The sequence below is a fragment of the Papaver somniferum genome, chromosome 5 (genome assembly GCF_003573695.1).
Source record: "Papaver somniferum cultivar HN1 chromosome 5, ASM357369v1, whole genome shotgun sequence".
Taxonomy (NCBI): domain Eukaryota; kingdom Viridiplantae; phylum Streptophyta; class Magnoliopsida; order Ranunculales; family Papaveraceae; genus Papaver; species Papaver somniferum.
Window position 1 is genome coordinate 109334186 of NC_039362.1, and position 72089 is coordinate 109406274.

Sequence of the window (72089 nt, forward strand, 5' to 3'; positions counted from 1 at the left end):
TCATAGCGCGCTGATACGTTGCACCGGCATTCTTTAAACCAAATGGCATTACAGTATGATAAAAATTTCCAAGAGGAGTTCGAAAAGATATCTTACGCGCGTCATGCTCATACATCTTTATCTGATTGTAGCCACTATATCCATCCATGAAGGATAACACGCCGTGTCCGCTGGTGACATCCACTAACATGTCGATATTAGGTAGAGGAAAATCATATTTGGGGCAGCACCTGTTCAAGTCTCTGAAATCCATGCAGCACCTGATCTGTCCATTTTTCTTTTTTACCGGAACCACATTAGCCAAACAAGTCGGATGATGAATGGGTTTAATGAAGCCAGCAGCTAGCAACTTTTGAATTTCAGTCTTGATTTGCTCCACTACCTCGTGTCTGAATTTTCTCGGAGATTGTTTGACCGGTTTGGATCCAGGTATGACATGTAGATGATGGGTGACCAATTTTTCATCTAAACCGAGAATTTCTTCATACGTCCAAGCGAATATGTCATGATATTCTTTGAGAAGTTGCCCGAGCTTCGTGCGTTCATCCGTGGACAAAGTTGAGATGACGGAGATAGGCCTGGGAGATTCTTCATTCCCGATATTAACGATTTCGAGCTCATCGGTTGTGGAGTTGGTGCCGTCTTGCAGCTGTCGTGAAGCATCCAGCACCTCTTCCTGTGGTTCATCGTTGTTGTAGCATTCCATTGAGCGGAGAAACTGGGTAACAGTCTCCCCTGCTAATTGCTAACATCGGCGTCGGTACACAGTTTTCCCTTTCTGATCATGGCTCTCCACAAAAGTTCGCTCCCTCTTAGTGTGAACGTGGGTCGCGGCTTCATCGGATGAAGAAGAACGCCTTGTCAGCAAAGATGCATCGTGGGACTTAGACCTCAATGATGCAAGTCGGTCCTCATCCTGGATTGACGCCCACGTGGGGAGTGGGATGCAATGAACTTTGTCTGATTCTTACCGCGGAGTTTCCCCTGGTTCAAACAATTCCACTCCACATATCGGTGCGTAAGGAGACAACGATGCAGGAATACGAACGAATTCTTTATTCAGCATAGTCTTCAGGAACTGATGATACGTCGAAGGGAAAATCCTATTGTCATGAAGCCACGGTCTCCCTAGTATCATATGGTAGTCCGACTCTTTTTCTATGACTTTAAATTTCACCTTTAATTGCATGGGCCCTACAGATAAATTCAGATTGACATACTCGTACGTGTTGGTTTGGTTTCCTTCAAAGTCTGTCATTGTGGTAGGCTGTCGCACGATCTTGCTTGGGCGAACCTTGGCCGTCCTGAGTGTTTTGAGAGTAATCACATTCGAAGACGCTCCCGTGTCGATGAGGGCCCTCTTGAACTCTGAATCCTTGATGCGTGCAGTAATGTGTAGGTCCCGGTTGTGGCCTTCTTCCACCATCATGTCTTCTTCTGTAAATGTAACATTATTCACATACATCTCTGGTGTTCTTGAGGCTTCTGAACGTAAAGGAGTCAAATGCACGTCCAGGGCTATCTGGTTGATTGCAGCAAACGTCTCCGCCCGCTGATTCTTTGAGAGGTGTAAAAGTTCGCATAAACTTTCTACTAGAGAAGCCGCTTCCTGATCCACCGTCCTCTGGTTCATATTGAAACTATTGACTTGAGGAGGATCGTTGCGAGAATCAGTCCCTAGTGTAGAAATATCCGTCACAGGAGAACCGCTCATATCTGTTGTCATCTTGATGAGGAAATCAAGTATGTCGTTTATTGTTTCTTTGATCAGGTCCATGTTCTTCGTGTGAATCTCCTGCACCCGTGCTAACTCGATCAATGTTGGGATTCCTCCGGTTACACCATCAAATACACCATTGGAAAGAGGGGAATCTTCATTGGAGGAACTTCGACCAGGATTTGAAATTGTTGGGGGAGTCCTAAGACCAACCATTTTGAAATCAGCCAAATGTGATTGGGTATTGAAGAAATTGACTTCACAACCAAGAGATTAATCTCCCATTGTGGTCGCCAATTGTTTATGGGTGAAAACTGTTTCTGCTGGTTTTGGTAAATTTGGGTGTGTGGATGAGAAACGAATCTAAACACTAAACAATCTATACAAGCTGGGCTAAACCAGGTATAAAACGTCGAATGTAGTTCACCTTTCCCATGAAGCTTTGGAGTTCCTTCACAGTTCGCGGAGTCAGCATCGTGAGGATAGCTTGGGTCTTGGATGGGTCCACTTTGATTCCCTCAGCAGTCACCTGAAATCCCGGAAATTTGCCTGAAGAAACGCCGAAAACGCATTTCAAAGGATTCATCTTCAAATTGTATTCACGGGAGTGCTTTTGATTCGAGAGATCAATCTATACAAGTCTGGCCTAAACTAAGAAATGGCCGTTCCAGACTTGCTTCGGTCACGAAGTGAAGGAGATGGGGTTGATCTTAGGGAGGGAAGCGAAGAAGGTGTTGAGATTGTGAAGGTGTTGGTTGTTTATGACTTGTATCAGAATGATGAACTGGCTTGCACAAATGTAAGCTATCAGTTCTGGGTGTTTTCAGAATACTATGACAACACTTGATTTTTTTCCCGTCTGTGTTGGAAATAGGTGAAGGACCTATTTATACAAGTCATTGAGCGCAACCCTCGTCTCTCGTAGGAGGTGGAGGAAGTTGAGTGATGGACTAGTGGGGTCGTGTAGGTGGTTACACGATCACGTCTTGGCCCACTTCCCTCATCCTCCTAACCGTCCATGCCTCCTGACACGTTCTTGTAAATGGGCGCGTTGCACGCCGCACGCTGTAAACCGCCAGACCAATACCCCAGTAAGTATCCCCAGTTTGTGACATGTTTGATATTTCGAGTGAGTGGGTCGAGCCGTGGAACCCGCTGCAGGAAATAGCACGTGGTACTATTCGGTTAAATAACTAAGTTATTTAAGAAATTGATATTCATGAAATATCGTGTATGCTCGATGCATGTAATGCATTGAAAACAATCAATATGTATGAAGCATCGCTGTTTTAAAGCTTAATGGAGTAAGTCGCGGATTAAGCGTCTTAAAATAGCAGCATGTTCAAACATCTTCAAGGGATCGTTCGAAGGCCGCATGGGCGGGCCATCCCTTGGCCGATCACTCCCTATGGTAGAGTGACGGACGGTGATCACCAAGGTGCCTCATTGGCAGCCTAGGCTGTCTGACCAAGCTGGCAAAGGTGGACGGACGAGATGATCTTCGGCACATATTTTCGACCGTTGATGGTTTTTTAGGTTTTTAAAGAGGTGCGCAAACATCACTCTTTAGCTTGACCGAAATCAAGCATGGAAAACGCTTTTGGTGGGACCGACCGGGCATGCGTGTAGAGGGCCTGCCGGTGTGCATGTCCGTACCACTTTGTCTCATGAAGGTGCGATCTAGGCCATTCAAGTCGACTGGCAAAGATGAGTGGTCGTGATCGATTTGCGATAGAAATCCTTTGCCGCAAAGGATTTGGGAACCGTGTGATATGCCTCCTTTGGGCGTGCGTTTCGAGGCGCTCGACCATGGTTGGCCTAGGACGATTGGTCACACGCATAGGTGGGACCACGGTGATCACGTTGATACTCTTGGTACCTCTTAAGTCTATATCTACACCATCCGTTTAGGCTGGCAAAGATGGATGGACGCGATCGAACTCCGGCAGTTATGCAACGCCGAAAACCCTAATTAGGGTTTTAAAACAGTCACGTATGCGTGACTTTGGCTAAGCGGTTTGGAAGGCTATGCTCCTCCTTTGGGGAGACCGACCGTGCGGGGCCCATGTTGGGCCGACGGTGAACATATATGTACCTGTACGATGGTCTTAGGCGCGATCGAAGCCATCCAAATATGCCGGCAAAGTTGGATGGTTGTGATCAATCCACGACCCTTTAAGCATCACACCAGCCTTACTTCGAGCAAGCGTTTTCTGCTCTATCGCTAGGCCGCAAGAGAGTCGATCGGGTAGGTGAGGAGTGGGCCCACTAATTTTCATATTAGCACTTCACCGATCAATTGCGGAACGATACAAGCCGTCCAACTAGGCTGGCGAAGTTGGACGGTCGCGATGTTTTTTGAGACTGTCTTTGGCAGTCTTTGCTCATGCGAGCCACTCCAAGGCAAAACGAACCAGATCAACCACCCTACTTCAGGGCTGGCGTTCAATGAGTGTTTGGGAGTACAACATGTGTTCGACCGGCCAGGGCAAAAACGGGCCGGCTGGTGGTCATTACGGTGATCGTCTGCTCCTGCTAGGGTTCGTCTAGGCTGGTTAAATTGCGCGACCAACTTGTGTGGTAGCGATCGTTTCTGAGACTGATATGGATAGTCCGTATTTTCCTTAAGGAAAATAAATGCGTTCGATCGAGTTGAAAGTGCATCGATTTGAAATTCTCTTTGTCAGAGAATAGCATGTACGAGTATTTCGTGTATGTCTCAAAATTGGTACTTGGAAATTCATGTTACTCTGCTGAGAGTGAACACTCAGTCGTCATGTCATGCCAATAATGAGAGCTCGGCTAGGAACAACACATGAAACACTAGGCTAACCGTGCATTAATTAATAATGCTAAAAATTCACAGAATATTTGGGATTGTTGCTACATGCACCATTTTGGGTGAATTTTGTGTATTTATTGAATTGCTTCTAATAAATAAAGTGAATAGGTACTCCTCACTTGTTAAACGGCTTTACCCTTTACAGGATGTCATCACATTAAATACTGGTTTTACAATTTTAGCCCTGAACTAAAATCCACCATCAATACCATGTCCAAACAAAATACCATCATAAATGATGTCCAATCTACCGTCTTCAATTTTAAAAGAATATCCAAAACTAAGAAGCGCAATAACTGAAAGTAAATTATGATGAATTCCAAGTACATAAAGCACATCGTGAAGTGTTAAAATGCGTCCAGAGCGCATATGAAGTTGATAAGTACCAACTTCCACAACTTCCTCACTTGAGCCATTGCCCATGTAGACTCTTTGTGTACCACATGAAAGACGTCGATAATTTACGAACCTCGCTCGATCTCGAGCTACATGTCTTGTTGTTCCCGTATTTACAATCCATTCAGGGAGAAAGTGAGCAACAAATACATGTGTATAAACACAAATGTTTACAGACTTGGGTGAAAAAGGTACCTTTTAAGGCTCAGTGCACTCACGACCAAAGCGTCCCTTGTTACCACAGTTGTAGCATTTCATTTTGGACTTATCCTTTTCACCAGCTCGCTTGCCACGACGACGCTTAGATGTCTTTTCTGCCTTGCTGACATCTTTTTGGATATTGTTCTTGCGCTTACCCTGTGGTTTGCGCTCACTTTGAGCATAAAAGACAACCACACGTGTTTCCTCTTGGCGCTCTGCCTCAAACTCAACGTGTCGATAGATATCAGAAAAATTCTTGATACTTTCATTATGAGTCAAAATTTGTTTCATATGCACCCAAGAATCAGGAAACGACCTTATCACAACTAAAAATTGTTGTTCATCAGTAAGAACATTCCCAGCAGATCTCAACTCACGGATCATAGACGACATCTCCCTAAGATGTCCAGTCATTGAATGCTTAGGATCATTCGGTAAACCTCAAATTTCAGCACTAAGCTGTGAAGTCTTGATAGGTGTCTAAAGCACCCAATTTTGTTAACAATTTCTCATGCTTTTCTTTTTAATCTTCTTGTATTTTTTTATATTACGTTTGTTTTTATTTCTTTTTAGGTATAATGGCTTAATTCGTATAAAGGAAGAAAAAGGCGTCGAAATGGGACGTATCGGCTTACGCGCTTAAAGCTCATGTCAACAAATTGGAGACCATGGACATTGACGACGAAACTGGAGCTAAGAGAAAATTTAATTCACTTTGTTGCGGTCAGAGAAATGCAAGGGCATGGACTTGAAATGGAGCTCGTGTGCCGGCAATATGAACCGGAGTTGCTGAGTCTGAGACTGTCTGAAGTCATTATGAAGTGGGCTTAACATTTGCTAAGTAGGTGCAGTGGGCCATTAACTGGTTAATGGACTTGACCACAAGGGTGTTGCACGTGTGTGCTTGTAAAACAACTCAGAGAAATGATATTTAGGATTTCATTCGATAACCTTCATCAGCCAAGAAGAAAAGCCAAGCTCTCTCCGTCGGAGTCTGCTGTTACTGCTCTATCTGGCAGCCGTTATTCAAGCTTTGCCGGCAGATGAAACAAGGTTCCGATGGGTCTTCTCGGAGGTGTAGACAAACACCGAGCAGGTGGTATCAGTTCAGGAAAGAATGAGTTCTATTTGGATATTGTTTGAAGATTAGAAAATCCAGGGAAGAAGCTGATCTTGCTGCCATTGATTATTGTTGCTGAATAATGAAGAATAGGAAGCTTATAAGAGTCTGTTCAATCTCATACAGAATGGGTTAGCATCAAATTCGAATGAATCAGACTTGGACAGGGATTGGCTGTGAAGTTCAGATGAGGAAATTTTGGTGTTGCCGTTGATTTGTTGTATATCGGCAATGAACTGAATGATTATATTTAAAATGTGTATCTGAATGATTAAGAGCCATGGTTTTGTGTTGAATCGCTAACAGGGAAGGAGATGGAATGATTTTAAGAATCAACAGCAAGTTTAATGTGTATCACCAGCTTCTGGCATACGAGGTGTTTGTGAAAACCCCTGAGTAAACATAGTCTCAGTCACGACCAGTTCTCTTTAGTTATTTGCAGCTTCTAGCTGCGGTTCATTGCTGAGTACATGGGTTAGTTCAGGGTCAAGTTCAACATTCGATTTAAACATAGAAATACACGGCACAAAGGGTGCAGTTTGAGTATTTGTATCTTGAGCCACATCTACAGGCTTGAGTCTTTGCTGTGGGTTCAGAGTTCAAGGTTTTCTCAGCGGTAGGACTTGATTTAGAAGTCAGATGGCCAAGGAAATTAGGTTGTACTTGGAATTGAGTTTCAATACGACAAGTCAGGGAAAGAAGTGTACGAGTTTGAGAAGTATTTGCCAAGTTTCCGAGCCAACAAGGTGTGTTTCCGATGGTTTTCTGTGGTTCAATTGGTTAATGAATGGCCTAGATGTTGGCTGAGATTTGGAAATCTGGAGAGTTTGTGTGTATTAGCAAAGTGGGGCGTTTACCCGATTCGATTTTGCAGGGATCAGAAGTTATAAAAAGGAGGAGAAGAAAGTTACTGGAGGATCATCATATACCCCCTTGCGACTGCTTTCACAACCAACAGAGAGGAGCTCTCTGCTCCTCTCCAATCATCATCACCACCTGCATAATCATATACCGCCTGCATACTATTACCATCTGCATACCATCATCTCCATCCACCTGCATCTCCACCAACATCGTCTTCTCCATCACCTGCATACATCCCACCACCAACACCAGCAGCTATCCCATCATCACCAGTTCGCCAATCACCTTCACCTGTCAGCTGAAGCACAAGTACCTGGACCTGTCAAGCACCGAGCCAGCAACAAACTTTCCACTTCACAGCCACCATTCCACAGTTACCAGGCCACGGTTCCATTACCACCAGCAGCGAGCTTCCTTGGTTCACTGCCATACTACCATCAGGCCATACACTCCACCAGTCCCCTTGCTGCTGTTACTTTGGTTTGCTTGTTTAGTTTCACATATTTTGTTGTTTCTGTGCCATGAACTCCAGTAGCTAATTGCATCCTGATTAGGGACGATTTTGATGTCCAAAACATGAATTCCAATTGATATTTAAACTGCTTTGCTGTCTTGCAATTTATTTGTTATTGCTCATTCACTACTATGCTAAAAGTGTTTATGAATTTGTTTTTCAGTCGTTTAAGTTGCAAATTGAATGGTTGATTGATAATTTGATTGCTAGTTAAGATCTCTTCGACCCGTAATTGTTTAGAGTTTCTTAATACAAGTAGCGCTATATGAATATTGACGATGAGATTTTGTTAAATATTCGTATGTATTGAATGACACTAGTAGATGAGTCGAGCTTATGTATTTGTCACTAGGAATAGTCTATCTCACGGAACTTAATGCATTTGTTTAAGTCACACCTAGATAGCGTACTTCTAAGAAACTTGATGAGTAGAATCCGGTAGTCGACTGCTTCCGTGTCCGGTGAATTAATGAGATTGCGGAATATTTGAGCGTACTAAATATTCTAGGGTTATTAGTAATTGGTGATTGCAGAAACATAGCTATATTGATAAGATTCATGTTTCCTGACTGAGAAAGAGTCTTTGATCATTTTCATCCTCATATTTGCATTATTCTTATTCAGAAATTGAATTGGCAACTTAGACTCAACTCTCCCTTAGGAACGAACCTGCTTGTCATTGTACTACTAGTTAGTGTAAGAGAAGTAAGGAATTTATTTTTGTGAGTTCGACACCTCGTCAAAATTGGCATCGCTGCCGGGGAGCAGTCAATTTGAGTTGTTATTTAATTTTATGTTTTTGTATATAGTTTTTATTTTTTTTTGTTATTTTTTTTTATCTTTTACTAATTTATCTTTTTAGAATCCTATTTTTCAGGTACAACAATTCTTCTTGCGTGTGCATAATTGGGAACAAGAGATAAGTCTTTAAACGAGTTGTGTGCATAATTTTTCGTGATGAATCCTTTTGGAACAATACATACGGTTCACAAGACCATGCATACTATGGTAATGATTTTCAGTCTCACTCTTACAATAGCTTCCAACCATATGTGGGATATAATCAAAACCAATCTTTTGGCTGCGATGACTATTCTACAAGACTTTGGTGATTATTCTCATACATCGCAGCAACCTTTTGGTGGCTATGTAAGTGGACAATCACAAGGATGGGGGATAGTTATACTTCTCATACGTTCCAATCTAGTTTCTTACAGATGCTAATGATTCATGGATTTGCGACGTACATGGAACCAGATTAACTCAACTCCCAACGTGCCAAGTTTCGTACCAAGTGAAACATATGATAGTGTATTTAGACCTATTTCGGATCGTAGTTATGATCTTTCACTCATTCAACGGGAAGAGACGTGGTCTAAAGAATCTATTGTGAGTAGTAACGGAAAACGTGTTAACATAAAGAAACTCTTTAAGAAATATGAGCAGTTGGAAGAAGAGGGAGCAACGGAAGAGACTCTTCAAGCAATTTCTAGGACCATACATGATGAGGTTAACCGCCGTGTGGATAATGGAGAAGAGCCCCAAGAAGAAAATTCCGAGGATGATGAACCTTTGAAAAAGGTTGATAATGACGGTGCTACTAGCTCAACTCATGATCATAATGATCATTCTCATATTCAAAAGGAAGAAGTTGAGTCTAGAAACACTACAATTATTGATGGTAAGTAGAGTTGGCAAACGGGCGGGCCGGGGCTGGCTTGTTACGGGTTACACGGGTTCGGGTTAACACGGGCCAAAACCTGCGGGTCGATATTCTTCACGGGTGGTCATTTCTTCAACCCGCGCCCGTAACGGGTAAAGCTTGCGGGTTCACGGGTTACCCGGCTTGTTTAGTTAAAATCAAAATTAAAGCTCAATTTTAATTAAAAATAAAATGAGTACAGATTACATCTTTTTGCAATTGCAACATCTAAAACAGTAAACCTAGTTTACTCCAGAAGCGAAATTAAAGCTTAATTTTAAAGGAAGACAACAATGGGGCTTTCTAATCATTCATCTAATCCCCAGCTTCAATAGCATTCCACTTTCATTTCATTCATAGATCCAAGACCAACTCTTTCTTCCCTGTTTTTTCTTTCTACAATACAATCACAATCTCTTCCAATTCCTCCCTTCAATTCACCAAAAACAAAATTCAAAAAAAAATTCACCAAAATTGAACATAAATAGACAGTGATTTGCAAAAATTGAAACCTTGAGCAACTTACTCTTTAGCACCTTTTTTTTCTGACAACAAAAACCACAACAAAAATCAAAACCTAGAAAAAAAATTCAATTTGAAACTAAAATTGAAAAAGAGGGGTCAAAATTAGGGCATACCCTTTTAACATTCTCTTCTTTTATATTCTCAAATCTCAATTAACTGCAACGACACATTAAATCAAATGAATCAGATCAAATCCTCGAAAACTAATCAAACCCCTAAACAATAATCAAACCAAATCCCCAAATCAAACTATCGATCTAACAGGATTACGGGAACTTCTTCTTCTTCAACTTCTGGCTCTTCATTCTTAACCTTTATAGTAGCTCTCTTTGTGTTCTTCACTGCATGTTTCCTCTTCTTCACCTTCTTCTCAATTTATGGATTATTTTCTGGTTTTAAGTAACCAATTACCACCAGCAACAAACCCATCTCAACTTCGATTACAGTCACTAGATTTATATCCAGTGAATCATTGAATCATTCGCATCTTTTCTTCAGCAACACACGAGAAAGGACAAAAGAAATATTCTCTTCTTATCAATTAATTCGACCAACAAGAAAAGAAACATAGCAACAGCAGCTGATACTTAATCAACAGCCGGAGAAATGATGGAGGTGGTGAGGAGGCGCAGCCGCAGAAGAAGATAATATGGGGAGAAGAAAGAAAAGAAAGAGGAAGAAGAAATGAAAAGATATCTGTCTGCTCAGATTTTTGATGTTTTTATACCTTAAACGTAGGGATATGATTAACCCTAGATAATCCAACGGCGATAATGAAATGTTGTTTATTAATTATTATTATACACGGGTTAACAGGTTTACCCGCGGGTTTATGGGTCGGGCACGGGTTAACCCGTTTTCCCACAAGCCACCAATTCTCTAACCCGAACCCGGCTTGTTTATAACCCAGCCAAGCCGGGTTCGGGTTTTCACGGGCTGGGCACGGGTTAATCCGAGGGTTTCGGCTTGTTTGCCAGCTTTAATGGTAAGACTTATGTTGTGTATGAGAGCGATGATGATTATGACTTCTTTGTGCATCCTACCCCAAATCCAGAGATAGTTGATACAGTCGATACTTTGAATGAGAAGTCAACTTGTGATGAAGAACATAAAGATTACGATAATTTGCTTATGGAAGATTCTGATTTCTTTTCTGATGAGGAGGACTTGGTTATAGAAAAAACCAATGAATGTCTTACCAAGAGTGAGAATGATGATACTTGTGATGTAAGAATGGAAGTGTCCGGCAGTACCGAGGATCCGGCAACACACGAGGTTTTGCAAGGTTTGTCTAACCCTTTATGTGAATCTCTATCTAATGATGATCCTCCCACACTTGAAGTAGTTTCTCATAGAGTTGGTAACCCATCTTTTAGGAAAGTGCCTCATTAGGGGCTGGAATTGTGTACTTCTAAAATTCTTTCCGAATTTCTTGCTTCCAAGTATCCACCATATGTGTTTGAGTCTAACACCGTGCATGTTTGCCAAGAGGAACCGGTAGAAGTTCCTTCCACTTATGTTCTGTATACATTTCCGAGTGTTGAAAAGACTAAGTGTGGGGGTGATTCTCGTGGGATGATAATTTAATTTTTCCCACTATTTGCTAATATTCTTGTGAAGCTATTGTTATATATGCAGATTGTTTTATGGGTAGACCGCCAAATTTGCTATATATGCAGATTGTTTTATGGGTAGACCCCAAATTTTCAGACTGTTGATATATGGGGAATCTATTTTGAACGTTACTCGTATACGTCAATCAGCTGAACAATTCCAATTCTTACTTCCTTGTCTTTTTCAAGTATTCCTCTTATTATTTTTGCAATGGTTTGAAACATTGAGGACAATGTTTGATTTAAGTGTGGGGGTAGGGTTCAATAAGAAAAAAATTGACGTATGCAAAACTCCAACTTTTAGAGATTTTTGAAAAATTTAGAATAAACACTAACCTTTCTAAGTAGATGGCATTTTTTCTTGACGATGAGGCATATATTGGCTGAGTTGGGATTAGATGCCAACTAAATAGCTTGTTTAGTGTTTATTCTCTATTGTTCAGAAATAGCTATGAGTTGGAGTATCAGTTTATGTAATTTGTATATAATTTGTAGAGTTTGATGCCTTTGGTTTTTTTTTTTTAAAATAGAAAAAAATTGCATGATAAACTTCAAAATCTAGAAACTTGTGCGTTCAGGATGACACTAAACAATATAAGTGGACGGAACCATCTTGGTTGCAGGAGTAGAGGAACCAAAAAATATAGTCAAAAAAACATAGCTCAGGTGTTAGAAATAACATGATAGTTGTTACCATATCTCGGAATCGTCACCATATCACCTTCTGTTTTTATTTTTGCAAACTTTTTGTTTCTTTAAGTGATTTGGTGGGTCACTAACATCGAATTGTTATTACTGCTAGGATGAAATAGAGTGATTGAGTTATTAAAAAAAAAAGACCAGACCAATTCGACCAATCGGAGTATATATGAAAAAGAAAATAGATTGACACTTGGATAGCAATATGTGTGTGTTCTCCCTTTACCGTCGCCTAAACAAGCGTGGAATGCAGGATCCATGGGAATTACCATGTAATCTGCTGACAAGAAGCATGCGCTTAGATCCAAAAGATCTAATCATGTTGTCAATTTAAAAAGGAAAAAAAAAAGTGAAAAAAGAAAAAGAAAAAAAAAGTTATTATTATTATTGTTCAATTAATAAATCGATCGCTGGTTCCCCTGTATTTTCCAGTCGAGTTGATCTAGAATTAGGATTATCGATCACTGGTTCCCGTGTACATGCCAGTTGAGTTGATAGTATCTCAATCCATTAGGATAGGTTCATCTTGGCGGTGACCTTCAAACAGATATGGGAAACGCGGATCACTTTAGTCAACATTCGCAAACATCTACCTTTGTGTCCATCTTCTTAATCTATTCATGTGTGATTGTGGTTAGTTAGATTCTGAGTATTGTGGTTTGTTCGACTTTCTGAGTAGAGCTTTTTTTACTTATATATGAATTGGATTGCATCAAGGTACCTCCTCTTGTAGTCATTTTGGATTCGTTCATAGATTCTTCACAGGTAGCTCAAATTTGGAGTAAAAGGTTTTGTAGGTATACCTCTTGTAAACCTTCACGAGACTATAACTCGTCCAATAGGGACACCTAGGGGTTCAAAGGCTTGTTACATTCGCTAAAAGTAACCGTAATCTCGACGACATGGAGTTGTTGTAATTTTGTTTTGTTTGCTCGAGGACTAACAAGGATTAAGTGTGGGGGAATTTGATAGGTGTCTAAAACACCCAATTTTGATAACAATTTCTCATGCTTTTCTTTTTAATCTTGTATTTTTATATATTACGTTTGTTTTTATTTCTTTTTAGGTATAATGACTTAATTTGTATAAAGGAAGAAAAAGGCGTCGAAATGGGGCGTAGCGGCTTGTGTGCTTAAAGCTCATGTCAACAAATTGGAGACTATGGATTTCGACGACGAAACTGGAGCTAAGAGAAAATTTAATTTGCTTTATTGCGGTCAGAGAAATGCAAGGGCATGGACTTGAAATGGAGCTCGTGTGCCGGCAATATGAACCGGAGTAGCTGAGCGTCTGAGACTGTCTGAAGTCATTATGAAGTGGGCTTAACATTTGCTAAGAAGGTGAAGTGGGCCATTAAATGGTTAGTGGACTTTACCACAAGGGTGCTGCACGTGTGTGCTTGTAAAACAACTCAGAAATGATATTTAGGATTTCATTCGATAACCTTCATCAGCCAAGAAGAAAAGCCGAGCTCTCTCCGTCGGAGTCTGCTGTTACTGCTCTATCTGGCTGCCGTTATTCAAGCTTTGCCGGCAGATGAAACAAGGTTCCGATGGGTCTTCTCGGAGGTCTAGAAAAACACCGAGCAGGTGGTATGAGTTCAGGAAAGAATGAGTTCTATCTGGATATAGTTTGAAGACAAGAAAATTCAGGGAAGAAGCTGATCTTGCTGCCATTGATTATTGTTGTTGAATAATGAAGAATAGGAAGCTTATAAGAGTTTGTTCGATCTCAATACAGAATGGGTTAGCATCAAATTCGAATGAATCAGACTTGGACAGGGATTGGCCGTGAAGTTCAGATGAGGAAATTTAGGTGTTGCCGTTGATTTGTTATATATCGGCTATGAACTGAATGGTTATATTTAAAATGTGTATCTGAATGATTAAGAGCCATGGTTTTGTGTTATATCGCTAACAGGGAAGGAGATGGAATGATTTTAAGAATCAACAACGAGTTTAATGTGTATCACCAACTTCTGGCATACGAGGTGTTTGTGAAAACCCCTGAGTAAACATAGTCTCAGTCACGACCAGTTCTCTTTAGTTATTTGCAGCTGCTAGCTACAGTTCATTGCTGAGTACATGGGTTAGTTCAGGGTCAAGTTCAGCATTCGATTTAAACATAGAAATACACGGCACAAAGGGTGCAGTTTGAGTATTTGTATCTTGAGCCACAGCTACAGGCTTGAGTCTTTGCTGTGGGTTCAGAGTTCAAGGTTTTCTCAGCGGTGGGACTTGATTTAGAAGTCAGATGGCCAAGGAAAGTAGGTTGTACTTGGAATTGAGTTTCAATACGACAAGTCAGGGAAAGAAGTGTACGAGTTTGAGAAGTATTTTCCAAGTTTCCGAGCCAACAAGTGTGTTTCCGATGGTTTTCTGTGGTTCAATTGGTTAATGAATGGCCTAGATGTTGGCTGAGATTTGGAAATCTGGAGAGTTTGTGTGTATTAAGAAAGTGGGGCGTTTGCCCGATTCGATTTTGCAGGGATCAGAAGTTATAAAAAGGAGGAGAAGAAAGTTACTGGAGGATCATCATATACCCCCTTGCGACTGTTTTCACAACCAACAGAGAGGAGCTCTATGCTCCTCTCCAATCATCATCACCACCTGCACAATCATATACCGCCTGCATACTATTACCATCTGCATACCATCATCTGCGTCCACCTGCATCTCCACCAGCATCGTCTTCTCCATCACCTGCATACATCCCACCACCAACACCAGCAGCTATCGCATCATCACCAGTTCGCCAATCACCTTCACCTATCAGCAGAAGCACGAGTACCTGGACCTGTCAAGCACCGAGCCAGCAGCAAACTTTCCACTTCACAGCCACCATTCCACAGTTACCATGCCACGGTTCCATTACCACCAGTAGCGAGCTTCCTTGGTTCACTGCCATACTACCATCAGGCCATACACTCCACCAGTCCCCTTGCTGCTGTTACTTTGGTTTGCTTGTTTAGTTTCACATATTTTGTTGTTTCTGTGCCATGAATTCCAGTAGCTAATTGCATCCAATTAGGGACGATTTTGATTTCCGAAACATGAATCCCAATTGATATTTAAACTGCTTTGTTGTCTTGCAATTTATTCGTTATTGCTCATTCACTACTATGCTAAAAGTGTTTATGAATTTATTTTTCAGTCGTTTAAGTTGCAAATTGAATGGTTGATTGATAATTTGATTGCTTGTTAAGACCTCTTCGACCCGTAATTGTCTAGAGATTCTTAATACAAGTAGCGTCATATGAATATTGACGATGGGATTTTGTTAAATATTCGTATGTATTGAATGACACTAGTAGATGAGTCGAGGTTGTATTTGTCACTAGGAATAGCCTTATCTCACGGAACTTAATGCATTTGTTTAAGTCACACCTAGAGAGCGTACTTTTAGGAAACTTGATGAGTAGAATCCGGTAGTCGAGCGCGTCTGTGTCCAGTGAATTAATGAGATTGCGGAATATTTGAGCGTACTAAATATTCTTGGGTTATTAGTAATTGGTGATTGCAGAAACATAGCTATATTGCTGAGATTCATGTTTCCCGACTGAGAGTCTTTGATTATTTTCATCCTCATATTTGCATTATTCTTATTCAGAAATTGAATTGTCAACTTAGACTCACAGTACATATTCATCTTCTGTTTCCGAGAATACACATCAAAATAATCAAACCCACGGTACACATTCATCTTCTGTTTCCGAGAATACACCGAGTAGCTGTATACAGTGCTATGGGTCTATTATAACAAATATAGAATATGACCCATCTCTATACATTTTCTAAGTATACTGGATACTAAGCCTGTTAGGGACACAAAGCCCACTTAGACTTCATCTCTTTACTCGGGTATCAGAAACTCACAATAGTTTCAAAAAATATGAAGACATGTGATTCATATGGATGCATAATAAGATGACTCTTTAATCATAAAACAACCGCATAGATGCACAGATTAAGGTATAGCGAAACAAATACACATAAAGATACAAAATCATCATGAGTTACCATACACAGCACAAAGATATCATCCAAAGAAGATTTTAGCCAGAATCTAGTCGTTAATCGAACCAAAAAATCATTACTGTATACTGTGATAGTTAAAGAACTATAATAAAATCATCACCACAACATGGATTTTAACTCATACACAAAATATAAACATCTTTTCACACAAAACAAAAATTTGTTAATAGAAGTATATATATTTATAGTGCACACAATCATGATATATTCAATATGATAAACAGTATTAACATATTTACTCACAAAGATTCAAAAACATCATGTTACTGCATACAATACGTCCTTGAGATACGAAAGCTCAATATATATACATAGTGATAATCTTAATATAAAATCAATCAATCATGTGATGAAAGAATAAAAATCAGATTATCACATGGAACTAAACAAGAATACTCAAATCGCCGAATCAAGCAATACTAGATAGCTCTAGATGCCACTGCTACAAAAATATGATTCAAACAAATGGATTTGTGTAGGCTACTTACATACGGAAAACCCAAAATCCGCAGGATCGACTAATTGCTGTTACGAGCCTCTTCTTTGAGAATCTTTCTTTGTTCTTTAATTGCAGTGAAGTCTTGAATATAATCTACTAGAGAATATACTACTTGTTCACACCCTAGTCTCCTAGAGAAATTATGGAAGAGAAATACTTTCTATAAACCCTAAGTTTTGCGGCAATTTCCTTACCTAATAAGAATAACAAATATTCTATATATACGAAGATCGGAAAATGGAAGTAGTCACTCGTAGGGTTCTCTGTAAAAACTTATCTTAACAGATTCAACCATTCTTCCATTATATGTGGGCATACAATGGAATTGCTCATGGGTCAAGAAGCGTATCTTGCCCGACCAATAATATAAAAAATGATCTATCACAAGCTTAATATTGTCCTTTGGAATCATTTTGGAGGCACTACTGGTGCTCAATCTTTTTTTTTAAAGCCAGTCGTTGGACCGAAAACCTTATGGGCTTGTTTTCTACAAATTTACTTGTTTCGTAGGCGCCATCACTTCAACTGAATTTCTTGGCCTCCCAAATATACTTTCTTGTACCTCTTCAAGGATCATTCTCTTCCTTCCCATAACTCTTTGCTGGCCTGAATGTGTAGACTGCAGTTTTTCCCGTACCTCGACATAAGGAAATGCAATGTGGTTTCTTGATGGTGTCCCTTGTGATTCCTCAAAACAAAATTAAAGATAATTTAGGTGCAGTTGTTCTGAAAATTGACTGTAAATATAGGCTATTCAACAGTATTTCCTTCGTCAGTAAAAATAACTTTGAAAGATCATATTTTTGTACTCCATAAGAAGTTTCCCACTACATCTTTCAGGGTTTAAAACTTTTAGGCCAAATATGCCTTGGAGTGTCCCCATATTACGTTGTGAAATATGGCTCACTTTATCACCATCAACAAAAATAATCAACCCTTCAACCGTCTACGTGTGATCTCGACCGGCTACTGTAAATAGTTTTCACGAGTAGTGCAATAAATCATCCTTAAAATTAAGACATTAAAGAATCACTTACTGGCAATATAGTATGATACGATTTCTTGGCAACAAATTATCCCAACCCCTTTGAAGAAGTCCTAGTTTCTCTGCATAACCAAAAGTAATATCCCTGAAAAACATAATGGGTATTAGCTTTAGACATTACAATTATTATAATCCCATATAAGAGTCACTGGATTACCTCGACAAGCATTTACAGTGATATGCCTTAGGACAACGTCAGCATACTACAAACTGCAATTTGTGCACCGGACTATTTTCTCTTCGTTTATATTTATTTAAAACAATATGAGCAGGACACGTAAATGACCTCCCTACAACAATGATTTTCTGAAGATATTTATTTTCCACTTCATTTTCTGGATAGACAAGGTCCACAAGGACCACAACACATTTTGCATGGTAGAAATGGCTACAATAAGCATAACTGAACACCTATATGCAAACCAAATGGTAGGTACATGGTAAATAAAATATGAGGCACATATCCAGTTGCTACCAATAGTAATTTCAAAAGTTGGTGTGTTAACTGCTTAAGGATTTTGAAAACAGAGAAACTCGTGTTTCTGTCTGATGGTACATATGGAAATACAGATGCGGAGTAGTCTTTGACAGGATTAAGCCCAACCCTATTGATTTGATCAAGTCCTTGAAAAAAGATCTAACCAATTACATAAACTTTAAAGAGTCAAGGTTAAAAAAACAGTAAATAGTGCAGGAAATGTGACTGCTTGCATCCGGGATGCAAGTTTGATGATTCAATTATAGCTAATAATACTAGTTACATCTTCTTTGATGCAGCTTTCAAGAAAACCTCTAATAAATTTGCTTATGTTATAATTCTTAAAAGTTCTGATAATCTGATTTGTAACTTTGCAAGAGGAACATGAAGATGTTCAAGTCCCGAGGAAGCTGAAGCTAGAGCTTGCAGAGAAGCTACAAGATGGGCCAAAGAAATCAGGTTAGACAATGTAGTATTTCTCAATGACAGCCTCAATGTCATTAATGGAATGAACAAAATAAATTTTGTTATCAATTGGAGAAGTAAAGCTTTCTTGCTAAAAGCTTTAGACTTTAACAATTATTTTGCCTCTTCTTCTTATCATTATGTCAATATGGATTGTAATATTATAGTGGATAAATTAGCTTGATAATCAGAAAATAAACTCTAGATGATGGGATAGTAATAGGAAAATATGTTATCTTGATGTATCTGTAATGTGAACAATGTAATTACTTCGGCTTAGTTTCTTAATGTATTTCCTTTTATCAAAAAAAAAAAAAAACGATAACGCGGTGCCCAAAGAAGTATAGCCTAAAATGATTTTGTGTATAATCAAATTGATAGAAAAAAAAGAAACCGGTTGGAAAAAATCACGTAAACGATTCCTTTATTTACCAGTTACATTAATTCTTGAAGTACAAGCAAAATTAGTGATAGTGAATGATAAAAGACCTTTACAGTAGTTGACAACCCTTCAAGGATGAGTGAGATTTAACAACAGATGGGTGATACTTTAAATTACTTCCCAAAATAAACTACCAAGATTTGAACCAGTTTTCAAATGATGACAAGAGTAAAAAGTGTCATAAAGTGACTATAAAATACAATTTGATAATCCATTTAACAAAATTTCTGGCGTTTATATTATTTCTTTTCCACATTATATTTTTATATAATTGAAATATCACAGGTTGTGCGTAGTTCAATCAATTGGTAAATCTGACCTTGATTGTTGGATAGGAATTGATTGGTACTTGGGCATTGGTCTTTGGTACCATCCAAGCTATTTACCATATCAATCGGGCTCACATATTTCTATATGTTCAACTGCATATTGTATTGAGAAATTGAGATATAACTCTTTGATATCTTTCTTGGTTGAGCTCTCTTTATAAGATGGTGCTCTCGGAATTATATTGGAGTTAGTCCATACATATTTCCGAACGAATTATTGAGTGTGGTTGTTATACCCCCGTTTTTTCAATACCGACTAGAAAATCCTCATACTAGCATCAACATATCTTATATACCAACCATTGTAAACATATATACATCATCTCATCATCATCTAACCATATCACTCTAGTAGCAATGTGTTGCATAAATAAACTAATGTTAGGTTCGTTTTCTATGTCAAAGTTAATACACGACTAGGGATCTAATATGACCAAAAATACATCTTCACTGAAATGGTTGATTTCACACATTTATACAGTTAAATTACTGTCTAGTGAGTACAATTACTAATCTTAACTAACTTCTTAGTTAACCAATCATTATAATAATAATTTATGATACAATTAGAACTACACTACCAACAAATTAATAACAATATTATTTCATACTTAGAAACCAAAGTAAATGATCAACAATCATCAACTCATTCAAAATGAAACTCATAAATGTAAAGGGTTTACCTTAGTTAAATCAAAATGATGGATGTTGAAATCAAATTATAGTACTATTAACTATCCCCAATCACCCCTTTCTGCACCATCAAACTTCACTCCCAGCTTTTCTCTATTTCTCTGCACCCCTGTTTATTTATCTTCATAAATAAAAGTTAAGCATAGATGTATATAAACATATATTCCATAAAAGAGATAGGACCGAACAGTACAATTCAATAAACTTTTACTTTTGTTCTCTCTGGCATCAATCCACCACAACCAATCAAAATCAAGCAACTTCCATTATCACTACAACGATTATCATGATTAAGCTTGATTATGTTAGACTTTCAAACCAATATAAATCCGTACAGACCCATTCAAGCATTAGTCATGAATTTGAATTAAGGAACAAGAACCCTCAGAATCGATAAGAACCCTAATTTTTCTATTTTCACAACTTACATTCAAGCGAGAAATTACATAAAAGTTACAATCAACATGCATCTAATGTGATACATAAACATGCAAATTGATAAGAATCATTGAATCAATTTGGGAGAGCACCGGTTGCCACAAAATCAAAATTCACAGTTGAAAAATAGAAAATCCTCCTCCCTATATATAATTCAATCAACATGTACTCCATCAACAAGATATGGTGGTTGTACCTCCACGAAGCTCACTAACTTTCCGCGACTTCAACCATGTTTTCTAAATTTTCAGGAGAGAAATCACCAGAGAAAAGGAAAAGAAAAATTAGGGAAGAAGTTCTGAATGTTAAAATCTCTTTTTCTTTTATCCTTAAAACACAAATTTTCTTTAATGCCATGTGTCCAACATGCATGAAAAATGTTAAGGCACCAAAGGGTTTTCAACTAAGGCAGAACTCTCTATCTATGTACAACATTTAGTTTTTAGGCAACCTAAAAATGCTAGAAACACTTGAGTATTAGTGTTTTAGGCACCCTCGGTGCATAATTTAACTAATGAGTTCACTAAAACCCGAGAAAAGGTACATAGTATCACACTATAGGCTCCACCTTTAATGTTTACCTGTACTTATACAAAAATATACACATAGTCATATATAAATAGTATTTTGTAAACATTTATTTTTATATACACATAGTCATATATAAATAGTCATATAGGCTCCACCTTTAATGTTTACCTGTACTTATAAATAGTATGCATATAAATGATGCTTCAAACATTTGTTTTACTAGTATACGTACACATGACCAAAGCTTGTCGCCGTGTGGTTAATGCTTTTCGACATGCATGGCACAATGCTTCTCACAGTCGGATAAACAGATGTAGGGATATGATCAGTTAGTAGCCTTCACCAGATACATGAACAACATTGACAGAAAGATTTGTGTTAACATTAATATTCTTGGACATGAATCGACTACACATCTTGTTATTTTGAGCATCAATTTTATCAAGTTTTCCACTTCTCATATCTTTGTCGTCGAAGTTGTGAAGTACTATATATTTTCTCTCCTGGAACCTGACCAAGTCCAAGTGGTGGGTCATATTTAAGACTGATTGCCTACACAAAACAGTGCATGAATCAACAAGATTATTATTTCTTTTCCAGTTCTGATACCACCTTTCTATAATAAACTACAAGAATGTCAAAATTATTTGAGGATACAATAATGATCAGTGTTATTGATAACATAATAGTCATTAAGGAAACCCTAATCACTTTTCCTAGTGAACGTCCTGGGAAAAAAACGTGTTCTAGAAAAGACGCGGAACTAATTGTCAATATGTAAAATGTCCATTTAGCCTTTTTTTCCATATTGGAAAATTTCTTCTTCTATTCGACAGGAAATCAGATATTGCTGATTCTTTTCATGGATTAGCTCCAATACTTTTACAAACTAGAAAATAAGAGTAGTAAGGCAAAGAATTGCAAGAAAACTAATATCGGAACATGAAAAATCGAAACATGAAAATATAATAGTAAAATAGTTGAAACTATGTACTTATTAGTTAGCTTTATGTATATTGCAGACAGAAAAAACATAAAAGATATGAGGACGTATAAAATAGGATCAATAGTTACAAATCTTATGAGTTTCTCTATAAAGAGATTATTACAACACAATTAAAATTTTGTTTATTGGAATAACAAAACAGGAGTAGTAGTTAATAAAAAATAGCAGTGATTGACATAATAGTAGTGCACCCAGTTGTTGTAGTAGTTGCAGTAGACTACTAGGAGAAAATAATAATGGTGCTCAATCAGTGCAACAACGATACATGACGAATTTCTCCATAGTTTGACCACATTCTGTGCAGATCACAACCTCAGGAATTCTACTAGTTCCCGGTAATACAAGACGGTTGCAGTGATGTGGCGTGTGAAGTGTATGAATATGATCATTCATCGCACAAAGAAACCCTTTCTCTTCCACATCAACTTTCCATGAATCAAATTGTGTTAATGATGTTAAGATTGTTTCTCCTTTACCTTTAGCCATTTGTGCGGTTCCTCTGCTGAACAATGCCCATCCTTGTTCACTACCATCAAAACTTAACATCGTCATGATTCTTGCATTATTGGGTCATTTTCTATAGTTTTACCTAGTTGCATTTTAGAGTACCACATACTTTCAAGTCTGACCCAAAAGAACCAAATGGATGTTAAGTCTTGCCAACAATAACTAAGTTTCTCCAAACTTATTGTTGTTATATTCTTCCTTACTCGTTCCTTTGGGTTACTCTTCCCTACATAAACCAACTCTAAGGGAATTCGAGCTGCTTGTGCAACAACTCGTGCTGTTGCTGTGAATTTTCTGATCCATTCCACGTCTTCTCCCCCATACACACAAATAAATCTTCCCTCAGCTATCTGTAAATAGAAAAACCCAAAACTTGGAAAAATTAATATATTAGCGCATAACCCATGCATAATGTATGTCGACCTCACTTACTAATAATTATAAGCTCAACAAAATGTAAATAATCTTGTTATACGATAAAGACACCCACCCAATTGAGGATAGTTGGATCAATTCCATCCATCAATAGTTCGAGCCTCCAGGTTTCTTCCTTCCAAAGCGCATCCTCTCTTGAACTAGTGAATGGAAATGCTAAACTTCCCCAAATCCACATCATATGGAGTGCATTAAGACATACAACTCTTCCATGTGGATCCAATACAACTAGAATTGGTTTCTTAGAGAAGTGCCAAATTTCCTTTATGTACCTAATCACGGCTTGATCAATCAATGAAGGATGGTGAACGGTGAACCATGGCATCAACGATCGTAATGCCTCAAATTCTTGTTCTTTGGCTTCTGTCCATGGTGTTAACTTATCCGCAATTGGGATCCATATAACTTCATATTGACCGTCCATCCTTATCGGTTGGTGTCGTGATTCCCTATACATTTGATCGAGAATTGAAAGTTCTTCATGAGGCATTTCATCATCTGATATTAATAATAACACATTTTTCCTCCTCAACACATCAAGAGTTACCTGATATAATCATGCACATTTATCAAAGTTAAAAAGGTGAAAGGCAAATAAGGGAATACAATTGAAGTCACTAAAACATGCAAATAAAATTAGTTTAGAATTAAACCCTTTTCTTGTTGGAACCGTCATAGAGTGGCATAATATCATCTTTTGGATAAATCAAAGCCTTGAGAATTTTCAAGCTATCAATGTGGGACGTTTCGAACATGCGTACAAGTGTTTGATATGCTTCAGCATGTCTATTATTGTCTGCATAGAGTATTTAGAATCAATAATGTGATATTTGTTTTGAAATATACTTGATTTTAAAAAAGAAAAAATAATCCGATTAACATCATATAATTGTACAGATCCTTATATTATAGTATGTGTTATAGTCTCATGAACATATAACTATATATGTTTTTCTTGTTGCGCTGCAATCCTGCATCATCTCTTTAATGATATAGAGGACAAAAGGAATTCTTATAGCTACACTTGTGAGATTATTACTTGTGAGACCTTTTTTACCTATGTGTTGATTGCAGACAGACAGTTGTTTCATGAGGTGACCATGAATGTTACTTAGCTTGTGACTTAAGCTCGAAAGTTCCCAAGCCTCTGTAGTCGATGCTAAGTACCTTTATAAATATATATACGAGAAAACATTAGTTGGTAACAATTTGAATAAGAGGAGTTGATTTTTAGAATGTTATTAGGGATAGAGAATTAACATACTCATGGCCAAAGCCGATGAGGCTTACTATTTGAGAAGCGCAAGCCACGACACTTCTCATTGTCCAATATACGACAGCAGGGGTACGGGCTATAGCAATTGACATCGCATATGTATCAGGAGTAATGTATTGTGGGGGGAGGGCCTTGAATTGGATAATGCACCTAGTTAAATCCATCATTGACTTAATAAGGTTCCTTAAGGAATCAAACCTGGGTCTAAGTGAATCACTATGCTCTAGGATATCTGGCAGGTGTTTCAAAATTGAAATCGACTTTGCTAGCTGGTTTGTTTGATGGATTTGTGCAACAATCCAAAATTCCCCGTAATTCACAGCAAGGGCTGCTAAGGTTAGCACCACCTTGGCATCCCACGAATAACTTGATAACAAATTGAGTAAATTTAGAGTGATCGCGTGAGCATCACCACCACCAGAGCACTTGCAAGATATCTGTCAAACATATAACCTTATTAGTGCTCACAATAATCAATTAAAATAATTATATTATTATAGGAAGATTCAAATTAACGTTACATAAAGAGGATGTAGGGATGATATAAAATAGAATACCTCGCACGAAATATTGTTAATTGTATAAGCTAAAGCTTCAAGCATGTTACGAAAACCCGCAATATTAGTCCTGTCTTCCAGGGCATCCATATGTGCTTGATTGTTTGACTACACATGCATAATATTAAACATCAAACTATGAGTGTATCTTGAGCCAATAATATGTAATAGAACTAGGAAAAAAAGTATAGAAGCTATTTAAATATATATACCTCCAAGATGGTGCCTACGGTTGAATTTTCAAAGATATCTTCACAAAGATAAAGAATTGGTGCGACATCAACTTCACGACCATCTGGTGCATGTGTGCTCTGGATTTGTTTTGTAATCACATTGTCATCTGATGTTGAGAATGGATGACGGTCATTTCTCATTATATGTTGCTGATGAATAGGTTCCACTATGACGCTCTGTTGTGACAACCGCATATATGTTGGATGTGACAATGATGCCATAAACACACAAATAAAAGAAACTAACTAAAATAAGAAGTAGTTAACAAATGGATGGTGATCGAAAGGTTTTGTTTTTCCCTATTTGAATGCAATTTTATTGCTATAGTTATGAGCTTATTATATAGTCAATGAAAAAGATAGATATGTGAAAAATAAACTTATTCTTTGCTTCCCTAATTTAGTAATCCCAACATTACATATCCTCTTTTTGCTAGATGCCATGTAACATCATATATATAATTTTAAAGAAAAACATCCATTCAACTTTCCCTGGTCACTAAAGTAATTTCTATAAATATTTTTTGTTAAATGAAATTTTAAGTATTTCAAACATAAAGTTTGTTCATTAATCCGCGTCAGTTGTTTATCAGACTTTGCACACTGATTATGATGTGCGTTCTTTACTCTTGAATATTCACAACACTACTTTTTTGCTTTCATTTTTGTTGTGTTTTACCAAGCAAAATGTAATTTTGATTTTGCTGAATTATTTTGCTCACTTGAAAATTGAAATTCAATTTTTGGATGCAAACTACTTTGAATAACCTTTTGTTTCAAGTAAAATGATAAGCTTCATATTCAATTTTCATATGGATTCGTAATCGTCCCAAGCAATCCCATAATCATAACTTCATTAGCAAGAAAGTACTAGTCATGATATGAGTTAGTGATTTGACTAATGTTGATATATGCTGAATGTTAGTACGACTTGGGACATTACTTTTTTCAAAAACTTGAATGGAAATAACAGGATAAATCCTTTACTTGATATCTTAGTTTTGCTTCACTCTACTGCTTTAAATATACCAAAAACTAGACAAGCTTATATACCACACTATCACTTTTTTCTTCTTCTTTTTGTTGTTGTCTAAATTTGGTTACTAGAATCATTCTTATAGTGCATAAAACTAAAGTCATGTAAAGAGAAAAAGTAGGCAAAATCCTTTACATCCCCGCGTCGCCTCATTATTTAATCCAAGGTGATTTCTAGGTATTTTGGTTGGTTTGTGGTTTGTTATTTTGGGTTACTCAAGAACATTAATGATTCAACTCGGCGGCGCTTCAATTTCACCTTCAACCCAAGAGATTTAGGGCATCCGACTTTGTCTCGAAAAACGATTATAACAAATTACTTTTAAAGAAGGCAACTATCTTAAATAGTCGGATTTTATTCCGGTTTATACCATCCTTCCTCTTTCTTATAAAAATTGAATATCACTGCAATCAACCACTCTTTCTCTTAGCGATTTATTTGTAACTTATATCCTTATTCGTAATTGGGTTTTATTTTTCTTATCTTTATGATGTTGTCGACGATTTTTTTTTTTTTTTGAAGCATGACGTTGTTGATGATTATCTTATAAACATCTATAACCTTTATTTTCCTATGAAATAAAATATTACATGATATCAGTAAGAAGTCTTAGATTTACACCTATGGACATCATAACGCGTCATAAAGGTCACAGCCGTTGTCATGACCCGTTTTTTCAAACCTTGACCATACTAGATGAGTCATACCAAAAATATGATACAGCCCGACACGTATGAGAGAAGCGGTGCGGTACGTGCTTTCAGAAAGGAGAGAGTTCGAGAAGATGAAGTGAGTGGGACATATCATCAATCCTCATCATCACCTTCGGGAAAATGCGGGAATTTGTGGGTGTGAATCAAGAAGATGCCGTCTTCACTGTTTTCAGCATTTGCTTGTCGCTGTTCCACGCCTCTCAAGCCTCTGCTCAGCACCACCACCACCCCTATCCTCCGCTACTCTTTTCTCCTTCCTATACAGTCAAAATCTTCTCCTCCTCCTGCTTCAAAACCAAATAATAAGAAAAATCCCTTGTTCTCGAATATGGAGGTAAGTAATTAACCTGATTCCGATACTGTTAACTTGATCTGTAATTCAATCGGGGGAATTTATACACTGTTACTGAATTTTATGAAATGAAAATGTTGCAGCGGTTCTTGACGACTAGAGTTAGTAAGGAAAAGAACAAGGGATTGGTGGCAAATCTAAAGCGATATGGTGTAATTAGGTCGCCAAAGGTAGCTGAAGTGATGGTAAATATTGATAGAGGTTTCTTTGTACCTGATGGGAACGCGGCTTATGCAGATAGTCCAATGCCAATTGGTTTTAATGCCACTATTTCTGCACCTCATATGCATGCTACATGCCTTGAGTTGTTGACGGATAATTTACTGCCTGGGATGCGGGCACTCGATATCGGTTCAGGTCCTTTTGATACCTTTGGAATTACATTACGTTTTAGTATGATTTATGAGATTATATCTACTGTACCTCCAATTTGTTTTGTGTTTTTTGCATTTGATCATCTAGGATCTGGGTATTTGGTAGCATGTTTTGCAAGTATGGTTGGACCGCAAGGTCGTGCAGTGGGTATAGAGCATATCCCTGAGCTGGTTTCTGCTTCAATTGAGAATATCCAAAAAAGTGCTGCATCACCATTTCTGGAACTAGGTTCACTTTCTGTACATGTTGGTGGTATATTTCTATTAAGACTCGGGTTTCTTTTCCTCTACTAATTATTTCCATTTCTTTTATATTCTATAGTGTCTAAACAAACTTTTTGAATGAAAATCACCTCAAGATTGCTATTCTTATGCAGAGGTACTAGATTCATATGACTTAGTTATTGAGTTTGTGATATATGTTTCTATGATATACAGATGGTAGGAATGGTTGGCCGGAGTTTGCACCATACGATGCTATTCATGTAGGCGCAGCAGCTACAGAAATTCCAAAACAACTTATCAACCAGTTGAAGCCCGGGGGTAGACTGGTGATCCCAGTTGGTAACATCTTCCAGGATTTGAAGGTTATAGACAAGAACCAGGACGGCTCAATCACCGTGCACGATGAAACTGCTGTTCGCTTTGTACCACTGACTAGTAAAGATGCGCAACTGCGAGGTTATTGACGTCCACACCCTACCTACGTGAGCTTGCTCTTTGTTGCTTTAGTTCCTGAAACTTTCTGTTTTGGTGGTTAGTCTTAGTAGTTTCGTTAAGGTGTTAGGATGCAATCTGGTTGGTCGGCCTGCACAGTTTTTTGACCACCTGCCGATGTTTGGTTGGTTATCTACCTCTAGTATTGTAAGTTGTTGTTATTTCGTACTTCTTCCATGTAGTGATAAATGGTTCTTTGGTCTTTGATGCATATTTACATCAGATGGTTGTCGAGCTCCAGAAATTGGAGCTTGAAATTAAGGTGCTTGTTAATAAAATCCAGAGTTGAATAGTAGAAGGCTCTTAAAGAGAACACCAATTTCAGCATAATCGCACTGCTATTACAAGGACGACACAACCTCCTAACAAGCACACTAAAGAAACACTTTCTTTGCTTATTTCTTCTGTTTCCTTGCACAAATACTATTTGAACTTATCTTGCAGACCTGCACTCCATGGGATTGATCCATCATTCTCTAGGTTTGAAATTGACAACCAACCCCTTCTTCATATACAACGTAGTAGTCAGCTTTGGAGCTACATCTTGACCTTTAACCACATCAACTGAGTATCTCAACAAGACCGAAGCAGCAACCATTTTCATCTGCAAGTAAGCGAACCTTTTTCCTACACACAACCTAGGCCCTGCATTGAACACAGCATACTTAAACTGATTCTCGCTCACAAATTTACCATCTTTAATCCACCTCTCTGGTCTGTACTCTTTGCAGTCTTTCCCCCAAATTCCATCTATTCGGGCCATGGAATATATCGAGTAAAGAACCCTGGACCCTTTCTTAACCATGGTTCCATCAGGAAAAAAGTCGTCCTCTTGCACCTCTTTGAGATCCAAGGGAACTGACGGGTAAAGTCTCAGTGATTCTGAAAGCGCTGCTTGAAGATGCTCCATTTGCTTCAGTTCGTCGAGAGTAAATACCACGTCCATGATTTCATTTTTGGATTTTCGATGGCTGAGAATTTCATTGATCTCGTTCAATATTTTGAACTCTACTTGTGGGTTTTTGCTTAAAAGCCAGAAGAACCATGCCAATGCTACCGAACTGGTGTCTCGTCCTGCTAAGATAAAGCTTATACAAAAGTCTCTGAGGAACCTTTCAGAGAATTTATACTTGGTTGGTCGATTAACATCTCTGAGCTCGGTGAGCCGCGACAATAAATCAGATCGATCACTTAAGCTACCCGATTTATAGCACTCCGTTCTCCTGTTGCACACAGCCTTGTCAGCAAACTTATGAACAACTCCAACTGCCTTTTTGAGCTCCTTCTCAGAACCAAAACAGAATAACTTCATGGCTTTCCATATGAAAGGAGGTACGGTGAACCTAAACAAAGTCAGCTCTGTGGCCCGTTCGAATGCCTTGGCTAAAGGAACATCGGGAAGATCGATACTCAAACAACCAGGGTCTACTCCAAATGCTGCAGTACAAACGTTATCGAACGTAAACCTCAGAAAAACGTCTTGAAGATCAATACTCTCCTTAGAAATAACCAGCTTCTCTATCAATTTTAACAACTTTATGTGCACCAACTCTTGAATGGTTTGAAAAGAATACTCTACAAACCGACTCGAATGCATCTCTAACGTAGCAGCACGTCGTTGTTCCTTCCATGTATCACCATCAGCGTTAAAAATACCGTCACCAAGTAAATCGAAGAACCTATCCCTATAATATTTTCCTTTAGGGAAGTTTGTGAACCTTGTTTTAAGCATATACTCGAGTTTTGAAGGATCGACAGTAATAATTCCATAAGCGTTACCCATCCACATGCCTCTGTAGTAAAAAGTTCCACCACTTCTGATTAAAGCTTCAGTTACCCATTCATAAGTGTGATTGAAGTGAAAGAAGACTGTAGGTATTATTCCCATTACTGGCCATAACATTGGACCTTTGTTTGTGACTTTCTGAATTATACAACTGAATACGAATAAACCAAGTAACGCAACAGCTACATCACTAAATTTGATATGAGACACTAAGTAGTCCATCAATATTAGAGGAAGATGCGGCATTAGTTTCTCTCTTTGGAGTCTCTCTTTCAGGTTCAGATGATGAATGAAGGAGGTACATACATTCCAAGTTTAATTTATAAACTCTCCCACACTTGAACTACGTTGTTGTATTGCACCCGGTTGGTGCATGTGACATAAAAACGGCTAGATACCAACTATCTCAGAGCTGTTTTAGGATGGTATAGAGTCTAAAAGAAAAGAAAAGAAACGAAACTTGGTCGGTAAATGGGGTTTCCTGGTTAGTAATTAAGTTTAACTACCACCAAAACACATTCTTGAGAATTCCGCCATTAATTGGGACTCACCTAATGTGATTAAAAAAGAAATGGAACTGGTGAAAGGGTTTGTCGAAAAAGGAAGCATGCCTTTAACTTTGGGAATTGTGGGCATCCTCATAATGCCAATTGGATTGGACTTAATGGCGTAACTAATCATCTTTATTATTACCAATCAAATATCAGTGCTAACTATGGAACCTTTAGAGAACTAATCCTACATTAGTTTGGTGCAAAACTCTCGGCTAGCTTTGATATAGGTCCTATAAACTAGGCATCGCCTAAACTATATGGCGTTTATCTGTAGCTGATTCATGATAAATAAACGAGACGAGATAACAGGAAAATGATACCCCCACTGGAATACAGGAAAAAGAAAGAAAAAAAACATTTTGATTAGTAGTAGTTCAAGTGTTTCTATACTCCACCAATACTAACTAATCCCTCTACTAGAATTTAAATTTTTAGCTTTACATAAATAAATTAGGGTCCATTGAGTGTTGTGAATGAGGCAGCGAAAAGGACAAATGCAAGGAGACGAAGTAATGAGCTGCTAGATGATTGAATATTAATTTCCATGTTTCTGCTGAGTTGTTGCATTCAAAAATTAGGTGTTGTGTCGATTCTTCCTGATTGTTGCATGTTGGGCATGTAGGTGATGGAGTTATGTGAAACTGATGGAGTCTTAGGAATGTTGGTAATCCTTGATGAGTGACCTTCCACAAGAAAAGTCTGATTTTCGGTGGACAACTTAGTTTCCAGATGGAGTTGTAGTCCACTGCTTGTTGATTATGGGTTTGGTTTGTCTGGGGATTGGTTGTTTGGGATCTGAATTTGCTGTAGCCGGTTTTTGATGTGTAACTGCCAGTTTTGGAGTATGGCCAGATTAGTTGATCCGCTTTTGGTTGCTTGCGGAGGTGAATGCTGATGATCTTTTGGGCTATGGGTATTTGAAAATTTGAGAAGATGAGGTTGTGGTTCCAGGTATTGGATGTTGGATCAATGAAGTAGCTAACCGGGGTATCTGGAGGAAGATTGTGGTATTGGTTTGGAATTGATGAAGGTTCTGAGTTTGGGATCCAATTTTGATTGATCATTGTGTTCTTGCCATCTTGAACCTGTGAGAAAACTAAACCCTGCAAAACAGTAGAAATGTTAGCTAAACTTTTCCACAATGGACTGGCTGATGATTCAGGTTTTGGGAGAGGTAGGTGATTTTGATTAGGTTTGAAGTATTTTGGAGTGGAGCTTGATGACCAGACTGATGATTTGGGTTGTTGTAATTGCCAAACTCGTTTCATCAACAGTGCTTGATTATGTTCTTTGCTTCTTCTGATTCCAAGGCCCCCCTGCGATAATGGTTTTGTAACTGTGTCCCATCCAATTGGGTGCATCTTCTTTTTTTGGTTATCATGTCCCCAGAGAAAGTTTCTGGTGATTCTATCAATCTTGTCGTGCACTGCAGTAGGCAACTGTTGTGCTTGCATGACATGGTTCACAGTTGGAGTTAACGCAGTCTTTATTAGAATTACTCGTCCCGCTTGATTAACACATTTAGTTATCCAGCCTTTAGCTTTCCTTTCCAATCTGTTGAGTAATTCTGCAAATAGAGTAGAGTTATTCCTGCCATTCTTGAATTGGATTCCTAGGTATGTTGGTGGGGTGATTGTGGTGTTGATGGTGAAACATAGTTTGAGTTGTTGTACCAGAGATGGCTGAAGTTTGGGGTGGTGGGTGATCGAGGATTTATCTCTATTGATTGCTTGTCCAGTAGATTCTGAGTACCGTATCAGTAGTTGGTTCAGAGTATCACATGCTTGCGGATCTGCTGCACAAGTGATTAAGAGATCACCAGCATACATCAGGTGCAATATTGGTGGTGAGTTCCTTGCAATTAGTCCTTTCAATTCTCCACTTTGTTCTAACGCACCCAAGTTTGTGGATAGTACTTCTGCACAGATGATAAAGATGTATGGTGAAAGGGGGTCGCCTTGGCGTAAACCTCTGTTTGGGTGGATGAGTCCTTGTGCCGAGCCGTTGAAGTTGATCGAGTATGTTACCGATGTAATGCAATTCATGATGTAGCTGATAAATATCTGAGGAAATCCCATTCGTTCAAGTGTGATACGGATGAAGCCCCAATCGATACTATCATAAGCCTTCTGAATATCCAGTTTCATAGCAATTTTGGGTGTTTTTGATGGTGTTGTGGTTCTGATTGTGTGAAACAGTTCTGTTGCAATGGCAATGTTATCATGGATTGCTCTGTTTGGTACAAATTCACTTTGGAATGGACTGATCATGAATTGTAATAGAGGTCTTAATCGGTTAACAAGGATTTTTGCAATGACTTTGTATGCTACGTTGCACAACCCAATTAGTCTGAAATGGTTTGGTTTTGTTGGGTTTTGGTTTTTTGGGATTAATGTGATGTTTGTGTGGTTGAATGGTTGTTGAATCTGTGAGTGTTCAAAGAAATGTTTAACCATTCCGATTACTTGTTGTCTGATTGAAGGCCTGAAAGTTGTGTAGAAATTACTAGTGAATCCGTCCGGCCCAGGGGATTTGTTCGTTCCAATTGAGAATACGGCCTTCTCAATTTCATCCTCCGTGACTGGTTGGACTAGGCCGCTGCATTGGTTGGGAGTGAGCCTATTTGAGATACAATTGAACAGGGAGAGGTCAATGGTTGTTGCTGGTGCGTCATATTGATTGGCGAAGAATTGTTGAATCACTTTGAGTATGGACTGTGGGTGTGTATGCCATCTTCCCTGTTCATCTTGAATCTGCGAAATGTGATTGAAACTTCTATGAACTGTTACCTTTGCATGGAAAAAAGTTGTGTTTGAGTTTCCCTCTTGCAGCCATTGTATTCTCGACCTTTGTTTCAAATATATTTCATTGCAGTGGACTAGCATTAGGTGTGTATGTCTGTAATCCTTTTCTTTTTGTAGCCAATCGGCCAGATTTGTGCCCGTTGAGGTTGCACACATATGTTGGGCTTGTTGAATGACTTGCTCCATCTTGGTTATCATTGTTGGTAGATGTCCAAAGGTGGCCTTACTCCAAGTTTGCAAGGCTGTTGTTGTGTTCCGCATCTTTTCCAGCAGGTCAATTGGGGGTGAAGGCGAGAGTGATTGATTCCAAGCTTCTATCACAACTTCTTTCATTTGTGGGTGAACAAACCATAGGTGTTCTATTCTAAAGTTTTTTGTTGGCACTCGTTTGATGAATTTTTCTTGAAGCAAAAGGGGAGCATGATCGGAGGCTATTCTGGTTAGATGTTTGATTGCCATGTTGGGATGTAAGGTTAGCCAGGGTTGGTTGCTCAGCCCACGGTCCAATCTTTCCATGATGATGTTGTTACCCATTTGTTTGTTGGTCCAAGTGTAAATGTCTCCTTGAAAGCCTAGATCGATGAGCCCATTTGTATCAATCACGTCTTTCAAGTGTTGGGCTTGGTTGCAGTGGACCGGGCGCCCTTCCATCTTTTCAGATTGGTTTAGAACTTCATTTAAATCTCCCATGAGCAGCCATGGTAGATTATGTTGTGGAATAATTGAGTTGAATTCTTGCCAGAAATTCCATCTAGCTTGTGGCTGAGGTGGTCCATAGATCCCGGTAAACAGCCAAGGTTGAGCGTTTGAGACCGGTTCGACATAAGCATGAACAATACTTTGATTAGCAAGCAAAATGGAAATCTTAACAGTTGAGTTCCAAAAAATCCCTAGACCTCCTTTATGACCATTACAAGGCACATAAAAACAATTATCATATCCTAGAGAGGTTTGCAAAAAAGAAATATGGTGTTCAGATGATAAAGTTTCAGCTAAAAACATAATAGAAGGACTAAAATTGCGTGTATACTCACGCAACTTTTGAATTGTCAAGGCATTGTGGGCTCCTTGACAATTCCAGGTCAGGTAATTCATAATGGAGGCGAGCTCTGGCTTTGGCCAGTAGCTCGCAGAGTAGTAGAACTGGCATGTCCATCAGTCTCATCATCAAGAGATAAATGCCAAGTCGCAGTGGCCGAGTTTCTTTGAGGAGTGGTACTGGTTGTATGGAGCTCTGGTTCTTGTTGGGATCGGTGTTGAGTATTTGTGCCATTATTTGTCTTAGTGGTGTGGCCAATATGGACTGAAGATAGCGGTTTTCTTGTCCTGACAACTGGTACTTCATGAGATGGTTGGGAGGGATGGCTGGATCCCACATTCAGGTTTGCTAGGCACATGAACTGGTCTTTTTTTTTTTTGGGGGGGGGGGGTGGTGAAGCTCCAAATTCAGGAGTTGGTTGGATGAGTAGATGTTTTGGTAAGCTCTTCCTCGGCTATCTTTCTTTGCGTTTATATGTTTTTACCGGTGTATTTGTTGTTGGTGCAGAGTTTTGGGCAGTAGAAGTGGCCGCTGGGGATGCAGTCGTTTGTTTTATCTCTTCCATGTAATTGTGGGTCATCTTAACATGCGGGTTCCCATTCACAGCTGTGATTCGTAGGTTCACAGTGGCATCCTTTTTCTGCAAAAAATTCACCAGTAATTGAGAGAAATTGAGCGAGAAATAAGTGGAGAGAGGGAATAACTTGATGGATGCGGGCCCTGTTGTAGTTGGTTGCACTTTTTGCAGCTCTCTGATATGGAAAGGCGATGATGTTGGGTCTGTATCAGTTGCTTTTCCTTTGCCTTTGTCTGTATATATGTTGTTGGATCGATCAGACCCAGGCCGAAGTTCAGCTCCGTCTGTAACTGGTATCGGGTGCTGTGGTGTTGGGTGTGAAACCGGGTCGACAGGTTGAGCGGGTCGGGTCAAGGGTGACCTGGATGTGGAATTTGGGTGAACCGACCCGCTATCGTGGGCCCTCTCTAAAGAGCTTTCAGAAAAGACATTCTTTCGGCTAGCAGAGTCCTTGGAACTTGGTGCAGAGACAGGAATCGTTGATGGTGAAGCTTCTGTGTCAGAGATAATGACAGGCTGTGTAGGTTCCTTGGATTTCGCCGGGAATGTAGCAGCAGTGTTTTGTTTTTGGGGAACTGGGCTCCAGTTGAGTCCTTGCTGGGTCATTGCTGGGGCTAGTCTAATTGGGATCGGTCTTGAAACGGTGGTCAGCGGTGGTGGTGGTGGAGGATGTGCTAATGGGTTTTGGATTGGATTCTGTGGAAGGGTAGGGTATAGAGTGGGATGAGTATCATGACTGGTAGGGTATGGTTGCGGGGTAGATGTTGAAGCTCTTGTTGGCATGTTTGATGGTGAATTTGGAAGGAAGTTTAGGGTTTTGGGTTGCGGATTTTGAGCTTTCATTCTACTGTTAAGACGGTGGTATGGGAATTTTGGAAACTGAGTGTCCATCAGTGCATGATCAGTACTAACGAATTTGGTACATTTTCTGGCAATGTGGCCAAGGAAACCGCAACGATAGAAGATCATGGGTAGGTATTCGTAAGCCAGTTGAATCCAAGTTGGTCTTTCAGAGTTGATGAGAATACCTGGGGTAAAAGGTTTGTTGAGGTCCATTTTTATTTTTGATCTTGGAGGAGATGAAAGAACATCAACATCTAGTATTGTTCCGACATTCTGAAGTAGTTGTTCAATGGAAACTTTGTCGACCCAGAATTTCGGGACATGCAGAATCTGCAGCCAAAAAATAGCAACTAGAAAACATTGATCAGGGTTAGCAATGAACTTCTCATAGTCTTCAAACAATATCACCTGTTCGGAGATTATCCTGGTTTTATGTTCAAGAATCATCTTCTTATCAACTTCGAGGTTCATGATCAATTTGAAAGCTTCAGTATGCGGAATATTTTCTAGGTGTTTTATTTGCATGGAACTCCAGTGATTTCTCGATTCTGATAGTAAGATGGAGTACGAGAACTTTCCTGACAGAACTTTTACTGCCAAACAGTGTCTACGGTGGTCCTTCATGAGATCTTGCATCCTTTCAGTTAGTTGGAAAAGGTGGGTATCTTTGTACTTTTTCTTTGATGATGATGGTTTTCTTAAAGTTGAGGATGATGGGGGTTCTTTTGTCTGATCTTGTAAAGGTTGTTGTAGGTCTTTTTGAAGATTCTCTTGGTTTGGGTGGTTGGTGTCTGGTTCTTTTTGGAGAGAGGATGAGGATGAGAGAAATGAGCTTGAGGTAGACGAAGAAGATGTTGAAAAGATGATGTTGTTGATGGTACCGATGGGGAAAAGTAATGGGTTGGGAGGTTCGACGGCTGCATCATGATTACAGGGTCTTGGAATGGCTGAATTTTGTGGGGGGTTGTGAAGCTTTTCAGGCATGGCGAGGTCGGATGTCAGGGTGATTGATGGTTGTGTTGGGTTTGCTGGAGGTGAGTTATTGGGTGGTTTACGCGGTGGTTGAAGATTCATTGGATAACATTAACTAATTAAAAAAACCGGGGGGAGATAGTGGGTGAGAGTAACGAAGTTTTGCATTAGAGGAGCAAAAAAATCCCAATAGATCTAGCCTAGATTTCTTTCTTACGAGCACAGCAAAACTGACATGAAGGATTCTAACACTCAGTGTATAGAATGATTCTCTAGAATTGGTATGAGTAAGAACAAGAAGATTTAGGTGATATGCGGATAATTGAGTGTGCCTCAAATCGGTCAAAACTCGGCGCCAGGGTCAATGAGAGAGATGAAACATCATCAATTAGATTCGTGAGCTGGAGAGTATTATAGAGATAAGTGGGTATTAACTTTTTTTGCTGAGAAAAGTGTGTATTAACTAATTTACCATATTTTTACCTTATAATTGATTGAGGTGGGTCTAGACTTTAACCTTTAGTCAAATTTGAGAGGGAGGGGTTCCAACATCTAATAGGATGGTTTCCATCTTACCTCTCTATCGAGGTTTGGACCCTATTAGCAATTCGCCGAATTGTACGCGAATTATTCGTGAACATTTACGTACCAAACGTTACCGACTTGTTCGGACGTTCAATTCAAACTCCGAACCCAGTACGCGCGTTTTCCTGATCATCCCGGATTATTCGCGTTTCTGACTACCGAAATAGAATCGGACGTCTCGATTCGGCCCATTAATCACTAACGAAGTTACTATTGGGTCTATTTAATAGCATTTTCAAAGGCCAACTAACGGTTACCCATCTTTTTCCAAAAATTGTTCATGGAAAGAGTCGAAGTAGTGACGCCTAATCCTAATCCTAGACACGACTGAACTCCACCAAGCCGACGGCTCCTTTCTGTTTATTTTGCATATATTTCATATATATTCCATTCCCACCCATTATAAGGACATCCTCCATCGCTTCGTATTTAATACATGCCGAACTTTGCATCCCGAATTCACATCTCTAAAACGAATTATACACGTACGTATGCGTTCCGGATTACTGCCGAATCATGAACCATTGACCGGATTTTTGACCGAATTTAGTCTTTACAAATCCGAATAATACACGTACGTATGTCGTTCCGTACATATGTAGACTTCCGAATTGCTAACTAGGGTTTGGACTTCGAGCTCTCCAACCGCATTTAATGTGTTGCTTGTGATGGTTTAACGTGTTGCTTGTGATGGTAAGTGACGACCCCTTACTCTTACGGATAAACTCCGGAGGGTGGGTCCAACGTAGTCGACCTCGGCATAGATGGCTCAGATCCTGATGGAACTTCCGATTTCGGCATTTAAGATAATGAAATGTTGATTCCGCCAAGATGGAATTCGACTGGATATGATTGGAATTGGACGAAAATTTTGGTTGGATCTCGGTTGACTCGGTCGGTATTTGTCAGAAAATTGAAATTTTTTTATGGATTTTGGGTTTTCTACTATTTTGATCACAGATTTATTTCTTTTTATAAAAATTGGTGATATTTCATTATATTTGTACACAATTTTTATATATATATATATATTATAGGTGTAAAATCCGAAAAGAAAATTTTAGTAGTTACTCCGAAATTTTCACCGAAAATCTCCCCAAAATAAAATTGTACCAGTGACCGAACGGACCGAAATCTGAAATTGACTATATTGGGTGAGACTCATGTTAGTATATAACAGGTCTGCTCGGGAAGATTTAGTGGCTCGGACATTTCCATGTTATACAGTAAAAATAAATAACTAGACGGGTTAATTATTCTTGTGACCCTATGAAATATGGGTCTTACTTTCCTGGCCCCAGGGTCATAAAAATAATTATGCAAATTATTCTCATGACCCTGAAAAAATTGTTATTATGGGAAGGCCAAAATAATTTTTTAGTTGTGGATATTGCATATTTCCTGTACAGATTCTAACTCTGCATATTTTAGCATATATAAAAAATTGTGGATAATATCGGCACACTAAAGAAAAAGAGTTTTGTTAACTTGTGCATCCATGCACAAGATAATATCCAATCATTACCATGAATTATTTATTTAATCAAAATGAGCACGTCACTTTTATCTCTTCATCTTTCCATCTCCGATCAGCAGCATTGCTTTCTTCTCTCCATAAGAACCAACAGACAATCTCATTATTTAACAAATGATAGCATGATTAAATGGATTGGTGATCCATCAGATCATATTGTCACACAAGATTAATAGATTTTTTAGTTCAATCAGCGTGTACAAAATTTTAATCACCATTACCCATTCTAATCCAAAAGCATGAAACCTTCACAGTAAACAAAATAAAATTTAATAACACAATTTCATTGATGGAGTTGATTAGAATCATCAATCTTATCACTGCTTCAAAAAAAAGAAAAAAAAAACCTTATCACGATTTCAATAACACCAAATTAATGATCCCAAATTTTGTTTTCTAAAATCCCAAATCTAATCTGCTAAACCCTAACTACGAGAGTCTGCAGTATAGGAGCTTATATATTTAACAAAAAAAATCAATTTCATATTTTGTTTCCTTAGTACTGTTTATGTTTTAATTCTGTTTCATGGGAGGAAAATACAAACGTAGGAGAGCAGACAAGAAAGAGGAAAAAATGAGAGAGAAAATCGATGAGCCTTATTTTCTATGCAATTTATGCTACCAAGGTGGAAAGAAAAACGATGAAAACATAAACCAAAATACCCTTTATGCCCTTCTTAACTTGTGCATCCATGCACAAGTTAACAGAATCCAAAAAAAAAAATATGAATAATAGTTACACTATGAAAATTTTGTGGATAATATCTGCACTAAAAAAAAGTACTGTGAATAATAGTTGTACCTTGGTCTTTACTACCTTAGGTGAGCTTGGTATCGAATCCATAGAGTTTTTGTTAAGGTTGAAAAATTATACTCCCTCCGTTCCAATTTAGATGACGTTGTAGAGTTTTTCACGCAGATTAAGAAACATCAAAGAGAGTAATGTTTTTCCAAATCTGCCCATATTAATACCATCCTAAAATTTTAAACCTCCTATTTTTTTATTTTTTTATTCTAGTATAAATTATGAATCCCCATATAATTTCACTTGGGATGACCAAATATCCTAAGATTATAGAGAATAGATTTAAAATCTTAAATTAAATTAATTATCTCTCACTGATAACAAGGACAATGAATGTTATGTTGTGATCCCAAAGCAAGGGTAAATCAGTCAGAATTTAGATAAAATAGCTAAACTCTCATCTATTTTGGAACATACAAAAAACCCTAAAACATCATCTAAAATGGAACAGAGGGAGTATAGCTAGACATGATGCTAATGTTAAAGTTCGTAATTTTCTTTTCATTAGAGTAGGTTTAGCTATCCGAAAAGGGGTTGGGGCGCAACTTGTTGCACGGTTACCAACTAGTTTCTTGTAATTAATTCTTGTTTCCTCTCTTTTTAATAATAGTAAAAAAAGAAATTAAATAAAAAAAAAATAGTTGTACTTTAAAAAAAATTGTGGATAATGCATACTAAAAAAAGTTGTGGATAATATATGCACACTAAAAAAATTACTATGAATAATATTTGTACTTTAAAAAATTTTGTGGATAATATCTGCACAGTAAAAAATAAGAGAAAAAATTTAAAAATCTTTTAACTAATTAAAAATTCTAGAAAAACAAATTTTTGATATTTATATTTATGCTCGTTGTTTAAGTCTTTCAAAATTTCAAAATCCTTTTTCTAAATATATAAAATTTGTCAAATACTTACGTATGATTTGTGAGATGTGTTATTTAAAGAATATAGTTTATGTACATAAGGTTATTCTTGCCATTAAAATATTTTATTTAATGACATCATCAAATATTTTTATTCATATGACCCTCCTTATTTTGTAGGGGTCATTTCAGTAAAGTGTGTTAAAGAATTTTTAAATGGGTTTGAAACCCAATATCATTAAAGTAAGAGAGAGTGAAGAGAGGGTCAAACACTTAATTCTCACTAATTAGATGACCGTGTCCGCGGTAGGACCGACAAAACAATGAATTTATCATGAATTCATTTTCCAGATATCACTTGTACGTAACATTGACAATCTCGAGATAGAATAAAAAACGAAAATTTAACAATCAAGACCCTGTAAAAGGTAACTGATTAATCCCACGTCCAAACATGTCAACAAGTATAATGGGATGTGCACAAATTTAAGTGATAATGGCAGTCTTACCATTCCATTGTCTGTTAAATCATAAGAAACCAATTATAAGGGATTCAAGATTTTAGTTTTGAGGGCTCACAAGATAACAGAAAAGGGATTATCAAATAGTAATCTCCAAAACTCGTTATCCCAATGATTAATTAATGTTATTGATTAGGTTAACTAAATTAAACAACATTAGTGATGTGATTAGTAATAAGATTAGACTAATTATTTGATTTATGGTTAATACTTGAAAATCAAAATTAAAAGTTCTGATAAAAAAGATGATGTAATTTTTTATATACGGTTGGGAGTTCATACATATTAGGCTCCCCTCATTTGAATCCACACGAGGCTATGGAGAAGAAAAGGAAAGGAAGAAGAGGCTATGGAGGAGAAAAGAGAAAGAAGAAGAAGAGACGGGTTCTTTTTTTTTTCTTCGGTTTAGGTTTAGCTTTTGATTTAGTTAGATTTAGGTTTGTAATTATTTTAGTTATCGGAGGGTATATTGTATTTTTTAAAAATAATAAAATAGGTTCCCCTCATCCACTTTATGATAGTTGAATCCATAAGAGCCCTCACAACCAAATCCTTGGGGTCCCTATAATAGGATTCAATTATAATGGGTCAAAATAAAAACATTCGTCCAGTTCTTTCCATGGCATGGTTCGTTAAAAGGACGCATTTGGCATGTTATCGGACTGAGATTATGCCAGTGTTAAGTGGAGCCGAATACACAATTAGGGGTGTGCAACGGGCGGACAGTTGCGGATTAGGGGTCATCCGCGTCCAATCCCTCAAAGTTGCGGATTTGGAAAATCCAACCGTGTCCGGTCCAATTACCCGTGAATTTGACATCCGCAGATCAATTGGTGATGTAGACGGATGCGGATTAACCGCAAATTTAATAAAAAGAAAAAAAAAAGTAAAACAAACTAAATCCATCGAGTTTCTATGTACGAAGATTAACACCTGGACCAAAACATCGTTACTGGATGACTGACGAAGCTATATTGAATTCAAACAATTCGTGGTTATATTTTGCAATTCAACAGCTTTCCCCATTCGATCATACTGTAACAGATGGTAACTACTTGGGTAGTGGAGGCGAAGAAGAAGAATTTTCAACCCATATTTATTTCCTCCAAGTTCGTTAGATCTTTTGGATAGTGTTCCAGATTTTCAACTGCAAAAAATAGCCGCAAAAAAGACCACCGATCACTCTTGTTCTGGATTTGGATGGTATGGACATCAAATTTCTACAGAGTTTAGGTTTTCTATTATGTTTATTTGTATATCATAAAAATACCATGTCATTTTATTGTCTGGGAGAGTGTATTTATCAGTAAGATGTATGATTCTTGACACTGATGTATGATTCTTGACTCTCCCTAATCAGTATACTGTATACATGTAATACATGTAAAGAGACGGTGGTTTTCGTAGGAGGTTTCGCTTTAGCTAATGAAAGTGCATGATGCTTGCTTGTCAGACTATTTCTGTTCATAAATATTTGTTCTTTCGTTGCTATAGAAACGTTAGTTCAGTCCACATTAGATACATGTGAAGGTGCAGATTTCAGTGTAAAGCCAAATCCTACGGTGCGGGTGACTCCGCGGATTTCAAAGTCCAACCGCAGCCAAACCACTAAAAGCGCGAATTTGAGAATCCCACCCGTATCAGACCCATAGATCTTGCGGATTGGGTTTCATCCGCAATTTTGCAGACGAATAAGGATGAAATCCGCGGTTCCGGACATTTTGCACACCCCTAACAACAATCCAGTTCGGTGCGAATGACATCATTGGAATTTGGAAGAAAGACGGATTCACTCCGTCATTGGGTCGAGCATGCGACAATTCAATTTAGCCGAAACTCGGAGTTTTACCCGAAAAACCCGTCTTCCTTACCCGGTTTTCTAAAACTGTTTAGATTTCTCTTCTCTGTATTTTTTCTTTCAATTCCATTTTTTAAAATCGAAACGATTAAAGTCTTATAACAATCAATTGATAACTAATATTCGTTTTTATGTAAGCAAATCGAAGTATAACGCGTTTTGATTCGATCAATTCAACGATTGTGATCAAAATTGAGATCAAAATTAAAATTTGATTTTTGTTTAAATTGACAATCTAAAATCTCCCAAATATAATCAGATTCATCAGTGAATTGGTTTCCGTTAATCTCTATTTGATAAAAGAAATTGGAAGGCAATTTTTGAAATTTTGTAAAACATGATCAAATCAAAAAATAAAATTGAAAATCAATTTCAATTTTGCGTTACTGACAAAATACAACGGACCCATCGCATAGAAGGCCTCCTTACAGTCGGCTGATAAAAATCCGAGAGGAAATTTTAAATTGGAGAGACAACCAAGCACGTGTAGTATTCTTCTAGTACGTTTTTTTTTCGGAAAAGAGGCAAGCCTCAAAGGTATTCATTACAGTTCACCGATTCAAGATCGGTATCAGTTACAGGACTGACTCGAAAGGTACCAACAGTTATGAAGAATTCATACAGGTAACACTGATATTCAAACATACACCAGGGATAATTAAGAACCTCAACAACAGAGTTACAAGACCAATTCTGGAAAAGATTTCCTACCATTCCTACCTGATTCAAAGGTAACATGACTAGTTTAAATGGTCTTGGCTGGATCAAAAGTAACACATCCAGCTAAAAAAACAAATCTATAATCAATAGAAAAGACAGGATCCGAAAATCCAACCATTTTCCAAGGGTTTTATCAAAATCATGGTGCTGACATTGGTAAAGCAGGATCCATAAATCCAACCTATTGTCAATGATTTCATAGTAACAGCAACAAGGATAACCGGTATAACTTAATTCGGTTTTCATGTGACTGAATCGATACAGATCGGTTTGGGTCTTCATTTGTCTCGGTCTCGTAGCACTGTTTGTTGTTGGTGTCTTATATATGGGCCTTTGTCATAGCTTCTGTCTGTGTCTTTGAATATCTTTATGTTGGTGTCTTTTTTACTGCTAGTAAGTAAATCGAAATTGGAGTCATGAAGCCTGAAGGTGCTTTTTGGGAAGCTTTGATGTTGTTTATGGATGTGTGTTTGTTGAGAATTCTCTTGATTCAAGAGCCTGTACTGCTACACTTAGAAAATCAACAAGAACTTAATGAAACTTACAAATCCCAATTAGTAGATGCTACTTTGAACAACAACCACTTGTGAAATTTAAAAACCCACCAGAAATATTAAGTTCCCAAAAACAAAACCCTAGAAAAAACAAGAAATTGATATAGAAAAAGATGGAGAAACTAATGAAGATCAGAAACCCTAATAGAAATACTAATAACTAACAACCGAGATTAATGAAGAAAAAAACCAGTTGAAGTTCAATCTAATCAAGCTAGATTAGAACCAAAAACACCGATAATTCGCCTGAAACTAACCATAGAGACTAAATAGAGTACATGACGTAGAAGATTTGATGAGATTTTCCTGCTCAGATTCACTCCAAAGGAGCGGATCTGAGCAGGAAAATACTCAGGCGGCTAGGGTTCAGTCTTCAGGGATGGAGTTTAAGGGGACATTAATCAACATTAATGTCTTCTTTTTGAAGTATCATAGATTGTGATTAAATTAATACTTAAGTTACACATAGAAATTTCTTACGATAGTGTCATTTTAAACAATTTGGTACAAAAGACCAAGAATAACATGGTCCCAAATGATGCGTAGCTGGCGAGTCCGTCTACTGCTAGCTTGATTGCCCCTGTGTAGTATGGCTGGTTTAATGTCGTGGAATTGATTGTAACATGGTAGTGATTTTTGTTGCTATCTCTGCCAAGTCCCAAGGTGTTCCGTTGCCATCATTGGTCTGTCACCGTTCTGGCCGCCATTGAAATAGCCCAACTCTCTGCCACCGGTGTAGTAGTGATTTCCAGAAGTTATGTCATTACTTTGATTGCAATGGGCCTTGAGTTTCTACAAATAAAACTCCATCGTACAAATCCTAGGCTTCTCCCAGCCACATTCTATATATAATTTGAGGGAGAATTACTGGTTTCTGGTTAGGCCAAAAGCTTGAATTCTAGAGCTCACGGTCCCTTACTAATAGAAATCGAGAGTTTCCAATCTATTTATCAATTTTAATTCTCTTCTCCTCGGCTCCTCCCTTCCCTCCTCTCTTCTTTCCTAATACTAAAACTCTCAAAAACCCTACTGAAACTCTCAACAAAATGGTAAAAAAAAAAGACGAGATATACAACCTGCTCCTACACCATGGTTGACAATAGACAAAACCTGTCATAATCACTATTTGCGTGCAAAAATAATCATAAAATAAAGCTAACTCCCAAGGCTTCTGTTATCTATGAGTCGAGGTTATTCATGAATCCAAACTTCAGTTTTCTTTAACTTTGTTTTCGAAAGTGGCAGATTCAAATGGGTTCCTAGCTCACGTATTCTTTCTGTCAGATAGTTGCTAGATCACGTATATGCATATAGCTACATGTCATGAGTCGCCATTATGTTGAAACCCGCATTCAGGGGGGAAAAATTCAGAGTAGAAAATGCATTTGTATCGTTATAGCCAAAAAATTCACTTGGTTTCCAATGCCTGATCTGTGAACCATGGTTCAATGAAAGGGAAACGATCAAATAAGCTATGGCAACTCAAGGGATAGCGAAGTTCAGGTTCATCAGAATTTTAAATCCCCAGAAGAATGTTTCTAAATATCCTCCAAAAATTCGTTCTACAACTCATTTTCTTATGGTTGTTCAGTGTCATCTGAGTCCATAAACCATTAAGTTCAGAAGTTTGCTATGTCTACCTCTGTACCTCATATTTTATCATAAGTGCCATAGTTGTTCACTATTTTAATGGTTTATAATACGTCAGCTAGATTGTTGACATTTAGAAATGCTACTTGCATATCTTAAGATAATCTAATCAGTCTATGTTTAGTTTATGATAATCATTTAGATATTCTACTTACATATCTTAAGATGGTGTTTGAAATGATCATCTTTGCAATAGTATCCACATCTGAAGTGGGCTCATTTGTATCATTATAGCAGATTTTATATTTTGTAGGAAGAATTGTTTCCAGGAACAGTAACATGAAGCAGAGATAGAACCAGAGAAAAAATACATCATGTTTTCACGTTAACCTACTATTTGATACTAATTCTGTTCTGTGCATCTTCCGTGTTAAATGTTTGCATAACCCTAATGAGCAAAAAATGTTTGCTTGCTATAGGAGTTTACTCTTTCGGTGCATCTAATTATTTCTTTGCTTGATGATTTTTTTCTCTTATGCAGCAAACGGACAATCTACTGGCATTAATCCTCAAGGTAACACAGTAGTTAGCCTTTTCAGTTGTTTATCGATGTAACCAAGTTGATCAGAGTTTGACATTATTGATGCAATCAAATATCCTCATATTTATTAGCTTTCTAGCATTGTGTTTCTTTTCTGACATTAATTAGAGGTTATTTAGACAGAGTATTCGCGAAGAAATACTTGAGAATCCTTTGTGGTCGTCGCCCAAGGATAGGATCTAAAGCTTTGCAGAACCTTGGATTTTTTTTTAAAAGTGCGAAACTTTCCCCCGTTGTTGAGCTCGAGAAGCCGCTGCAGGTAGCGCAAGTAGCAATTGCAATTGTCTTTTTCTGTAATTCTTCAAATATTTAGTTTGAGCTCCCTCAAATAGAATTCGGTTTTGCTAAAAATTGAAAGGTTAGTGAATCTCAGTTAGCAAGTTCAAATTTCTGTATTATACAGTATTCCAATTGTCAACCTGGACTTGGAAGTTAGGAATAAAAAGTAAAGTTTCAATATTCATCTTAGACTTCGAAATTATGAATAAAAAGTAAAGTTACTTTAACGAATTTATGAGTCCTAAACATAGTTGTTTGAGGTATTCTGCATAAAAGGGATAAAAATTCAAGGATTTGGCAATGATGGTTGTACTTGATATTGCTGCTGCTGCAATACTCGATGGTGGCTATGTAAAGGCTGAACTGAAACGATCATCTTCAGGAAGAGTCAGATTATGTTCTAGCAGACTGTTGGAAGATATTGAATGCTAGCTCATGTAAAGCATGTTTCTAGGAAGCATTAACATTAACAGTTGGATGTTTGTCGTGGTTAGAGGGACTATCGCGCAAGACAGGATGCTTCATAAAGTACTCAGACACATATTTCCTTAATAAGGAAAAAACATCTAAAAGCCTGAAAGGTACTACGTAATCAATCTATTAGTTAAGGAGATATGATGTCATAAAACCAAATTGAACTCTTGACATGGTTTTGGATATTTATTGATCACTTTGCAGTAAGCCCAGGAGTGTTGATGATCTCAATTTTGAGTCGGTTGTTTCTGGAGTCGGCATAGTTGTCGGAATCCTCAAGCTTACAAAAAAGACTCGGAATGGCACTCAGTGTCGGGACTTGGAACGGAAAGTAATGGCACTTGCATCGCGCATGCATCTTTGCTAGTAATCATAAAATAAAGCTAACTCCCAAGGCTTCTGTTATCTATGAGTCGAGGTTATTCATGAATCCAAACTTCAGTTTTCTTTAACTTTGTTTTCGAAAGTGGCAGATTCAAATGGGTTCCTACCTCACGTATTCTTTCTGTCAGATAGTTGCTAGATCACGTATTATGTTGTTTTTTTGTTTTGTCAAATCGATGGTTACTGATCACGTATTATGTTCACTACATATATATGAATTTTTTCCTCCCTTTGTTTTAAAAAACATAATATATTTAACTTCTGAGCATATATGTAATATTAGCTCGATTCACGAAAACGTAAAGGTACAAATATTTCATAAGACTTTTGCAATAATTAAACCAATAATGATTACATATTGCAAGTTCATCTTCCAACAACTCTAGAATTTAAATAAATAAATCTAAAACATGCAAGATAAAAAATGTTGGAAATAGCTTGTGTAATCACAATTTTTTTTGTACCAAACCCTAGTTATCCTCCAAAAATAAAAATAAATTCTTACAAGAAGTTTCCTAGATAAATAAACAATTTTAGGAAAATTCGTGAATAATCCTTAGTTGAACTTCATATGGATTTGACACATTTAGCAATTTAATTGAAAGATAAATCACTCAAAGCTAAAATACCATCAAAGTATTACAACCATTAAAAAGATAATAGTTTCAAAAAGTTAAACATAAGAAGTTCAACAACATACATAACACATGAGAACTTAATAAAGAAATTAACTATGCCTGACTGCTATAGAAAACCCAGCAATCTTAAAAATTGGTTCTACCAGATCTGGATGAACAGTCATGGCATAGTTCAGCTGCTCCTGCATGCAATCAATTATTTGTTGAAGAAGTGCAACATTGGGATTTGGAGCCAAGTTTCTACTCATGTTTTCGATGTTGTCCATGGTCAAGGGTTTTGGACTTCCAGAACTAGTTCCAAAAGGATATGTGGTTCTGACTGCAGATCCTTGTAATGAGGCAAGGAAATCCCAGAGTCTTCTTAGAAATCTGTCTTACACTTATTATTTGACGAATAATAAGGCCACATAAATCAATGTCTCTCTCTTGTGCAAAGTAGTAAAGTGGAAGGAAGGGAGTATCCATTTTGTGGAATTGCAATTTCTAAGACGAAGTGTACTTTGTAATTTCTATCAATCTTATTCCCTAATTAGTGATCTTTCCTTGAGATACTATAACATGAGCATCGGTAAGATGTGAACTGATATAAGAGACATCATGAATCTTGAGATCTCTTTTTATTCTGTCAATGAGATTATCGTAAGATTGTCTCAATCTATGGATCTTCTTATGACAGATCTCGGTTCTTTTATCACATAAATAATATGATTTTTTAGAAAATAATTCTGAGTGTTTTTTTTTGACGGCAGGCTCATGCGTCTCAGTTCCTCTGGATGTGTGCTAAGCGTAGGCTTATGCGTCACAACAAATTCTATGGCCGAGGTAAATGTAGTAATATATGATTTGGAATGGGATGTCAAGTGGAGGTTCACGAAAACCGTGTTAGATCGTATTCAAGAAGTGTTGTGCAGGCCTTCATATGAGACTAAGTTCCTTGGGTGGTGCGTCAGTGATGGATAGTGGCTAAGGAGAAGTATATGTCTTTTTCTCTTGAGCATGCTTACTGGGAAGTAATTTTTATTTTATTTCTGAAAGTTAAGTTGATTGAAAAAGAGAAACTAGTAAAGAGGAATTTCCAAAGTGTTGGTTTCCCTTATCTCATTTGAGTGATTTGAGATATTGGCTTCCACCAACACGTTGTTTTCCCCAATTGCAGAAACAGGATATACAAAAGAGTTTGAAAACTGAAAGTCTGCAAAAAGTAAAGAAATGATAAAATATGGCATTTGTAACCATTGTTGTTTGTGAATTTGTCTTTTCCTTGCTTCTTTTGCTAACATATCGGCTATTTCATTGCATCTTCGGTTCTTGTAAGTGATACCTAAAAAATTGTTACAAGTTTGCAGGATTTTCATTGCATCTGAAATAATAGCCTGGTGTCTCCAAAAAATGTTACTTGATTTGACTTGAGCATAGAGAATCAGTCTCTGACAATCACCTTCCACCTAGAAGTCCTTTAGATTCATACTCTTTGCCCAATGTGCCGCCTCCAGCAAACTCAGAGCCTCTGCTTCTTCTGCAGTGTAAGCTTGGAAAATTCCATCTCTGGCTTGACTAGCAATTCCTGTATCAGATCGTATTATTAAACCATAGCCAGGAGAATTAAAAGCATCAATCCACGAAGCATCCAAATTCAGTTTAGTTTGGTTTAGAGGTGGTTTTGTCCATCCTTGGTATGTGTGTTGTCTGCCTATATGAAGCTGAAGCAGAGTATTCTTCTTAGTATGTATTTTCATTTAGAGTTGAGTTCAGAGGAGACCAGAACTCCAAATGTCTTGGACAGCTAGAGGTAGCTGAATACTTGTGGTAGATTTGGATTGGAAGATCCTAAGACATATTTCCTTCCAAATCAACCAGCATTTCATAGCCATTATCTCTATGTCATTATTCATACTTGACCCTGCAATCCAATCAGAGTACATATTGGCAAAAGAGAAATTAAACCTATAAGAGGGTGTAGCATGGATACAGTCTTTGCATGGACATTTAAAAAATAGATGTTTCAGAGATTCACAATCATAATCAAAGAAAACACATCTTAAGTCTTTGTTTTTCATGAATTGTCCTAATTTTTTCGTAACGTGCATTATGGATACATTTCCACACAAAAAAAAAAATATTTTTGTGAGATGTTGAGCTTCCAGAAAGATTTCCAGAAGGAAACATTATCTGACATATTAGTGTCTACAGATGGATTTTGGAGTTTTTTGTACATGGATTTAACAGAGAAATTTTCATCCTTTGTTAGCAACCATCTAAGCTTATCCTGTTTCAAGTTATTTTGTCGGGATAGTTGGTGTTTAGTACTCAGGTTTTGACCAATACTAGGCTTTGGTCTAACATTTGTCCAACGTTAGTGCTTGGTACCTGGACTGGACGTTGACCCAAATTGACTAGGTTAAGTCCTAACTTCTGTTTAGTAACTATTAAAAGGTTAATGTAAAATGTCATTATTAATGAGTTTTACTATAATACCCTTCAGTTTTCTTGATATTTACAAAACTATGTTTCATACCCATCTTCGATTATCACCAGCTTCAAATCTCAGTTCAAAAAATCGATCAATCTATTCTATTCACTGCTTCGCTCAACGACCGCAGCTCCCGCTTCTTTTATCTAGGTATAGATCCAACAGCAGTAACACACTAGAATTATCTAAAACTGCACACAAAACCTTATCAGAATCCATTTATCCCAGCAGCTCGGTAACAACCAATCCCTACAGCTCATTCTTGACTATAGCACCAACAAACCCCTAACCAATTCAGCCTTACCTGCAACTCAATTTCATCACAGACCCGTTCTTGCTATCCCATTCAATTACAGACCAGCATATATAGCTAGACTGCCACCATCAACACCAAATCTCATATCAACAACCTCAAAACCCTCTCTGTCTTAGCTTCAGAGAATAACTCGAATGCCATCATCAACACCTTCAGTACCTAGCTCTCAGCACCACCATACAATTTCAGTACCACCAATTCAATAACATCATTCTAACATTCCCTGTAGATTATAGAGCTTCTTAGAAAACTCAATTCACCTGCAACTGCATTATAAACCAAACACCCATTCTAATTTCTAATGTAACTCCTGCAACTCAATCAACACCAATTCCAGAAATATAGAACCAACACAACAACCTGCAATCTTCTCCGCAACACCACCAGACTCAACTTCAGTTCAGTTTTCTTCAGCTCTGCAATAACAACACAAATTGGTTATTTCTCGACAACAATCTTCTCTGAAATCCATCAGATACATCAAACCATCTTTAGTTCAAGACGGCATTTGCATCTTCATCTTCACAAACCCTGTCCTAACATACATCTAAATCTGCAATTCATGTTCTTCTCTGCATCAAGAAGACTGAAATCGCCCTCCTGGCTCCCTTAATAAAATCGACCATTAAATCAACTACCATCTTCTATTTAACCATAATTCTCCAACTCGACAGATATCCTCTTTCCATTACCGCAATAACCCATTACTACTCTCTGCTTAAGAACCCTAATTTCACAATCTTCTCATAACTAAATTAGAACCCAAAATTGATGCAAACCCAATTTTCATACTCCTGTTAAAGCTTATTATCACCATAAATTTCCTTTAACCCCTCAAATAACCAACAACAATCGATGTTCTTCCCTATAAATATGATAACAATTTAACGTATTCTTCAATTAGTTTTAGTCTCTACAGAAACACCATTGTCTTGTTCTTGACAAGCATTAAAACCCATCAATACTTTCTTTTTCTTCATCTACAATTTCATAATCATTACCATCACCCAATTCTTTATTTTCCTGAATTTCAGGTGGAAATGTTAATTGAGGAGATAATTCTCGATCTAGCTGGGGTTAAGATTAGGAATGGATTATGATAATGGGAAGGTGGAAGTGACGATGAGGTGGAGATTGAGATGAATTTGTATAAACTCTGTTGCTCAAATTCTAACAGCGTAGAGGCGGGCGGAAGAAGAAGAGCGAAGAAGAGAAAGAGTTAGGTTTAAGGTAATGGAAAGTGAAGGGGTAAGATAGTAAATTCAACTAACAATTTCATTTTGTTTTATTTTTAATTAATTTATAAACATAAGTTATCTAACCGAGTCAATTCATGTCAACGTCCGGTCCAGGTACCAAGCACTAACGTTGGACAAATGTTAGACCAAAACCTAGTGTTGGTCAAAATCTGATACTAAACACCAATTATCCCTATTTTGTCTATCTGTGTATATTCTAATATTTAAGATCATTTCAGCAATAGCTATTGGGAAGTTATTTCTAACATCCTGTTCATTCCACTTCTTCGTATCTAAGTTAAGTAACTCAGATACAAGTGCCAAAGAGTTTAGTTTAGTACCGCAGTAAGTAAAGAGGTTATCTTGCATATCTGGTATCCATTTTTTTGTCTAAACATTTATTGATCTACCATCACCTACCTCCCAACAACTGAATTTATGAACTAGAGAAACCCCCTGTAATATGCATCTCCATATCCAAGAATTATTATAGTGTTTCTTTGCATGAAAAATAATTGAATTTTTAAAGTATTTTCCTTTTAGAACAGATCTCAAAAGTGAATTATGTCGTGTTGCTAATCTCCAAGCGAGCTTAGCAATCATAGCATGATTCATCTTGTTTGCATTCTTGAAACGTAACCCTCCTAGTTCAGTTGGTTAACTCCCAACTGACGAGATAAAAACCTTTGGAGATGTTTTGTTTCCCCCATCAAAATTCCCTTTGGATTGCATTTATTTTATTTGTTATTTTCTTTGGAAGCGAAAAACACCGACATATAGGCAGACTAGATAATATAGATTTAATCAGAATCATTTTACTAGCTTGAACCACAGTTTTACCACTCCAACGTTGGGCTCTATTTCCCATATTATCAACAGTTTTATCAAAAGTTTTGATTTTTGACCTATCAATGAACTATGATGCTCCTAGATAAGAATTAGAGATGCTTATTTTCATAATTTTCAAGAATTTAATCATAATTTTTTGATGCTTAGAGTGAATCCTCTTACTAAAAAAAAACACATGATTTTGAAAAACTGATAATCTGATCAGAGGCACTACTTAATTGACTTATGATATTTAAGAGGTTTTTGCAGCTTACCAGGATAGCCTTTGAGAAGAGCGGACAATTATCTGCAAATAGCAGATGAGAAATTGGGATGCCATGTCTAGAGATTTTTATTCCTGTTATGTATTTAATCTTTTCCCTTGAAATTGGTAGCCTAGAAAACACATCCATACAAATGAAGAAGATATAAGGAGATAATGGACCTCCATGTCTCAATCCTCGAATTGGGGTAAAGAATTCCCTCGGACTACCGTTTAATAAAACTGCAACGGAAGCGGTTGAGACACATTGATGTATTAAGCTGGGAAGTAACTTTTGAAGCAGATAAAATAGTGAACAGATGGACGATCCTGAGTCTTGAATTAGTGTGTGTGGGGGCCGCTCTACAAATCGGGCGATAACGGGTCGACTCTTTCTTCTTCCGATTCAAAAAATTTTCTGCCTCTGATTCAAGCATGAACTACTAAAAAAGATGAGATTTTCAATCTATTTTCTTGATTTTTACATACAATCCGTGTTTCCCTCAAAAGTATCAAGTTATGATTACATATGCAGTCATTTTATAAACCTTAGATTAAAAATTAGATTTTTTTATAATTTTCTCTCTTTTAGCTCTAATCTCTATTCATGAAAAGCTATTGATCTTCTTCAGATCCTTTTTGTACAAGAAGTCTCTTTTTTAATCATCCACTAATTGGTTCCTTCGATCAATTTTTAATCTTAACAGATTTTATCCATTTCCCTCTTCTCATACTTGATTGGGTAGAGCTAGGGTTTCTGGCAGAAGCGCAGAGTGGTGACGACGGAAAGCATCTTGATTCCATAAATCAGTCAGTTAAACACCATCAACTGCAACATCTTCTACAAATCTACAAGTTAAGTATCTTGAAATTCATCATGACATTCAAAACCAATTCAACACGAATCAGAAGCATGACTCATGGTCAAAAATTCCTTGAACCCCAAGTTCTACTGATTATGATTAGTCTTCTATCCCTACTTCTCAAGAAACATTGCATGAATCACACTTGGCAAAACTCCAATTTTATATCACAGAATAATACAACAATATATAATCTTCATGGAAAAAAAAATTCTTCCAAAGACATTCACTTATCAGACAGGAAAGAAAACTTCTACTACACATAGTTTCAACCCTTTATTCTGTTAACACAATGTCTTCATCTTCATCGAATATCAATGGTTTAGCTTCGCACTTTAGAAGAAACTATAATGTTACACAGAGAACTACTAGAACCATCACACTTCAAGGGAGAGGAATATTTGTATAATCTTTTGCACTAATAGGCTAGCTACATCTGTAGAGAGAATCATGTAGTCCCAAGAGCTGCTATAAGTTATGCTGTGAGAATGAACTGGGGAGCTGCAAATGAAGTGGTCATTATCAATACTAATCGAAGAAACTGTTAAAGCACTGCTCGGTCGAACTCGCATGCGTTGCTATGTCAAGCATGTTTGTCAATCTTAGTGATCAAAACTATAAGTCTTGATTTCTAACCTATTTATAGATGTCTCGGACTAGGACATAGTTTTTGTAGTTGAGCTTAGACTTCACGGCGCTTATCACTTGAAGACGAAGAACTACTAAGGAGAGCTTGTGGAACTTCATCGACAAAAGGTATGTGGAGACTTAAACTCATCTATCACTTGGAAAGTCTATTTCTACTTTATCTCCTATATTGAGACATAAGTCGTGTTTACGATATAGTTTTCTCTATACACATTTGAGATTTCGAGCTGAGTATATCTCGCTTACATATTTCTCGAAATATGTGTTGGTAAGCTTTCGCTTCGACCAAGTTCATCTTATATCATGAGAAAATTGCCGAGTAACATCTTACATGATTTGTGTGATACAATCATTTGGTGTAAGACTTGGAATGTTTCAATAATGATTATTTCAATATCTTGAAAATTGCTTTGATGCTAATAGTGTATGAAAACGGCTATTGTCATTATAGAAGAATGTTTCAATGATTGAAATAAAGAGTTTAGAATCTTGTAACCATCTTTGGATATAAGCATAGTGTGTTTCGCACATTAGTGTATAAGTCAAAAACCGGGAACCAAGAGTATGCATATGTGTGTATACGAAATTGGTGAAGGAGACAGGTTAAGTATGCGTACCCGTACGCATACTGGCAGAAGTTTTTGAACCGAAAATTTCTGTTGAGTTTGGAAACTAAACCAACTCAAATCTGGTTGCTTAAGTACGCATACCCGTACGCATACTTAAGCTGGTTACTTTATCAAATTGGTCAGTTCATGAACTAAAACATTTATCAATAAGGAATGCAATCTTTGCAAACCGTGCCTATAATGTTCATTATTGATTCGAGTGAATCAAACTGATTTTGCTTCAATTGTGTTCTTGTATAAATCCATGAGAATATAGCAATTGAACAACTATTTAACTAGTTTCATTTGAGTCATTTGAACTAGTTATGGTTAAGATGAATAAGGTTGATACGAGAGTAATCATATGGCTAACCTCGGTTAACTATTTGTGAACCAATATGGTGTAAACGTTTAGGAACGGTTACATAAACCTAAATGAGGGTACATTTCATTTGTGGTTAACAAGCTAAGTTCGATCTAACGGTTGAAAGATATTAGCTTGGTTGAATCAGGTTTTTCATCTAACGGTGATTATTGAATCTTTGTTACCAAGGTAACTTGGATAGCAAAGGAGAACTCTAGCAACTGGGAAACCTAATAACCACACCTCCTGTGTGTTTCTAGTTGCATAACTAGAGTCGATTCTCCTTTAACCTTAGGTTTCTTCTCGAGACTCTGTAGGTTAACGACTTGAAGACTTCATTGGGATTATGAAGCCAGACCCAACTATTCTCTTTGTAGTTGTGTGATCTGATCTTGTTGTTTCTATCGTGTTTAGTACAATTGGAATAATTGACTCGAGATTTTATATCTCCGGTTGATACATGAGTATCGTAGAAGAAGTTGAGCTATATTAAGGCTAGAAGAGTGACGTGAAGATTATCTTCACAGAGATGTATCAACGGCTAGATAGTTGGATGTGCAAATTATATGCACAAAACTTAAGTAGTGTGAAGATTATATTCACACAAGCAAATAACAGAAGCAGAGGGACAGCTAAAGCTGCCAGATGAGGCTAATCATTGTCCTAGGTTTAATTGAGCCATATTACGACTAAAGAGTATCTGGAAGATACTAGAAGAGGTGTAAGTTTGTTAACATAGCCTAGAAGTTTGAGGTTTCCTACTTTCGATAGGATCTATAGTTTAGATGAGTTCTAAAAACTCATACCTTTATTTTCCTTTGCCAGCAAGTTTACACTCCCATAAAAGGAGGAGATTGATAGGCTAGAAAGGTAGAGAAAAACGAGAGAGAGTGCGGCCATTATTATGGTTTGTGATAGAGTCTTTCTTTCAAAGAAGTAGAAGAAGAAGAAGTTAGCAACTGTTAGAGCACTGCTCGGTCAAACTCGCATGCGTTGCTATCTCAAGCATGTTTGTCAATGTTTGTGATCAAAACTATAAGTCTTGATTTCTAGTCTCTTATAGCTAAGTCTCGGACTAGGATAGTAAGTGTAGTTGAGCTCAAGGACTTCATGGCGATTCCTCATACAAGTAGAATATCTACTCAAGGAACCGGTGGAACTTCTCGACAAAAAGGTATGTGGAGACTTGAACTTATCTGTCACTCAAAAGTCTATTTATTTTATCTCCTACTCTTTGAGACAAAAGTCGTATGCTATATATATAGACTAGATCATACACATTTGGTATTTCGAGCCGAGTATACCTCGCCTATCTATATCTCGAAATATGTGTTGGTAAGCTTTTCGCTTCGACCAAGTTTATCTTTACCTAGTGACGAAAGTCATGAATGTTTCAATCACTTTGAAAATTGCTTTGACGATAAATAGTGTAACAACTATATAACGTCCTCTAAGAATGTTTCAATGATTTAAATGAGAGTTTAGATTACATAACCAATGGATTCCTTGAACCGAAGTTTTCGAACTTTGTTGATCAAGAGAACCGGAAGTATGGAAAGTGCCAAGTCCGCGAAGTCAGTCCGCTAACTACCAAAGTTCTCAAAACCGAGAATTTCTGCTGGAGTTGAAAAATTACTTGAGTGATCCAAGTACGCGAACCCAGTCCGCGAACCGCCGTAGTTCTCGAACCCGAGAATTTCTGCTGGAGTTTGTAAACTCTATCCGGTGTCTTAAGTCCGCGAACCTAGTCTGCGAACTTGAGAAGGTTATATATCTAAAAATGATTTCTGAACTTAATCTTAAAAGACTAAGGAATGCATTTGCAAACCGTGGATATTAAAGTTCATGAACTGATTCGAGTGAATCAAATCATCTTTGCTTCACTTGTGTCTTGTGTAGTTACATAAGATTTCCTTGCAATTGAACAACTCTCTTAACTAGTTCATTTGAGTCAATTGAACTAGTTATGGTGAAGAAGAACATGGTTGGTATGAAATGCTCATATGGTTAACCTCTTTGGGTAGACTATTGTTGAACCAACAATGTACACGTTTGGGTGCGGTTAACAAACCTAGAAGCGTACAGTCATTTGTGTATGACAAGCTAAGTTTTCGATCTAACGGTTGAGAAATATTAGCTTGAATCTAAATCAGGTTTTCATCTAATGGTGAATATTGATTGCTTTGTAACTAAGGCAAAACCCTGATTTGAAAGGCTATATAAAGGAAACATCTAGTATTGTGCAAAAATAATCCCCACACCTTACGTGTGATACTAGTTTGCGTGCTAGAGCCGATTCTCCTTTAACCTTTCGTTTTCTTTTTCTAAAACCAGGTTAACGACTTAAAGACTTCACTGGGATTGTGAAGCCAAACCGATACTACTTTTATCGTAGTTGTGTTATCTGATCTTGCATATTCTATCGTAAGAGTGCAATCATATTGATTGGCTTGAGATCGTGAGAGTTCTCCGATAGGCAAGATATAAAAAGTAATCACAAACACCTTTGTCTCATCGTTTGTGATTCCACGACATCTTGTTTCGCTACCATACGATTAAGATTGTTGTGAGGTGATTGATTAATCTAGGATGTTCTTCGGGAATATAAGACCGGATTATCAATTGGTTCCTGATCACCTTGATTATTATCAAAAGACGGAACAAAAACTTTTAGGGTTTTTCTTTGGGAGACAGATTAATCCTTTGATAGACTTGTCTGTGTGAGACAGATTTGTTTATTGTTAAAGCCTGCGATTTTAGGTCGTATCAACTCTTAGTTGTGGGTGAGATCAGCTAAGGGAATCAAGTGCACAGTATCCTGCTGGGATCAGATGCGTAGGGAGTACAACTGTACCTTGGATCAGTAGGAGACTGATTGGGTTCAACTATAGTCCAGTCCGAAGTTAGCTTGGAGTAGGCTAGTGTCTGTAGCGGCTTAATACAGTGTGTATTCAATCTGGACTAGGTCCCGGGGTTTTTCTGCATTTGCGGTTTCCTCGTTAACAAAATTCTGGTGTCTGTGTTATTTATATTTCCGCATTATATTTGTTTATATAATTGAAATAATACAGGTTATGCGTTTGAATCAATCAATTGGAAATCCGACCTTTGGTTGTTGATTGATATTGATTGATCCTTGGACATTGATCTTTGGTACCGTCCAAGTTATTCCTTGTGTTTGATTATAGACTCGCTGATTTCTATTAGCTTGGGTGAATCAAAACAAGAGGGAGATATTAACTCCTTGAGATACTTTAACCTAGATTGAGTCTGACTGTCTAGTGGATTCTCTAGAAAGTGTTTCGGAGTTAGTCCGTACAGATTGCTAAGCGAAATATTGGGTGGTGTTGTTAGACCCCCGCTTTTTCAGCAACAACAATAGTGTTATTTACTTTCTGTTATTATTCTTTTCTTTGTGTTCTCTCAATCACTTCTACAAAGCAGTACTGACTCTAAAAAAGCGGGGGTCTAACAACATCACCCAATATTTCGCTTAGCAATCTGTATGGACTAACTCCGAAATACTTTGCTAGAGAATCAACTAGACAGTCAGACTCAATCTAGATAAAAGTATCTCAAGGAGTTAATATCCCTCTCTTGATTTGATTTTTACTCAACCTAAAATCAATAGCGAGTCTTTATCAAATACAAGGAATAACTTGGACGGTACCAAAGACCAATGTCCAAGGATCAATCAATCTCAATCAACAACCAAAGGTTGGATTTCCAATTGATGATCACGAACGCACAACCTGTATTATTTCAATTATATAAAATATAATGCGGAAAATGAAATAACACAGACACCAGAAATTTTGTTAACGAGGAAACCGCAAATGCAAAAAAAACCCTGGACCTAGTCCAGATTGAATACACACTGTATTAAGTCGCTACAGACACTAGCCTACTACAAGCTAACTTCGGACTGGACTATAGTTGAACCCCAATCAGTCTCTCACCGATCCAAGGTACAGTTGTACTCCTACGCCTCTGATCCCAGCAGGATACTGCGCACTTGATTCCCTTAGCTGATCTCACCCACAACCAAGAGTTGTTGCAACCCAAAATCGCGGACTTGATAATAAACAAATCTGTCTCACACAGAAAAGTCTATCAAAGGATAAATCTGTCTCCCGCAGATAAACCCTAGGTTTTGTTGCGTCTTAACATATGAAATCAAGGTGAACAAGAACCAATTGATAATCCGGTCTTATATTCCCGAAGAACATCCTAGATTAATCAATCACCTCTCTACAATCCTTCCTGACTACACTGGCGGTTTGTCGATGAATCACAAACAGTGAGACGAGGATGTTTGTGACTTCTTTATCTTGCCTATCGGAGAACTCTCACGATCTCAAGCCAATCAAAGATTGTACTCGTACGATAGAAGATGCAAGATCAGATCACACAACTACGATAAAAGTAGTATCGGTCTGTCTTCACAATCCCAATGAAGTCTTTAAGTCGTTAACCTGGTTTTAGAGAAGAAAACCAAAGGTTAAAGGAGAATCGACTCTAGCGAGCGCACTAGTATCACACAGACGTGTGGGGATTAGTTTTGCACAATGCTAGATGTCTCCTTTATATAGTCTTCAAATCATGGTTTTTCCTTAGTTACAAAGCAATCCATATTCACCGTTAGATGAAAACCTGATTTAGATTCAAGCTAATATTTCTCAACCGTTAGATCGAAAACTTAGCTTGTCACACACACTTGGGTAGATGTTTACTGGGTTTGTGAAAACCATGCCCAAACGTGTACGTGTATGTTGGTTAAACATAGTAACCCAAAAGGTTAACCATATGAGCATTTCATATTAACCTTGTTCTTCTTCACCATAACTAGTTCAATTGAATCAAATGAACTAGTTAAAGAGTTGTTCAATTGCTATGAGATCTTATGTAACTACACAAGACACAATTGAAACAAAGATGATTCGATTCGATTGAATCGGCTCATGAACTTTATAGCCACGGTTTGAATAAAGCATTCCTTAGTAATTTAAGTTTCATGTTCATAGCACATCTTTAGATCATAACATCTTAAGCTCACATACAAGTTCGCGGACTTAAGACAACCGGTGGAGTGTTCCAAACTCAGCAGAAAATCTCGGCAAAGAGACTTTCGCCAGTTTACGGACTAGGTCTGTGGACTTACACGCAAACGAGTTTTTGGACAATCCCAGCAGAAATTCTCGGTACAAGAACTTCCGTCAGTTCGCGGACTGAGTTCGCGGACTGGGTTCGCGTACTTGGCAAAGCCAATTCCTCCGGTTTCTCTCAATCAACAAAGTTCGAAAACTTCGGATTAAGGAATACATGGTTATGTAATCTAAACCCTCATTCCAATCATTGAGACATTCTCAGAGGATGTTATATAGCCGTTATTCACAGACCGTTTCGTGTCAGAGAAATTCTCAAAGTAATTGAAACTTTTCATGACTTTCGTCACTAGGTGAAGATAAACTTGATCAAAGTGAAACGCTTTACCAACAGATGATTTCGAGATATAGATAGGCGAGATATACTCGGCTCGAAATATTAAATGTGTGTGATCCAGTCTATATAGCATACGACTTTTGTCTCATAAGAAGTAGGAGATAGAAGAGATAGCCTTTTGAGTGATAGATAAGTTCAAGTCTCCATATACCTTTTTGTTAATGAAGTTCCACGGTTCCTTGAGTAGATCTTCGTCGTTGTATGATGAATCGCCATGAAGTCCTTGAGCTCAACTACACTTTTCTATCCTAGTCCGAGACTTAGCTATGCAGACTAGAAATCAAGACTCATAGTTTTGATCACTAACATTGACAAACATGCTTGAGATAGCAACGCATGCGAGGTCGGCCGAGCTATGCTCTAACAATCTCCCCCTTTGTTAATTTTAGTGACAAAACTATTAATACATATGGAATACAAAAAAGATAAACTTTAGTGGCTCCTATTCATAGTCTAATCTTCAACGTTCCCTGAAATCTTCGTTCTTCCAAGTACTCCAATGATCCCAAAGGTTGTAAGTTTTGCATCACCGTTGTTGAAGATCCGTAGCTATAACAATGAGAGAAATCGAGATTCTAGATCATTATTATACAGTGTCATAGTATTATTATGTAACATCAAAGTCCAATTGTATCACGACTTTAAAATAATACTATGGTGATATGTATCACTCCCTCTTAGTCAATACTCCATCTCGATCATGGAAACCACTCCTCCTTACACAATGATCCAAAAACCATATGTATTTTTAGTGTGACTACAATATTTCTCCCTCTTTTTGTCAATAAAATTGGCAAAGGTACAAGAACGAGATCATAATGAAATTTCCACAAGAGACATTTCATAGACTAAAAGAAAAATACATACCAACTTAATTTAGATGCAATCATAAAGCCGAAGCTAAATGCATTCATCAAGGAGTTTTAAGATACAAGATAACCCCTATAAAATTCCACAACCGTACACCCCACAAGATATTACCATTAATAACAAATTCAAAAGAACTCTCCCCCATTTGATGTCATTCCCGAAAGAACAACAAGAGCGACCTTAATTTCGAAAGAAAAGAAGGATTTTTAGATCGGACACCAAAAACCATAAAAATGATTTTCTATATCCAAAAGTCAACCAAATTAATCACAAGAAAATCCATGATTAATTTAATTGGAATACGCAACTAAATCAAACCACAAAAGTGATCAATTTAATTGAAGGTGCTCAACAAAAGTAAACTTACGGAGCTACGACTAAGATAATCATACGGAGACGACTAATTTAATATTTCACATACTCAACATAAGGAAAAACCTTACGGAATATACGATTACATCAACCAATAGAACATGATTAGTATAGTCGTTCATATACTCAACACAAGAATTTGTGAAATATATGAAAACTCAACTAGACTAATTACAAGAAAATATTATAATTAATCTAATTGGAATACAAACAACCAAACTAATCACAAAATTAATCAATTTAATTGTCAAAGGATTTGCTCGACAAAAGAAGACTTTCGGAGCAAATAACTAAATAACCAACCTAGATGATTAATTTAGTTCATAATGCTCAACATATAGCATCTTATGGAACAACCAACAAGGCCAATATTAATCGACATAGTTGTAAGGTCCTCAACATAAGATACACAATGGAGCCTTCACGGTAAAACATAACAAAATGGATCAATGAAGATCAATACCGTGGATAACATACAAGGATCTATTCTATTTTCCATCACTATTTGCATAACGACATAATATACTTTTATCCTTGTCAAACAAAAGATTTTATCCTACTTTCCGTCAAATACATGACTGCACAGGAATAACTTTTGTAATTGTCAAAAGGTCATTCGTCCTTTCATTAATACGAATACCAATTCATGAACGACTTTACTTTTGACAGCATATGGGACCTTCAAGTTCACGGACGCAAACAATACATATCCCATAATCAAATTGCAATATCACAAAATCATAACGATCAATACTGCAATAACATCATCCTCCAAATATTTTTAGAATTTAAAAACCAATAAACCTAAAAAATAACATAAGAAGATGAAAACAAGAATAGCTATGTGTAGTCACAATCATCGCTATTGAAAGCACTAGTTATTCTTTCAACTAATCCAAAAAGAAGACATACTAGGCATATACGAAGATTCATTACTCATCACCTTTAACATCGGACAATTTCCAAGTAGCTTGAATTGAATCCAACTCTTCCTTGAGCTCGGGACACTTGGTTCCAATTAACGACACTTGATCTTTTAAGCACTTTACTCTTGCATTCACCTTGCATACACCCTTGTAAACTTTTTGAATAAGCCTCAAGGTGGTAGGGTCTTCAACATCAAGAGGAGTACCTCTTTGTCGCTTGCGAACATTTTCCCTTATACGCCGAAAGGTACATGGACGAACAAGTTTGGTAACCCCAAGAGAATTTCCAATAAAGTCAAGTCCACGATCACTGCAAATTTGGCTAATCAAACAAGGATAGCCTAACATCTTGATGTGAGAAGTCATCGTCATCATTTGAGATGATAAAACCACAAATATCAAGATTTGTATTGCCGGATGCAAGGAAGAAGACCAATTCTGCAAACTCATAACTCCACCAAGAATTCTCAATTGTGGAGGGACAAAGGTTAGAGATACCGAGTTTTCCAAACGCCATTAAAGCAATACTAATCATTAGTAGGAAACTTTCCTTGACTCCAAACAACCTTCTTTCCACAAAGTCCAATAGAGATATCATCATATGATGGACGTTCATCACTTGGTCTAGGTAACCGTACGTTGCCCAACGGTATTTCGGTGACCCTTGAAATAAGCTCTCTATTAACAAGAAACCTTTCTCTATTTATCATGGATTTGAATTCCATCTTCTTAAAATCAACATCATGAATGTTGGCATAGAAAATCCTTGTTAGAGAATCAAAACCTTCACCAAGGCCATTAAAGATATTCCCAAGATTGAACTTTTTGAAGCAAGCTAAATCCTCTTCATGTCCACTAAAGGTTTCCAATTTCTTTTCTAGAATAAAACCTTTGGAAGCAATCCTATCAAAAGTTCTAGCACAAGAATCATTCACAAACCTAATTCTAAGAGAATTTTGATCACAAGGAGGATTCAAGCTAGAGGATTTTGAGCTTTTAGAACTCCTTTTCATGCTTCTAGAAATCATCATAAAGAGATATACAAGAGGAAATTACTTACTTGAAGAGAACCTCAAACACCTTCCTTTTGATTTCTTAAAAAAGCTTTAATGGTGGAGAAGCACAAACCCTAGTTCACGTACGCGGACGGAAGATGAGAAAGGAGGAGTACGCGGACCACCAACATATATAAATCCCTCATTCATGGGCTTGGGCTGTACACGAACCGTAACTCACAAGACTTAAGGAAAAATCTTAGCCCTTTCCATATTAGAGGTAAACAACCAACATAAGTGTGGAAGATAACAGAAGCAATAGAAGTTAATCAATCAACAACATAATGTACACAACTCAAGCCATTTCTTGTCCCACTTCAAGATATGTACAAATGGGAAAAGCCAGTCTTGTTACCAAGAGGCATAATGCGCAGAGGAGTTCTCATGCGACACGTCTGGTTGATAAGTGTGAACAGTCCCTGTAGTATAATCAAAATGATGATAGTCAGGGCAGCTGGAGCTTTCTATCCTTCGTTGGTTCGGGCTAGAAGAAGGATATTTCCGATTTCTGGGTTGTTCAGTATTAACAGTTTTAACACGACCAACACCCTTTCCGGAAAGATTCTTAGACTTAACAAATTAAGTTTTTCTAAGAATTTAAAAACGCCTTCGAACGCTTTAAACAGATCTTTATCAATTGATCCATCATGATAGTATTCCTCATAGAGATCAAGAGTTAATCTAGTGAGGTTCCATATCCTTGAGCGTATTGAACGTTTTCCCAATTTTTCCTTCTTTTTATTTTTTCCTTCAGATTGCTTCTTATCATCTAAATCTCCCCTTTTAGATGAAGTAAGATTATCATGAGAACCCAGAGGTTTTAACCATAACAATCTCTGAACAATCTTTAAGGAATTCTGGCGTGCGTTACAGATGCCAGGAGCAAGTTTTCCAAAGAAATTTCCCATAGGGCAATTTATATGGAACGAACAAACACAAACTTATTAGGTTTACCGTGTTTGCCTGCTCTGATACCAATTGAAAAAGCGGGGGTCTAACAACACCACCCAATATTTCGCTTAGCAATCTGTATGGACTAACTCCGAAATACTTTGCTAGAGAATCAACTAGACAGTCAGACTCAATCTAGATAAAAGTATCTCAAGGAGTTAATATCTCTCTCTTGATTTGATTTTTACTCAAGCTAAAATCAATAGCGAGTCTTTATCAAATACAAGGAATAACTTGGACGGTACCAAAGACCAATGTCCAAGGATCAATCAATATCAATCAACAACCAAAGGTTGGATTTCCAATTGATGATCACGAACGCACAACCTGTATTATTTCAATTATATAAAATATAATGCGGAAAAGAAATAACACAGACACCAGAAATTTTGTTAACGAGGAAACCGCAAATGCAGAAAAACCCCGGGACCTAGTCCAGATTGAATACACACTGTATTAAGCCGCTACAGACACTAGCCTACTCCAAGCTAACTTCGGACTGGACTATAGTTGAACCCCAATCAGTCTCCCACCGATCCAAGGTACAGTTGTACTCCTACGCCTCTGATCCCAGCAGGATACTGCGCACTTGATTCCCTTAGCTGATCTCACCCACAACCAAGAGTTGCTGCAACCCAAAATCGCAGACTTGATAATAAACAAATCTCTCACACAGAAAAGTCTATCAAAGGATAAATCTGTCTCCCACAGATAAACCCTAGGTTTTGTTGTCTTAAGATGAAATCAAGGTGAACAGGAACCAATTGATAATCCGGTCTTATATTCCCGAAGAACAGCCTAGATTAATCAATCACCTCTCTACAATCCTTCCTGACTACACAGGCGGTTTGTCGAGGAATCACAAACAGTGAGACGAAGATGTTTGTGACTTCTTTATCTTGCCTATCGGAGAACTCTCACGATCTCAAGCCAATCAAAGATTGTACTCGTACGATAGAAGATGCAAGATCAGATCACACAACTACGATAAAAGTAGTATCGGTCTGGCTTCACAATCCCAATGAAGTCTTTAAGTCGTTAACCTGGTTTTAGAGAAGAAAACCAAAGGTTAAAGGAGAATCGACTCTAGCGAGCGCACTAGTATCACACAGACGTGTGGGGATTAGTTTTGCACAATGCTAGATGTCTCCTTTATATAGTCTTCAAATCAGGGTTTTCCTTAGTTACAAAGCAATCTATATTCACCGTTAGATGAAAACCTGATTTAGATTCAAGCTAATATTTCTCAACCGTTAGATCGAAAACTTAGCTTGTCACACACACTTGGGTAGACGTTTACTGGGTTTGTGAAAACCATGCCCAAACGTGTACGTGTATGTTGGTTAAACATAGTAACCCAAAAGGTTAACCATATGAGCATTTCATATTAACCTTGTTGTTCTTCACCATAACTAGTTCAATTGACTCAAACGAACTAGTTAAAGAGTTGTTCAATTGCTATGAGATCTTATGTAAATACACAAGACACAATTGAAACAAAGATGATTCGATTCGATTGAATCGGTTCATGAACTTTATAGCCACGGTTTGCATAAAGCATTCCTTAGTAATTTAAGTTTCATGTTCAGAGCACATCTTTAGATCATAACCTCTTAAGCTCACAAACAAGTTCGCGGACTTAAGACAACCGGTGGAGTTTTCCAAACTCAGCAGAAAATCTCGGCAAAGAGACTTTCGCCAGTTCGCGGACTAGGTTTGCGGACTTACACGCAAACGAGTTTTTGGAAAATCCCAGAAGAAATTCTCGGTACAAGAACTTCCGTCAGTTCGCGGACTGAGTTCGCGGATTGGGTTCGCGGATTGGGTTCGCGGACTTGGCAAAGCCAATTCCTCCGATTTCTCTCAATCAACAAAGTTCGAAAACTTCGGATTAAGGAATACATGGTTATGTAATATAAACTCTCATTACAATCATTGAGACATTCTCAGAGGATGTTATATAACCGTTATTCACAGATCGTTTCGTGTCAGAGAAATTCTCAAAGTAATTGAAACTTTTCATGACTTTCGTCACTAGGTGAAGATAAACTTGATCAAAGCGAAACGCTTTACCAACACATGATTTCGAGATATAGATAGGCGAGATATACTCGGCTCGAAATATCAAATGTGTATGATCCAGTCTATATAGCATACGACTTTTGTCTCATAAGAAGTAGGAGATAGAAGAGATAGACTTTTGAGTGATAGATAAGTTCAAGTCTCCACATACCTTTTTGTTATGAAGTTCCACGGTTCCTTGAGTAGATCTTCGTCGTTGTATGATGAATCGCCATGAAGTCCTTGAGCTCAACTACACTTTTCTATCCTAGTCCGAGACTTAGCTATGTAGGCTAGAAATCAAGACTCATAGTTTTGATCACTAACATTGACAAACATGCTTGAGATAGCAACGCATGCGAGGTCGACCGAGCTATGCTCTAACAATCTCCCCCTTTGTCAATTTTAGTGACAAAACTATTACATATGGAATACAAAAAAGATAAACTTTAGTGGTCCTATTCCATAGTCTAATCTTCAACGTTCCCTGAAATCTTCGTCCTTCCAAGTACTCCAATGATCCCAAAGGTTGTAAGTTTAGCATCACCGTTGTTGAAGATCCGTAGCTATAACAATGAGAGAAATCGAGATTCTCGATCATTATTATACAGTGTCATAGTATTATTATTAACATCAAAGTCCAATTGTATCAGACTTTAACAATAATACTATGGTGATATGTATCACTCCCCCTTAGTCAATACTCCATCTCGATCATGGAAACCACTCCCCCTTACACAATGATCCAAAACCATATGTATTTGTAGTGTGAACTACAATTTTCTCCCCCTTTTTGTCAATAAAATTGGCAAAGGTACAAGAACGAGATCATAATGAAATTTCCACAAGAGACATTTCATAGACTAAAAGAAAAATACATACCAACTTAATTTAGATGCAATCATAAAGCCGAAGCTAAATGCATTCATCAAGGAGTTTTAAGATACAAGATAACCCCTATAAAATTCCACAGCCGACACCCCAAGATATTACCATTAAGCACAAATTCAAAAGAACTCTCCCCCATTTGATGTCATTCCCGAAAGAACAACAAGAGCGACCTTAATTTCGAAAGAAAAGAAGGATTTTTAAATTGGACACCAAAAACCATAAAATGATTTTCTATATCCAAAACTCAACCAAATTAATCACAAGAAACCCATGATTAATTTTGGAATACGCAACTAAATCAAACCACAAAAGTGATCAATTTAATTGAAGGTGCTCAACATAAGTAAACTTACGGAGCTACGACTAAGATAATCATACGGAGACGACTAACTTAATATTCACATACTCAACATAAGGAAAAACCTTACGGAATATACGACTACATCAACCAATAGAACATGATTAGTATAGTCGTTCATATACTCAACACAAAATTGTGAAATATATGAAAACTCAACTAGACTAATTACAAGAAAATATTATAATTAATCTAATTGGAATACAAACAACCAAACTAATCACAAAAGTAATCAATTTAATTGTCAAAGGATTTGCTCGACAAAAGAAGACTTTCGGAGCAAATAACTAAATAACCAACCTAGATGATTAATTTAGTTCATAATGCTCAACATATAGCATCTTATGGAACAACCAACAAGGCCAATATTAATCGACATAGTTGTAAGGTCCTCAACATAAGATACACAATGGAGCCTTCACGGTAAAACATAACAAAATGGATCAATGAAGATCAATACCGTGGATAACATACAAGGATCTATTCTATTTTCCATCACTATTTGCATAACGACATAATATATTTTTATCCTTGTCAAACAAAAGATTTTATCCTATTTTCCGTCAAATACATGACTGCACAGGCATAACTTTTGTAATTGTCAAAAGGTCATTCGTCCTTTCATTAATACGAATACCAATTCATGAACGACTTTACTTTTAACAGCATATGGGACCTTCACGTTCACGGACGCAAACAATACATATCCCATAATCAAATTGCAATATCACAAAATCATAACGATCAATACTGCAATAACATCATCATCCAAATATTTTTAGAATTTAAAAACCAATAAACCTAAAAAATAACATAAGAAGATGAAAACAAGAATAGCTATGTGTAGTCACAATCATCGCTATTGAAAGCACTAGTTATTATTCCAACTAATCCAAAAAGAAGACATACTAGGCATATACGAAGATTCATTACTCATCACCTTTATCATCGGACAATTTCCAAGTAGCTTGAATTGAATCCAACTCTTCCTTGAGCTCGGGACACTTGGTTCCAATTAACGACACTTGATCTTTTAAGCACTTTACTCTTGCATTCACCTTGCATACACCCTTGTAAACTTTTTGAATAAGCCTCAAGGTTGTAGGGTCTTCAACATCAAGAGGAGTACCTCTTTGTCGCTTGCGAACATTTTCCCTTATACGCCGAAAGGTACATGGACGAACAAGTTTGGGAACCCCAAGAGAATTTCCAATAAAGTCAAGTCCACGATCACGGCAAATTTGGCTAATCAAACAAGGATAGCCTAACATCTTGATGTTAGAAGTCATCGTCATCATTTGAGAGATAATAAAACCACAAATATCAAGATTTGTATTGCCGGATGCAAGGAAGAAGACCAATTCTGCAAACTCATAACTCCACCAAGAATTCTCAATTGTGGAGGGACAAAGGTTAGAGATACCGAGTTTTCCAAACGCCATTAAAGCAATACTAAGATCATTAGTAGGAAACTTTCCTTGACTCCAAAAAACCTTCTTTCCACAAAGTCCAATAGAGATATCATCATATGATGGACGTTCATCACTTGGTCTAGGTAACCGTACGTTGCCCAACGGTATTTCGGTGACCCTTGAAATAAGCTCTCTATCAACGAGAAACCTTCTCTATTTATCATGGATTTTAATTCCATCTTCTTAAAATCAACATCATGAATGTTGGCATAGAAAATCCTTGTTAGAGAATCAAAACCTTCACCAAGGCCATTAAAGATATTCCCAAGATTGAACTTTTTGAAGCAAGCTAAATCCTCTTCATGTCCACTAAAGGTTTCCAATTTATTTTCTAGAATAAAACCTTTGGAAGCAATCCTATCAAAAGTTCTAGCACAAGAATCATTCACAAACCTAATTCTAAGAGAATTTTGATCACAAGGATTTTGATTAAAGAATTTTGATTCAAGCTAGAGGATTTTGAGCTTTTAGAACTCCTTTTCATGCTTCTAGAAATCATCATAAAGAGATATACAAGAGGAAATTACTTACTTGAAGAGAACCTCAAACACCCTTCCTTTTCATTTCTTAAAAAAAGGCTTTAATGGTGGAGAAGCACAAACCCTAGTTCACGTACGCGGACTGAAGATGAGAAAGGAGGAGGTACGCGGACCACCAACATATATAAATCCCTCATTCATGGGCTTGGGCTGTACACGAACCGTAACTCACAAGAATTAAGGAAAAATCTTAGCCCTTTCCATATTAGAGGTAAACAACCAACATAAGTGTGGAAGATAACAGAAGCAATAGGAAGTTAATCAATCAACAGCATAATTGTACACAACTCAAGCCATTTCTTGTCCCACTTCAAGATATGTACAAATGGGAAAAGCCAGTCTTGTTACCAAAAGGCATAATGCGCAGAGGAGTTCTCATGCGACACGTCTGGTTGATAAGTGTGAACAGTCCCTGTAGTATAATCAAAATGATGACAGTCAGGGCAGCTGGAGCTTTCTATCCTTCGTTGGTTCGGGATAGAAGAAGGATATTTCCGATTTCTGGGTTGTTCAGTATTAACAGTTTTAACACGACCAACACCCTTTCCGGAAAGATTCTTAGACTTAAAAAAATTAAGTTTTTCTAAGAATTTAAAAACGCCTTCGAACGCTTTAAACAGATCTTTATCAATTGATCCATCATGATAATATTCCTCATAGAGATCAAGAGTTAATCTAGTGAGGTCCATATCCTTGAGCGTATTGAACGTTTTCCCAAATTTTCCTTCTTTTTATTTTTCCTTCAGATTGCTTCTTATCATCAAAATCTCCCCTTTTAGATGAAGTAACATTATCATGAGAACCCAGAGGTTTTAATCATGATAATCTCTGAACAATCTTTAAGGAATTCTGGCGCGCGTTACAGATGCCAGGAGTAAGTTTTCCAAAGAAATTTCCCATAGGGCAATTTATATGGAACGAACAAACACAAAATTATTAGGTTTACCGTGTTTGCCTGCTCTGATACCAATTGAAAAAGCGGGGGTCTAACAACTCCACCCAATATTTCGCTTAGCAATCTGTATGGACTAACTCCGAAATACTTTGCTAGAGAATTAACTAGACAGTCAGACTCAATCTAAATAAAAGTATCTCAAGGAGTTAATATCTCTCTCTTGATTTGATTTTTACTCAACCTAAAATCAATAGTGAGTC

The 72089-nt window shown here is 37.4% G+C and overlaps 2 protein-coding genes and 1 pseudogene across 2 annotated transcripts; 1 reads left to right on the forward strand and 2 right to left on the reverse strand.

The window, feature by feature from the left end:
* Positions 1 to 22204: 22204 nt before the first annotated feature.
* Positions 22205 to 25458, reverse strand: LOC113282388 (annotated as a pseudogene).
* Positions 25459 to 27026: 1568 nt separating this feature from the next.
* Positions 27027 to 28651, forward strand: LOC113282390 (protein-L-isoaspartate O-methyltransferase 1-like). Its single transcript, XM_026531379.1, has 4 exons — positions 27027 to 27247; positions 27349 to 27622; positions 27728 to 27892; positions 28078 to 28651. Exons 1-4 carry the CDS (start codon positions 27065 to 27067, stop codon positions 28326 to 28328), a joined length of 873 nt encoding a protein of 290 aa, XP_026387164.1. The 5' UTR covers positions 27027 to 27064; the 3' UTR covers positions 28329 to 28651.
* Positions 28647 to 30582, reverse strand: LOC113282389 (cytochrome P450 86B1-like). Its single transcript, XM_026531378.1, has one exon. It carries the CDS (start codon positions 30386 to 30388, stop codon positions 28826 to 28828), a length of 1563 nt encoding a protein of 520 aa, XP_026387163.1. The 5' UTR covers positions 30389 to 30582; the 3' UTR covers positions 28647 to 28825.
* Between the last annotated feature and the right edge of the window lie 41507 nt (positions 30583 to 72089).

Bases quoted from the DNA above. Each gene is read 5' to 3' on its own strand.
- LOC113282389 (XM_026531378.1), bottom strand. From the start codon at position 30,388: ATGCCGCATCTTCCTCTAATATTGATGGACTACTTAGTGTCTCATATC.
- LOC113282390 (XM_026531379.1), top strand. From the start codon at position 27,065: ATGCCGTCTTCACTGTTTTCAGCATTTGCTTGTCGCTGTTCCACGCCT. The intron at 27,623-27,727 runs GTCCTTTTGATA...TTGATCATCTAG, and splicing joins GGCACTCGATATCGGTTCAG to GATCTGGGTATTTGGTAGCA. The intron at 27,893-28,077 runs GTATATTTCTAT...TATGATATACAG, and splicing joins ACTTTCTGTACATGTTGGTG to ATGGTAGGAATGGTTGGCCG.